This window comes from Bufo gargarizans, unplaced genomic scaffold, assembly GCF_014858855.1.
Source record: "Bufo gargarizans isolate SCDJY-AF-19 unplaced genomic scaffold, ASM1485885v1 original_scaffold_1826_pilon, whole genome shotgun sequence".
Taxonomy (NCBI): Eukaryota; Metazoa; Chordata; class Amphibia; order Anura; family Bufonidae; genus Bufo; species Bufo gargarizans.
In genome coordinates this window covers 1-66,464 of record NW_025334533.1, presented here as the reverse complement: position 1 = coordinate 66,464, position 66,464 = coordinate 1, and the positions used below count along the sequence as shown (strand labels likewise).

The 66,464-nt window shown below is 59.6% G+C and overlaps 5 protein-coding genes across 8 annotated transcripts in view; 4 read left to right on the top strand and 1 right to left on the bottom strand.

Annotated features, from left to right (window-relative positions):
• LOC122923709 (ornithine decarboxylase antizyme 3-like) overlaps nt 1-4,444 on the top strand; it is a 9,258-nt gene extending 4,814 nt beyond the window's left edge. Inside the window, exons 2-5 of the mRNA XM_044274558.1 lie at nt 3,507-3,627; nt 3,707-3,876; nt 4,108-4,196; nt 4,284-4,444. Coding sequence (XP_044130493.1) covers nt 3,749-3,876; nt 4,108-4,196; nt 4,284-4,444 — 378 coding nt within the window. The 5' untranslated portion in view covers nt 3,507-3,627; nt 3,707-3,748. The remainder of the gene's footprint in view (nt 1-3,506; nt 3,628-3,706; nt 3,877-4,107; nt 4,197-4,283) is intronic.
• Nucleotides 4,445-4,472: 28 nt separating this feature from the next.
• TDRKH (tudor and KH domain containing) lies at nt 4,473-8,501 on the bottom strand. 3 transcript variants are annotated; one of them, XM_044274560.1, is made up of 14 exons: nt 8,370-8,501; nt 8,169-8,278; nt 8,006-8,097; nt 7,766-7,937; nt 7,560-7,696; nt 7,257-7,488; nt 7,013-7,176; nt 6,567-6,739; nt 6,419-6,483; nt 6,191-6,342; nt 5,608-5,712; nt 5,459-5,537; nt 4,891-5,340; nt 4,473-4,618 (listed from the first exon to the last, which is right to left on the bottom strand). In XM_044274560.1, the coding sequence occupies exons 2-14, from the start codon at nt 8,272-8,274 to the stop codon at nt 4,566-4,568; spliced, it is 1,980 nt and encodes a 659-aa protein (XP_044130495.1). In that variant the 5' UTR covers nt 8,275-8,278; nt 8,370-8,501; the 3' UTR covers nt 4,473-4,565. The 3 variants fall into 3 exon arrangements, with proteins under 3 accessions (XP_044130495.1, XP_044130496.1, XP_044130497.1); XM_044274561.1 differs by having other exon boundaries at nt 7,575-7,696; nt 8,169-8,466; XM_044274562.1 differs by lacking the exon at nt 4,891-5,340 and having other exon boundaries at nt 8,169-8,466.
• An 85-nt stretch (nt 8,502-8,586) lies between these two features.
• Nucleotides 8,587-11,674, top strand: SLC39A1 (solute carrier family 39 member 1). The gene is made up of 4 exons (XM_044274563.1): nt 8,587-8,697; nt 10,467-10,670; nt 10,796-10,926; nt 11,039-11,674. The coding sequence occupies exons 1-4, from the start codon at nt 8,649-8,651 to the stop codon at nt 11,672-11,674; spliced, it is 1,020 nt and encodes a 339-aa protein (XP_044130498.1). The 5' UTR covers nt 8,587-8,648.
• A 4,572-nt stretch (nt 11,675-16,246) lies between these two features.
• CRTC2 (CREB regulated transcription coactivator 2) lies at nt 16,247-42,011 on the top strand. Of its 2 annotated transcripts, XM_044274556.1 has the most exons (15): nt 16,247-16,443; nt 20,583-20,684; nt 23,705-23,821; nt 24,056-24,117; nt 28,462-28,530; nt 28,712-28,815; nt 33,998-34,077; nt 34,597-34,646; nt 34,733-34,971; nt 35,717-36,108; nt 36,185-36,370; nt 36,404-37,273; nt 37,344-37,418; nt 40,518-40,671; nt 41,306-42,011. In XM_044274556.1, exons 1-15 carry the CDS (start codon nt 16,303-16,305, stop codon nt 41,506-41,508), a joined length of 2,844 nt encoding a protein of 947 aa, XP_044130491.1. In that variant the 5' UTR covers nt 16,247-16,302; the 3' UTR covers nt 41,509-42,011. The 2 variants fall into 2 exon arrangements, with proteins under 2 accessions (XP_044130491.1, XP_044130490.1); XM_044274555.1 differs by having other exon boundaries at nt 36,185-37,273.
• A 364-nt stretch (nt 42,012-42,375) lies between these two features.
• Nucleotides 42,376-66,300, top strand: DENND4B (DENN domain containing 4B; the record flags this gene model as incomplete). Its single annotated transcript, XM_044274554.1, has 19 exons — nt 42,376-42,490; nt 49,147-49,320; nt 49,483-49,796; nt 49,868-50,120; nt 59,530-59,599; nt 59,687-59,856; nt 59,924-60,165; nt 60,288-60,354; nt 60,442-60,500; nt 62,764-62,908; nt 62,998-63,173; nt 63,271-63,371; nt 64,112-64,327; nt 64,403-64,548; nt 64,618-64,757; nt 64,851-64,974; nt 65,045-65,251; nt 65,925-66,053; nt 66,129-66,300. Coding segments are annotated over exons 3-19 (2,713 nt in total), but the record flags the coding sequence as incomplete, so codon positions are not given.
• Nucleotides 66,301-66,464: the final 164 nt, after the last annotated feature.

Below are 66,464 nucleotides of genomic sequence, written 5' to 3'. Positions count from 1 at the left end.
GCTTAGACCCCCTGCTGGATCCGTGCTGTCTGAACGGAGGTGTGAAATGTAACCAAATGTGGCCTGCTAGGAGTTTTCTGCTATCTCCTGTGGAGTTCACTACCTCTGCTATCTTTCTGCAAATGGTGGGTGTAAGGACATGGCTGACAGTAACTATTAATCCATATTTCCGACAGAGTCTGTGCCGTGTGCACTATCTTAATAATAAACGGAATGTGAACTAATGTAAAGATCTGTGCACCGGCGCCATCTTATAATGGCGTCTTACCAACATTAATACTGCTTACGTCATATGTGACACTTCAAGGAGGTGCTTTCTTATAGGCACTGAATATATACGTGAATCATCTAGCTAAGTAGTTGGCTCAAGCATTCCTCTGCTCACAGTTTGTGTGAGACTAGGGAATGAGTTCGGCCTACAGCTGCGTGCCCCCCCCCCCCCCTCCTTATCTCTTTCCTGCTGAGATACAGCCAGCCTGAGCAAAGGGGGGAGGGAAGGCGCTTGAGATAAGGAACAAGCAGCTTAAAGCAACTACTAAAAAATCAGTTACACAGTCCTAGAGATACAAAATGTAGAATGATATTCACACATCTCTATCAAAGGCGCCCTAAGGGAGATAATAACTGAAGTGTGAACTCGGTCTTAGCCTTCTGCCTGTGCAGCCGTGTCAGCTGTAAGATCTGCCGATTCGTGCATGCAGAGTACTCGTGATCGGTGAGGGTCAGCCCCCATCCTCGTGATCGGGGAAGGCCAGCCCCCATCCTCGTGATCGGGGAAGGCCAGCCCCCATCCTCGTGATCGGTGATGGCCATCCCCCATCCTCGTGATCGGGGAAGGCCAGCCCCCATCCTCGTGATCGTGAAGATCAGCCCCCATCCTCGTGATCGGTGAGGGTCAGCCCCCATCCTCGTGATCGGTGAGGGTCAGCCCCCATCCTCGTGATCGTGAGGGTCAGCCCCCATCCTCGTGATCGGTGAGGGTCAGCCCCCATCCTCGTGATCGGGGAAGGCCAGCCCCCATCCTCGTGATCGGGGAAGGCCAGCCCCCATCCTCGTGATCAGTGAGGGTCAGCCCCCATCCTCGTGATCGTGAGGGTCAGCCCCCATCCTCGTGATCGGGGAAGGCCAGCCCCCATCCTCGTGATCGGGGAAGGCCAGCCCCCATCCTCGTGATCGGTGAGGGTCAGCCCCCATCCTCGTGATCGGTGAGGGTCAGCCCCCATCCTTGTGATCGTGAGGGTCAGCCCCCATCCTCGTGATCGGTGAGGGTCAGCCCCCATCCTCGTGATCGGTGAGGGTCAGCCCCCATCCTTGTGATCGTGAGGGTCAGCCCCCATCCTCGTGATCGGTGAAGGCCAGCCCCCATCCTCGTGATCGGGGAAGGCCAGCCCCCATCCTCGTGATCAAGGAAGGCCAGCCCCCATCCTCGTGATTGGGGAAGGTCAGCCCCCAACCTTGTTATCAGTAAGGGTCAGCCCCCAACCTCGTGATTGGTTCAGCCACCATCCTCGTGATCGGGTAGGGTCAGCCCCCATCCTCGTGATCGGTGAGGGTCAGCCCCCATCCTCGTGATCGGTGAGGGTCAGCCCCCATCCTCGTGATCGTGAGGGTCAGCCCCCATCCTCGTGATCGGGGAAGGCCAGCCCCCATCCTCGTGATCGGGGAAGGCCAGCCCCCATCCTCGTGATCGGGGAAGGCCAGCCCCCATCCTCGTGATCGGGGAAGGCCAGCCCCCACCCTCGTGATCGGGGAAGGCCAGCCCCCACCCTCGTGATCGGGGAAGGCCAGCCCCCACCCTCATGATCGGGGAAGGTCAGCCCCCAACCTCGTTATCGGTAAGGGTCAGCCCCCATCCTCGTGATCGGTGAGGGTCAGCCCCCATCCTCGTGATCGGTGACGGTCAGCCCCCATTCTCGTGATCGGGGAAGGTCAGCCCCCATTCTCGTGATCGGGGAAGGCCAGCCCCAATCCTCGTGATCGGTGAAGGCCAGCCCCCATCCTCGTGATCGGTGAGGGTCAGCCCCCATCCTCGTGATCGGTGAGGGTCAGCCCCCATCCTCGTGATCGTGAGGGTCAGCCCCCATCCTCGTGATCGGTGAAGGCCAGCCCCCATCCTCGTGATCGGTGAAGGCCAGCCCCCATCCTCGTGATCGGTGAAGGCCAGCCCCCATCCTCGTGATCGGGGAAGGTCAGCCCCCAACCTCGTTATCGATAAGGGTCAGCCCCCAACCTCGTGATTGGTTCAGCCACCATCCTCGTGATCGGGTAGGGTCAGCCCCCATTCTCGTGATCGGGGAAGGTCAGCCCCCATCCTTGTGATCGGTGAGGGTCAGCCCCCATCCTCGTGATCGGTGAGGGTCAGCCCCCATCCTCGTGATCGGTGAGGGTCAGCCCCCATCCTCGTGATCGGTGAGGGTCAGCCCCCATCCTCGTGATCGGTGAGGGTCAGCCCCCATCCTCGTGATCGGTGAGGGTCAGCTCCCATCCTCGTGATCGGTGAGGGTCAGCCCCCATCCTCGTGATCGGTGAGGGTCAGCCCCCATCCTCATGATCGGGGAAGGTCAGCCCCCATTCTCATGATCGGGGAAGGTCAGCCCCCATCCTCGTGATCGGTGAGGGTCAACCCCCATCCTCGTGATCGGTGAGGGTCCTATCCTGTGGAAAACCCTTTTAGTCCTTCATTAGAGACTTGTTTGCCGTTAACCTGCTACACTGCACCGACATCCACAGCTGCACCAAGGAACCCTGCCATGCACTTTAAAGCCTTCAACATCAAGGGCATCAAAACCATCATCAGACAGGAGGACCCCAAACCAGAAAGCGCCCCGAAGAGAACTGCACAGCCCAGAGGAGTGAGTACTACAACCACCATTCTTGCTACTATCACTCCTCTCTTGGGCTCGCTGAAAATTTTTAGTTATTAAATTGTGCCTTGTTATTAAGTTCTATATTGTGCCTTGTGTTTGGCCCCAGCTCGGGCATCTCATGGTTGTGGGCTCCCGATCAGGACAGTGGTGAACTGCCCCTATTGTTGGCCCCACCTCCATCTCTGTGATGTCATCAGTGACCTCAGGCCTTTTATAATGAGCTGTATCTCGGTTGTCCTCACAATGCGTGGGAGGCCTGCACACCGCCCCAGCACAGACATCTGCTGCCCCATATTTCACAGGTACGTCTTCTGCCGGCTTCCCACCGCACTGCAGTGAAGGACAGGGGAAATATCCCAATGCTAAAGAACCCTGTGTACTGTGTGCCTGCAGTGTTCATGGTGGCCACTAGATGGCTCTGCACCACCAGACAATGTAAAGGGCTGTAAGCAGGAAGTGAGCGCGTGGCTGAGGCCACATGGTAAGCAGTGATCCTCCGATGCTGGAGGGGCTCCCAAAGAAAGGGCCTGATAAGGAGGAGCCACAGAGGGACCTAACCACCAGGACTATGATGCCCGTGACTGTCTTCTGTGTCATTCCCTGACCTTTCGCTCTATCCTGATTTTTGTTGTGTTTTAGAGGATGAGCACGCAGTGGCCACAGGCGTCCGGCCGTCACTGCTGCCCTTGGCATTCCTGAGTTGAGGCGTCTCCGGCTGAGGGTGGAGTCTGGACAGTCACATCTGAGACCGCTAGCCGCAGTAAGTCACTGACGGGAGTAGATGTCCTCTCTTCGGTTGTAGGGGTGAGGACGTTTACTGTAAATTTCCTTCTCCCCAGGCTGGAAAGTTATCAGTCTTTACCGAGTCCGCTGCCCCCACCATGACCCCCACCATCCTCGAGTTCCAGTACAGGCAAGGACAGGACACTCTGCACTGGTTCGGACTACTGACCAGTCAGCGGCTCTTTCTGGACTCAGCCGAGCTTATGGAGCAAGCGGACCACAAGGGGTAATGCCCAAAATATAACAGTATACTCCAATCACAGCCAGAGCTGCATCCCCAACTGCAGGAGGTGTGGTGTCCCTGCCTCACGCCCAAAATGCAGTGTACATGAAAGGAGAGTATTGTGGGATTTCAGCCGAGTGCAGCTTTGGCTGTGACTGGAGAAGGGGTCACCAGCTCTGCTTCTATAAGATTTCTGCCACCTCCATGTTTCTCATGACCGTTCCTCACTTGCAGCCTGGCAGCCATATTGGAGTTTGTGGAGATGAAGATGGACGCGATTTCAGTTCTTCTGGGAGTCAGCAGAGGACAGACTGAGGGAAGAGGTAGAGGAAGGAGCCTGGGGATGGGCGCAGTTACATGGGCATTACGGGGGCCGCCGGTGACTGAGACCGCCATGTTCTCGTTTACAGGGCATCTGCTCAGAGCTTTCCGTTATGCCGGCTTTGAGGTCGTGAGGCCGGAGCAGCAGCGGTGGCTCCCAACCTGCGCCGACAACGTCTTCCTGGTCTACACGATGGACAGAGTGACCTCAGCCGGGGGGATCAAAGCCCCCACTAACAATAAGCCGTAAGATGTAATAAATGGCGCAGAGCCTGGCGCTAAATGAACAAAGGAACCTTTAATACAGACAATATATTCAACTGGTAAACATGGAAAGTGCAAAATACAGCCAGAGGGGGCGCCACCGCCGCTCAGGGCTCATCTTCTATGACAATGAGATCACTGCTGGAGCTCAGGAACACGTCTGCCGAGAGAGAGAAAGTGACAGTCAGCACAGCGGTAAGAGACAGCAAGAGTTAGCAGCAGGAAACCAACATAGCTTCAGAGAGAGCGTAAGAGACAGCAGTGGAGTCCAGGAAACGCGAGAGTACACACAGAAGTAATGGGTGAAGAAGACTATCAGAACCTGCAGTGCACACCCTCTGACAGCACTATGGGCCCCACCGGTGATGGCTGTGGGGGCCCCTGTGACTATAGCAGTCCTTGCGTCTCCACCACCAGGTCACTCCATTTTACCAGAATCTATCGCCGCCTTTTTCACGCCCGTCCTCGGCTGGCCGGAATCTTCCTCGCTGTCGGAGCTGATGGTGATGACGTCTCCGGAGGAGCTGGCGGACACCTCTTCAGTCAGGTAGTAGAAGCAGCCACGGGGGGAGTAGATGCTGCTGTCCTCCAGGGAGGAGGACACAAGGCTCTGTCCCTCGGAGGCGGTGCAGGTGGAGCTAGACACCTCCCCCGAGGACTCTGAGGACACAGTAGAGCAGCTGGTGTTCTGGGAAGAGGGGTCGGTGGACGGACTAGAGGTGGCCATCGGAGGATGGTCTCCGAGGCGGATGTCAGAGAAGCTCTGCTCCAGGCTGTCCACATCCTCTGCAGACTTCTGGCAGGATGTGGGGGTGGAGATGGCGCTCTGCTGGTGGTCCAGGCTGGGGTCCACGTCAGCTCGTATCATTTCAATAGACCCATCTGGGATGTAGGTATCTGAGCGTTAATCACCCAGCCAGTGACCTAATGAGGGGTGGTGGGCACCTACTGACTGGGGACCCGCCTATAACCCTGACCCACACTGCTCCCATACACTCACCCGATGCCCGGCGCCTGTCCTCCTGCCGGCTGGATAAGCTACCAGGTTCTGACCTCACCGACAGGCTGGTGACTTCGTCCTGCAGGGGGCAGCGCACAGTGAGTACAAAGCCGCGGTCACTGGGTAAGGATGAGGATGGCAGTACTCACCAGGAGTCGAGACACCAGAGATCCATCCTCATCCGTTTTCGTGGGGCTCATGGTGCGCTCGGTGGCATAGCCCTGGCGGATCAGCTCCAGACCGATGTCCAGCATCTGACAGACATGACCAGAGGGTCACATTTTATACTCCAGTCACAGCCAGGACTGCAGTCACATCATGTCTTATACTCCTTTCAGAGCCAGAGCTGCAAGCACTAATCTGATGTTACATCCGATCCTCAGTTTACTGCAGGCTACAGGCGGTGCGGCAGCGCCGGAGAGGCTACAGGCGGTGCGGCAGCGCCGGAGAGGCTACAGGCGGTGCGGCAGCGCCGGAGAGGCTACAGGCGGTGCGGCAGCGCCGGAGAGGCTACAGGCGGTGCGGCAGCGCCGGAGAGGCTACAGGCGGTGCGGCAGCGCCGGAGAGGCTACAGGCGGTGCGGCAGCGCCGGAGAGGCTACAGGCGGTGCGGCAGCGCCGGAGAGGCTACAGGCGGTGCGGCAGCGCCGGAGAGGCTACAGGCGGTGCGGCAGCGCCGGAGAGGCTACAGGCGGTGCGGCAGCGCCGGAGAGGCTACAGGCGGGCGACTCACCGGGTCACTGGACGGGTCATACAGCTGGATCTGGAAGCAGCGGGACACCCCGGCAGAAGGAAAGCTGGAGATCTTGGCAAGCAGCGGCTTCCATTCAGCGCAGTGCGATAAAGCGTCAAAAGTGTCCAGAGCCTGTTCCGACCACGAGCCTCCTGCCAGGAGAAGACAATAGAGCCCAGAAACCCCCCGTACAGAAGAAGCAGCGGGGCTCAGGGGGCCACAACTCACCACAGGGGGCCACACCAGAGAGGCAGCATTCTATGGCCTGGAATGGGAGACTCAGGAAGTCACTCCTGGAAGAGGACAAGGTCTGGGGTCACACAGGAGGCGGGGCTTATGACAGTGACTCAGGGGAGGGGGACAGTGCTGTACTCACCGAAGCGGGAACAGGTTCTCCCTCGCCGTGGCCCAGTTGTCACCATAGTCCACGTAATACAGATCCACATTTCCATTCTTCAGAAAGCCCAGAACCTCAGCCCGGTACCAGATCCTGTCAGTGTGAAAGAGGGCGGCCACTATGTCGCCCACCTGGATCTCCGGCACCGCCCCCTAACAAGACAGTTATGTCATAAGGGGAGGGGCAACAAATCCAAACCATGACATTAGGGGGAGGGACCACAAAGCCAGACAGTGACATCACGAGGGGGAGGGGCAGCAAAGCCAGACAGTGACATCACGAGGGGGAGGGGCAACAAAGCCAGACAGTGACATCACGAGGGGGAGGGGCAACAAATCCAGACAGTGACATCACGAGGGGGAGGGGCAGTCATGTAACAACCATAAGCCTCATCCTCACAGTGGGAACGTGTGGGGCGCACTCACCCTCCTCTGCCTCTGGTAGTGGTCACTCATCTCCGTGGTCAGCTTGTCCAGCTGTGAGGAGCGGGAGCCCAGGATCTGTATCCAGAAGTGTTCGGGGTTCTCCACGGCCGACACATAGACGTCCACGTACTCGTCTGCGTGGAAGCTGAAGTCGGGGCTGGGGACTGGAAGATGAAACAAACCAGGGTCATGTGACCTCATGTCATGTGACACCAGGGGAAGCATAGCCATGAGATGCCGCTACCTTCAAACTTGCAGATGTTGTAGGTGCAGTCGGCCATGTTTTCCTGGGGCGCCGTCTTATCTTCTGGGGGTATGTCCTCCGTGGTGCGGAGCCTGGTCTCCTCATCCTCTGGGGGGCGCTCTCTTTCTCTCTTCACAGCAATGATCTCTTTCCTGCGGGATCGGAAGGTGGAGGACTCTGCGGCTCTGCGCTGGACGGCGGCCTCCTCCTCGGCCGCCTTCTGGAGGAGGGTCTGAGCGGAGGAGGGAGAGCGGGTGTTACCATGGGGCAGCACGGATTTATCACCCCCCTCAGACCCCGCACCTTGGCCGCCTCCACCTGCTGGCGGGTGCCGGCGACTGTGATACATCTGGTCGGCGTGCTGCTCTCCGCCCGGCGCTCGCACTCAATATGGGCTCCAGAAGTCCTGGTAATTTCCCGGATTCGCTCGCCCCCCTTTCCTGCAAGCAAAGGCGGAGCCCGTAAGGCTGGGCGGCAGGCACTCCCCGCCGGCATCGGCTGGCACCTACCTATAATGCGGCCCATAGAGCTGGCAGGGAACTGGAGCTTCACCCTCAGCGCGGCTCCGTCCTGCAGGACCTGGGTCTGGCGCACCTGGGAGGGGCTGCCCTGGAGGGTCAGCTGGCAGTCACCGCCGCCATCCGCCGTCACGGCAATGTGGGCATGGCTTTGTGTCTTCAGCTGTGGGAGAGAAATAACGGTCACGATGGCAGAGTCAGCAGGCGACAGATGTGACCGCCGTGCCTCACCTGGCCAATGATGGCGCCGTCTGGCCCTAGAAGGAGCTCAGCAGCGTGTCGGGGGATGGTCATCCGTAGCTCGTCCTCTCCGGGGCGCGGAGCTGGGGGGGACACACACGTTAGAAGGTGGCGGTGCAGGGCGGCGGCGGTCTCTGTGCGGCGCGCGCCTCACCTGTCCGGTATCTGGAGTAACACACACACAGCAGCGCGGCTCCAGCCGACACTCCCACAGTCACAGCGAGCTTCTGTCCGGTGCTGAGGCTGCTCCACCGCTCCATACTGCTGCACAGACCAGAAAGTAGCCAAACTGCAGCCGTCACCCATAGCAACCGACCACTGCCCTCGGCAAACAGAGGACGGACAGGCCACTCACCTCTCAGTACGGCCCAGCTCGGAAAGGGGCGGGCTCTCTCTCTGCTCCGTATTTATCTCCGCCCCCTCCAGCTCTGGGACCGCCCCATGCCGGGCTGCTGCACTTCTGAACTCTCTGCCTGGGAGGTGCTGACTGGAATGGCGCTGCTCCTGACGTCACAGGAAGAGGCGGAGGGGTCACTCTGAAAACGAGGCTTGGATAGTCACCTGTCCTTACGGTGCATGGAGTAAATAACTATAGGCTAGCTGGGAGAAGGCCTTCACTTCCGGGTGTGGCAAGATGGCGGACGCGCATGCGCAGAGCACGGCTGGAAAGACGCGACTAGGGGGTAAGAGATTCTGGCGTACCTCACATCCCTCTCTACTGTACCTGATACCTCACTGCCGTGCCTCACATCCCTCTGTACTGTACCTGATACCTCACTGCTGTGCCTCACATCCCTCTGTACTGTACCTGACACCTCACTGCCGTGCCTCACATCCCTCTGTACTGTACCTGACGCCTCACTGCCGTGCCTCACATCCCTCTGTACTGTACCTGATACCTCACTGCCGTGCCTCACATCCCTCTGTACTGTACCTGATACCTGACTGCCGTGCCTCACATCCCTCTGTACTGTACCTGATACCTGACTGCCGTGCCTCACATCCCTCTGTACTGTACCTGACACCTCACTGCCGTGCCTCACATCCCTCTGTACTGTACCTGACACCTCACTGCCGTGCCTCACATCCCTCTGTACTGTACCTGATACCTCACTGCCGTGCCTCACATCCCTCTGTACTGTACCTGACACCTCACTGCCGTGCCTCACATCCCTCTGTACTGTACCTGATACCTCACTGCCGTGCCTCACATCCCTCTGTACTGTACCTGACACCTCACTGCCGTGCCTCACATCCCTCTGTACTGTACCTGATACCTCACTGCCGTGCCTCACATCCCTCTGTACTGTACCTGATACCTCACTGCCGTGCCTCACATCCCTCTGTACTGTACCTGATACCTCACTGCCGTGCCTCACATCCCTCTGTACTGTACCTGATACCTCACTGCCGTGCCTCACATCCCTCTGTACTGTACCTGATACCTCACTGCCGTGCCTCACATCCCTCTGTACTGTACCTGATACCTCACTGCTGTGCCTCACATCCCTCTGTACTGTACCTGACACCTCACTGCCGTGCCTCACATCCCTCTGTACTGTACCTGACGCCTCACTGCCGTGCCTCACATCCCTCTGTACTGTACCTGACGCCTCACTGCCGTGCCTCACATCCCTCTGTACTGTACCTGACACCTCACTGCCGTGCCTCACATCCCTCTGTACTGTACCTGACACCTCACTGCCGTGCCTCACATCCCTCTGTACTGTACCTGATACCTCACTGCCGTGCCTCACATCCCTCTGTACTGTACCTGACACCTCACTGCCGTGCCTCACATCCCTCTGTACTGTACCTGATACCTGACTGCCGTGCCTCACATCCCTCTGTACTGTACCTGACACCTCACTGCCGTGCCTCACATCCCTCTGTACTGTACCTGACACCTCACTGCCGTGCCTCACATCCCTCTGTACTGTACCTGACACCTCACTGCCGTGCCTCACATCCCTCTGTACTGTACCTGATACCTCACTGCCGTGCCTCACATCCCTCTGTACTGTACCTGATACCTCACTGCCGTGCCTCACATCCCTCTGTACTGTACCTGATACCTGACTGCCGTGCCTCACATCCCTCTGTACTGTACCTGACACCTCACTGCCGTGCCTCACATCCCTCTGTACTGTACCTGACACCTCACTGCCGTGCCTCACATCCCTCTGTACTGTACCTGATACCTCACTGCCGTGCCTCACATCCCTCTGTACTGTACCTGATACCTCACTGCCGTGCCTCACATCCCTCTGTACTGTACCTGATACCTCACTGCCGTGCCTCACATCCCTCTGTACTGTACCTGATACCTCACTGCCGTGCCTCACATCCCTCTGTACTGTACCTGATACCTCACTGCCGTGCCTCATGGGCCCTGCCTCGCGCCCCTCATGGGCCCTGCCTCGCGCCCCGTAACATGTCCTCTGTCCTGCAGTGACCCGTGCCGCCTCTCTTCTTCCCGCCATGGAGGTGAACCCCGCCAGCATGGTGTGGAGCCCGGGCCTGGAGGATGCCTCCCTCTCGGTGGCCGGCTTAGAGGTGAAGCTGGGGTCTCTGGTGACGCTGCTTCTCCTGACCCTCATCAGTGGCCTGGCCCCCCTCTTCCTCTTCAGACGCCAAGCTGCCCCCGACATCCTGGGTAAGTCTGCCACTCTCATCAGAGGCACCGGTGTTGTCAGGAAAGCGGCGTGGCTCTGACAACCGTTGATGCTGGCTGCTGCCCTAGGCGGGTCTCCTGTAATGTCGGCGCTTTCCTCACTGCAGGCGGGCGGCGCAGAGCGCTCAGTCTCATCAGCTGCTTCTCCGGGGGCGTCTTCCTGGCCACCTGCCTCCTGGACCTGCTGCCGGACTACCTCTCCGGGGTCAACAACGCCCTCCTGAGGATGAACATAACCGTGAGTATGGCGGGTCGCGGTAGGCCTAGTCGGGTGGCCCGGGGGGGGCGGTAGGCCTAGCCATATGAGCTACTACTCAGTTTAACCCCTTGCTCTCTGTGCTTGCCCACAGCTCCAGTTCCCGCTGCAGGAGTTCATCTTGGCCATGGGCTTCTTCCTGGTCCTGGTCCTGGAGCAGATTGTGCTGAGTTACAAGGAGCAGCCGGGGTGGTCGGAGGAGACGCACTCCCTCCTGGGCGCTGACTCCAGGATCCCGCACACAGACCAGCCGCACGTCCACGTGGATGTGAACGCGCACTCTGCGGTCCGGGCCGTGGTCCTGGTCCTGTCTCTGTCCTTGCACTCGGTCCTGGAGGGTCTGGCGGTGGGGCTCTTGCAGGAGAGCGGGAAGGTGCTGGAGACCTGCCTGGCGCTCCTCATACACAAGTGCATCATCTCCTTCAGCCTGACGCTGAAGCTGGCGCAGGGCCGCCTCCGCCCCCGCGCCATCCTCTCCTGCCTCCTCTTCTTCGCCTTCATGACTCCGCTGGGCATCGGCCTTGGCATCGTGCTGACAGAGAACGCAGACCCCATGCACCAGCTGAGCCGCAGCGTCCTGGAGGGCATCGCCACAGGGACCTTCCTGTACATCACCTTCCTGGAGATCCTGCCCCATGAGCTGACCGCCGGCGACCAGCGCATTGTCAAGGTCATCGTCATACTGTGCGGCTTCTCTGTCATCACCGCCATCTTATTCATCAAGGTGTGAGGGGCCCCTGACTGATGCCCCGTCATGGGCACCTGCCCCCGTGCTACCTCTACTGAGCAACGGCAGCCAGTAGTGGTGTTATAATACTGCAGCACCCTCGTGAGCAAAATATTACTACATTGACGGTCACTAATGTAATACCGCCCCCTGTAGGTAAGAATACGGCTACACCGGCAGTAACTAATGTAATACCGCCCCCTGTAGGTAAGAATACGGCTACACCGGCAGTCACTAATGTAATACCGCCCCCTGTAGGTAAGAATACGGCTACACCGGCAGTCACTAATGTAATACCGCCCCCTGTAGGTAAGAATACGGCTACACCGGCAGTCACTAATGTAACACCGCCCTCTGTAGGTAAGAATACGGCTACACCGGCAGTCACTAATGTAATGCCGCCCTCTGTAGGTAAGAATACGGCTACACCGGCAGTCACTAATGTAACACCGCCCTCTGTAGGTAAGAATACGGCTACACCAGCAGTCACTAATGTAATACCGCCCCCTGTAGGTAAGAATACGGCTACACCGGCAGTCACTAATGTAATACCGCCCCCTGTAGGTAAGAATACGGCTACACCGGCAGTCACTAATGTAACACCGCCCTCTGTAGGTAAGAATACGGCTACACCGGCAGTCACTAATGTAATACCGCCCCCTGTAGGTAAGAATACGGCTACACCGGCAGTCACTAATGTAATACCGCCCTCTGTAGGTAAGAATACGGCTACATCAGCAGTCACTAATGTAATACCGCCCCCTGTAGGTAAGAATACGGCTACACCGGCAGTCACTAATGTAATACCGCCCTCTGTAGGTAAGAATACGGCTACACCAGCAGTCACTAATGTAATACCGCCCCCTGTAGGTAAGAATACGGCTACACCGGCAGTCACTAATGTAATACCGCCCTCTGTAGGTAAGAATACGGCTACATCAGCAGTAACTAATGTAATACCGCCCTCTGTAGGTAAGAATACGGCTACACCGGCAGTCACTAATGTAATACCGCCCCCTGTAGGTAAGAATACGGCTACACCGGCAGTCACTAATGTAATACCGCCCTCTGTAGGTAAGAATACGGCTACACCGGCAGTCACTAATGTAACACCGCCCTCTGTAGGTAAGAATACGGCTACATCGGCAGTAACTAATGTAATACCGCCCTCTGTAGGTAAGAATACGGCTACACCGGCAGTCACTAATGTAATACCGCCCCCTGTAGGTAAGAATACGGCTACACCGGCAGTCACTAATGTAATACCGCCCTCTGTAGGTAAGAATACGGCTACACCGGCAGTCACTAATGTAATACCGCCCTCTGTAGGTAAGAATACGGCTACACCGGCAGTCACTAATGTAATACCGCCCTCTGTAGGTAAGAATACGGCTACACCGGCAGTCACTAATGTAATACCGCCCCCTGTAGGTAAGAATACGGCTACATCAGCAGTAACTAATGTAATACCGCCCTCTGTAGGTAAGAATACGGCTACAGCGGCAGTCACTAATGTAATACCGCCCCCTGTAGGTAAGAATACGGCTACACCGGCAGTCACTAATGTAATACCGCCCCCTGTAGGTAAGAATACGGCTACACCAGCAGTCACTAATGTAATACCGCCCTCTGTAGGTAAGAATACGGCTACACCGGCAGTCACTAATGTAATATCGCCCCCTGTAGGTAAGAATACGGCTACACCGGCAGTCACTAATGTAATACCGCCCCCTGTAGGTAAGAATACGGCTACACCAGCAGTCACTAATGTAATACCGCCCCCTGTAGGTAAGAATACGGCTACACCAGCAGTCACTAATGTAATACCGCCCCCTGTAGGTAAGAATACGGCTACACCGGCAGTCACTAATGTAATACCGCCCTCTGTAGGTAAGAATACGGCTACACCGGCAGTCACTAATGTAATACCGCCCCCTGTAGGTAAGAATACGGCTACACCAGCAGTCACTAATGTAATACCGCCCCCTGTAGGTAAGAATACGGCTACACCAGCAGTCACTAATGTAATACCGCCCCCTGTGGCCACACACAGTAATTGGTGGAGCTGTTCCTTCATGGATGGAATTTCTCTTTAATCTCCAAGCGCTGAGACTTCTTAGACGGATTTAACGCCATGTCTCATTATTTCGCGCACGCCTCCCGCCCTCGTGTCTGACCCCCCCCCCCCCCCGTGATTTAATAAGCACAGGTGTTAGGGGGTCATGGAGGCTCCAGTGAGGGTGGTCCGCCAGTAAAGGCTTCCCCCTCTATTTCAATGTGGCCCCAGCAGTGCACCATGCCGCCACCTGGTGGTTGGTTTATACTGCAATACTGTGTGCAGCAATGGCGGCCGCTGGAGCATCAGTGGATGATGAGGACAGTAGTCTCCCGCCTGGCGCTGGCTCCGCAGAGGAAGCTTTCTTTGTCCTCTTTGTGCTGCACGTTTGCTGGTAAGCTCCGCCTTATGTGAAGTCCAGATCCTCCTCATTACCACTAAGCCCCGCCTTCTGTGAAGTCCAGATCCTCCTCATTACCACTAAGCCCCGCCTTATGTGAAGTCCAGATCCTCCTCATTACCACTAAGCCCCGCCTTCTGTGAAGTCCAGATCCTCCTCATTACCACTAAGCCCCGCCTTCTGTGAAGTCCAGATCCTCCTCATTACCACTAAGCCCCGCCTTCTGTGAAGTCCAGATCCTCCTCATTACCACTAAGCCCCGCCTTATGTGAAGTCCCGATCCTCCTCATTACCACTAAGCCCTGCCTTATGTGAAGTCCAGATCCTCCTCATTACCACTAAGCTCCGCCTTCTTTCACCACTTTAGTAAAATGCGTCATCCGTAACGCGATGGCGTTCTCCTCGGTCCCTGATGAGCCCATCAGATGTGTATGAGGGGCCCCCTTAACCCCTTCTTGCTCACAATGGTGCCAGAAATAACTATATTTGATATTTTGCTGTATTTCTAGTGTTTTTTTACATGAGGTTTGTTACGCCTTTCAGCCTGTGTGTTTTTTACTGACTGGATGTTTGATGCTTTTTACGAGATACTTGTAATAAATATCTGCTCTTTACAGTGTTCCCTGAGTGTGTGTGAGGGGAGTTATTCCTGGGGAAGTATTAGGAGGGTGCACAGAGCCTGTGTGAGGGGAGTTATTCCTGGGGAGGTATTAGGAGGGTGCACGTAGCCTGTGTGAGGGGAGGTATTAGGAGGGTGCACAGAGCCTGTGTGAGGGGAGTTATTCCTGGGGAGGTATTAGGAGGGTGCACGTAGCCTGTGTGAGGGGAGGTATTAGGAGGGTGCACAGAGCCTGTGTGAGGGGAGTTATTCCTGGGGAGGTATTAGGAGGGTGCACGTAGCCTGTGTGAGGGGAGGTATTAGGAGGGTGCACAGAGCCTGTGTGAGGGGAGTTATTCCTGGGGAAGTATTAGGAGGGTGCACAGAGCCTGTGTGAGGGGAGTTATTCCTGGGGAGGTATTAGGAGGGTGCACGTAGCCTGTGTGAGGGGAGGTATTAGGAGGGTGCACAGAGCCTGTGTGAGGGGAGCTATTCCTGGGGAAGTATTAGGAGGGTGCACAGAGCCTGTGTGAGGGGAGTTATTCCTGGGGAAGTATTAGGAGGGTGCACAGAGCCTGTGTGAGGGGAGTTATTCCTGGGGAGGTATTAGGAGGGTGCACGTAGCCTGTGTGAGGGGAGGTATTAGGAGGGTGCACATAGCCTGTGTGAGGGGAGCTATTCCTGGGGAGGTATTAGGAGGGTGCACGTAGCCTGTGTGAGGGGAGCTATTCCTGGGGAGGTATTAGGAGGGTGCACGTAGCCTGTGTGAGGGGAGGTATTAGGAGGGTGCACATAGCCTGTGTGAGGGGAGCTATTCCTGGGGAGGTATTAGGAGGGTGCACGTAGCCTGTGTGAGGGGAGTTATTCCTGGGGAGGTATTAGGAGGGTGCACGTAGCCTGTGTGAGGGGAGGTATTAGGAGGGTGCACATAGCCTGTGTGAGGGGAGCTATTCCTGGGGAGGTATTAGGAGGGTGCACGTAGCCTGTGTGAGGGGAGCTATTCCTGGGGAGGTATTAGAAGGGTGCACATAGCCTGTGTGAGGGGAGCTATTAGGAGGGTGCACATAGCCTGTGTGAGGGGAGCTATTAGGAGGGTGCACAGAGCCTGTGTGAGGGGAGCTATTCCTGGGGAGGTATTAGGAGAGTGCACAGAGCCTGAGTGAGGGGAGCTATTACTGGGGAGGTATTAGGAGAGTGCACAGAGCCTGTGTGAGGGGAGCTATTAGGAGGGTGCACAGAGCCTGTGTGAGGGGAGTTATTCCTGGGGAGGTATTAGGAGGGTGCACAGAGCCTGAGTATGGCTGGGTAGGGGGTAACCGCGGGCCGCTGGCGCAGGGCATGCTGGGAGGTGTAGTTCTGGCCGCGTCACGCCTGTTTCTGTGCTGCCGCCGTGAGCCGTATTCCCCGCAGGCGTTGTGGCCCCACGCTTCGCAGTGGTGAGCGGGATTTGTAGTCCGTTTCCGCTCCTGCTGCCGCCTGTCTGGCAGGGATAGGGCGGAGTCGGACTACGTTTCCCGGCGTCCCTGTGGCTGCTCTCCTCCTTGCACCCCTTCGGCGGCTGCGGAAGGGCTGGAAAAATGGCGGCTCCGGGGGCGAGCGGGCCGGGCTCTGCTTCCAACCCGCGCAAGTTCAGCGAGAAGATCGCGCTGCAGCGCCAGAGGCAGGCGGAGGAGACGGCAGCCTTCGAGGAAGTCATGATGGACATCGGCTCCACCCGGGTACTGCCGGCGACGTATCGCGATATCTGACCCTCCTGTCATTCGGTTATCACCTGAACCGGTCACGTGTCACTGATCTCTGGGGTCACGTGTCACTGATCTCTGGGGTCACCTGTGTCACCTGTCACTGATCTCTGGGGTCACCTGTCACTGATCTCTGGGGTCACCTGTCACTGATCTCTGGGGTCACCTGTCACTGATCTCTGGGGTCACCTGTCACTGATCTCTGGGGTCACCTGTCACTGATCTCTGGGGTCACCTGTCACTGATCTCTGGGGTCACCTGTCACTGATCTCTGGGGTCACGTGTCACTGATCTCTGGGGTCACCTGTGTCACCTGTCACTGATCTCTGGGGTCACCTGTCACTGATCTCTGGGGTCACCTGTCACTGATCTCTGGGGTCACCTGTCACTGATCTCTGGGGTCACCTGTCACTGATCTCTGGGGTCACCTGTCACTGATCTCTGGGGTCACCTGTCACTGATCTCTGGGGTCACCTGTCACTGATCTCTGGGGTCACCTGTCACTGATCTCTGGGGTCACCTGTCACTGATCTCTGGGGTCACCTGTCACTGATCTCTGGGGTCACCTGTCACTGATCTCTGGGGTCACCTGTCACTGATCTCTGGGGTCACCTGTCACTGATCTCTGGGGTCACCTGTCACTGATCTCTGGGGTCACCTGTCACTGATCTCTGGGGTCACCTGTCACTGATCTCTGGGGTCACCTGTCACTGATCTCTGGGGTCACCTGTCACTGATCTCTGGGGTCACCTGTGTCACTGATCTCTGGGGTCACCTGTCACTGATCTCTGGGGTCACCTGTGTCACTGATCTCTGGGGTCACCTGTGTCACTGATCTCTGGGGTCACCTGTGTCACTGATCTCTGGGGTCACCTGTGTCACTGATCTCTGGGGTCACCTGTGTCACTGATCTCTGGGGTCACCTGTGTCACTGATCTCTGGGGTCACCTGTGTCACTGATCTCTGGGGTCACCTGTGTCACTGATCTCTGGGGTCACCTGTGTCACTGATCTCTGGGGTCACCTGTGTCACTGATCTCTGGGGTCACCTGTGTCACTGATCTCTGGGTCACCTGTGTCACTGATCTCTGGGGTCACCTGTGTCACTGATCTCTGGGGTCACCTGTGTCACTGATCTCTGGGGTCACCTGTGTCACTGATCTCTGGGGTCACCTGTGTCACTGATCTCTGGGTCACCTGTCACTGATCTCTGGGGTCACCTGTCACTGATCTCTGGGGTCACCTGTCACTGATCTCTGGGTCACCTGTCACTGATCTCTGGGGTCACCTGTCACTGATCTCTGGGGTCCACCTGTCACTGATCTCTGGGGTCACCTGTGTCACTGATCTCTGGGGTCACCTGTGTCACTGATCTCTGGGGTCACCTGTCACTGATCTCTGGGGTCACCTGTCACTGATCTCTGGGGTCACCTGTGTCACTGATCTCTGGGGTCACCTGTGTCACTGATCTCTGGGGTCACCTGTGTCACTGATCTCTGGGGTCACCTGTGTCACTGATCTCTGGGGTCACCTGTGTCACTGATCTCTGGGGTCACCTGTCACTGATCTCTGGGGTCACCTGTCACTGATCTCTGGGTCACCTGTCACTGATCTCTGGGGTCACCTGTCACTGATCTCTGGGGTCACCTGTGTCACTGATCTCTGGGGTCACCTGTGTCACTGATCTGTGGGGTCACCTGTCACTGATCTCTGGGGTCACCTGTCACTGATCTCTGGGGTCACCTGTCACTGATCTCTGGGGTCACCTGTGTCACTGATCTCTGGGGTCACCTGTGTCACTGATCTCTGGGGTCACCTGTGTCACTGATCTCAGGGGTCACCTGTGTCACTGATCTCTGGGGTCACCTGTGTCACTGATCTCTGGGGTCACCTGTCACTGATCTCTGGGGTCACCTGTCACTGATCTCTGGGGTCACCTGTGTCACTGATCTCTGGGGTCACCTGTGTCACTGATCTCTGGGGTCACCTGTGTCACTGATCTCTAGGGTCACCTGTGTCACTGATCTCTGGGGTCACCTGTGTCACTGATCTCTGGGGTCACCTGTGTCACTGATCTCTGGGGTCACCTGGTCACTGATCTCTGGGGTCACCTGTGTCCTGATCTCTGGGGTCACCCTGTTCCGGATCTCTGGGGTCAAGCCTGGGTCACCTGATGTCAACTGATCTCTTCTGGGGGTCACCGTGTGCACCTGTCACTGATCGCTGGGGTCACCTGTGTCACCTGTCACTGATCTCTGGGGTCACCTGTTGTCACCTGTCACTTGATCTCGGGGGTCACACTGTGTCCCTGTCACTGATCTCTGGGGTCACCTGGCCACTGATCTCTGGGTGGTCACCTGGCACTGATCTCTGGGGTCCTTCACTGATCTCTGGGGTCACCTGTGTCAACTGAGCTCTGGGGTCACCGATCTCTGGGGTCACTGATCTCTGGGGTCACCTGATCTCTGGGTCACTGATCTCTGGGTCCACTGATCTCCTGGGGTCACTGATCTCTGGGGGTCACTGATCTCTGGGGTCACTGATCTCTGGGGTCACTGATCTCTGGGTCACCTGTGTCCTGATCTCTGGGGTCACCTGTGTCACTGATCTCTGGGTCACCTGTCCCTGTCACTGATCTCTGGGGTCACCTGTCACTGATCTCTGGGTCACCTGTCACTGATCTCTGGGTCACTGATCTCTGGGTCACTGATCTCTGGGTCACTGATCTCTGGGTCACTGATCTCTGGGTCACTGATCTCTGGGGTCACTGATCTCTGGGGTCCCTGTGTCCCCTGTCACTGATCTCTGGGTCCCTGTGTCACTGATCTCTGGGGTCACCTGTGTCACTGATCTCTGGGTCACCTGTGTCACTGATCTCTGGGGTCACCTGTCACTGATCTCTGGGTCACTGATCTCTGGGGTCACTGATCTCTGGGGTCACTGATCTCTGGGTCACTGATCTCTGGGTCACTGATCTCTGGGTCACTGATCTCTGGGGTCACTGATCTCTGTGGGTCACTGATCTCTGGGGTCCCTGATCTCTGGGGTCACGGTTCTCTGGGGTCACTGATCTCTGGGTCACTGATCTCTGGGGTCACTGATCTCTGGGGTCACTGATCTCTGGGGTCACTGATCTCTGGGTCACTGATCTCTGGGGTCACTGATCTCTGGGGTCACCTGTGTCACTGATCTCTGGGGTCACCTGTGTCACTGATCTCTGGGGTCACCTGTGTCACTGATCTCTGGGGTCACCTGTGTCACTGATCTCTGGGGTCACCTGTGTCACTGATCTCTGGGGTCACCTGTGTCACTGATCTCTGGGGTCACCTGTGTCACTGATCTCTGGGGTCACCTGTGTCACTGATCTCTGGGGTCACCTGTGTCACTGATCTCTGGGGTCACCTGTGTCACTGATCTCTGGGGTCACCTGTGTCACTGATCTCTGGGGTCACCTGTGTCACCTGTCACTGATCTCTGGGGTCACCTGTCACTGATCTCTGGGGTCACTGATCTCTGGGGTCACTGATCTCTGGGGTCACTGATCTCTGGGGTCACTGATCTCTGGGGTCACTGATCTCTGGGGTCACTGATCTCTGGGGTCACCTGTGTCACCGATCTCTGGGGTCACCTGTGTCACCGATCTCTGGGGTCACCTGTGTCACCGATCTCTGGGGTCACCTGTGTCACTGATCTCTGGGGTCACCTGTGTCACTGATCTCTGGGGTCACCTGTGTCACTGATCTCTGGGGTCACTGATCTCTGGGGTCACTGATCTCTGGGGTCACTGATCTCTGGGGTCACTGATCTCTGGGGTCACTGATCTCTGGGGTCACCTGTGTCACCGATCTCTGGGGTCACCTGTGTCACCGATCTCTGGGGTCACCTGTGTCACCGATCTCTGGGGTCACCTGTGTCACTGATCTCTGGGGTCACCTGTGTCACTGATCTCTGGGGTCACCTGTGTCACTGATCTCTGGGGTCACCTGTGTCACTGATCTCTGGGGGTGGCGCGGGTGGCGGATCTCTGGGGGTGGCGCGGGTGGCGGATCTCTGGGGGTGGCGCGGGTCACACATCCCTGTTGTACTCGGTCTGACATGACTCCGCTGTGTTGGCAGCTCCAGGTGCAGAAGCTGCAGATGACGCACATGAGAGGCTCCTACTACGGCGGCTCCCTCCCCAACGTCAACCAGATGAGCAGCGGCGCCTCCGACTTCCAGGTACAACCTCCTCCTCCTCCCCCCCCCCTCTTCTTTACCCTCCTCCTCCTCCTCCCCTCTTTACCCTCCTCCCCTCTTTACCCTCCTCCTCCTCCTCCCCTCTTTACCCTCCTCCTCCTCCTCCCCTCTTTACCCTCCTCCTCCTCCTCCCCTCTTTACCCTCCTCCTCCCCTCTTTAACCCTCCTCCTCCTCCTCCTCCCCTCTTTACCCTCCTCCTCCCCTCTTTACCCTCCTCCTCCTCCTCCCCTCTTTACCCTCCTCCTCCTCCCCTCTTTACCTTCCTCCTCCTCCTCCCCTCTTTACCCTCCTCCTCCATCTCCTCCTTCTTTACCCTCCTCCTCCTCCCTTCTTTACCCTCCTCCTCCTCCCTTCTTTACCCTCCTGCTCCTCCTCCCTTCTTTACCCTCCTGCTCCTCCTCCCTTCTTTACCCTCCTCCTCCCTTTTTTACCCTCCTCCTCCTCCTCCTCCTCCTTTTTTACCCTCCTCCTCCTCCTCCTCCTCCTCCTCCTCCTCCCTTTTTTAACCCTCCTCCTCCTCCTCCTCCTCCTCCTCCTCCTCCCTTTTTTAACCCTCCTCCTCCTCCTCCCTTTTTTACCCTCCTCCTCCTCCTCCCTTTTTAACCCTCCTCCTCCTCCCTTTTTTAACCCTCCTCCTCCTCCCTTTTTACCCTCCTCCTCCTCTCCCTTTTTTACCCTCCTCCTCCTCCTCCCTTTTTTACCCTCCTCCTCCTCCTCCCTTTTTTACCCTCCTCCTCCTCCTCCCTTTTTTACCCTCCTCCTCCTCCTCCCTTTTTTACCCGCCTCCTCCTCCTCCCTTTTTTAACCCTCCTCCTCCTCCTCCCTTTTTACCCTCCTCCTCCTCCTCCCTTTTACCCTCCTCCTCCCTCCCTTTTTACCCTCCTCCTCCTCCTCCTCCTCCCTTTTTTACCCTCCTCCCTCCTCCTCCTCCCTTTTTACCCTCCTCCTCCTCCTCCTCTCCCTTTTTTACCCTCCTCCTCCTCCTCCTCCTCCCTTTTTTACCCTCCTCCTCCTCCTCCTCCTCCCTTTTTTACCCTCCTCCTCCTCTCCTCCTCCTCCTCCTTTGTTTACCTCCTCCTCCTCCTCCTCCTCCTTTTTATACCCTCCTCCTCCTCCTCCTCCTCCTCCCTTTTTTACCCTCCTCCTCCTCCGCCTCCTCCTCCCTTTTTTACCCTCCTCCTCCTTCCTCCCTCCTCCCTTTTTTACCCTCCTCCTCCTCCTCCTCCTCCTTTTTTAACCCTCCTCCTCCTCCTCCTCCCTTTTTACCCTCCTCCTCCTCCTCCTCCTCCCTTTTTTAACCCTCCTCCTCCTCCTCCCTTTTTTACCCTCCTCCTCCTCCTCCCTTTTTTACCCTCCTCCTCCTCCCTCCCTTTTTTACCCTCCTCCTCCTCCTCCCTTTTTTACCCTCCTCCTCCCCTCCTCCTCCTCCTCCTCCTCCCTTTTTTACCCTCCTCCTCCTCCTCCTCCTCCCTTTTTTTACCCTCCTCCTCCTCCTCCTCCTCCTCCTCCTCCTCCCTTTTTTAACCCTCCTCCTCCTCCTCCTCCTCCCTTTTTTTACCCCTCCTCCGCCTCCTCCTCCTCCTCCTCCTCCTCCCTTTTTTACCCTCCTCCTCCTCCTCCTCCCTTTTTTACCCTCCTCCTCCTCCTCCTCCTCCTCCTCCTCCCTTTTTTACCCTCCTCCTCCTCCTCCTCCTCCTCCTCCTCCCCTTTTTTACCCTCCTCCTCCTCCTCCCTCCTCCTCCTCCTTTTTTTAACCCTCCTCCTCCTCCTCCTCCTCCTCCTCCCTTTTTTACCCTCCCCTCCTCCTCCTCCTCCTCCTCCCTTTTTTACCCTCCTCCTCCCTCTCCCTTTTTTACCCTCCGCCTCCTCCTCGCCTTGTTTAAACCCTCCTCCTTCCTCCTCCCTTTTTATACCCTCCTCCTCCTTTTTTACCCTCCTTCGCTCCCTTTTTTAACCCTCCTCCTCCTCCTTTTTACCTCCTCCTCCTCCTCCCTTTTTTGAAAAAAAATAACCCGCCGCCTCCTCCTCCATTTTTGACCCTCCTCCTCCGCCTCCGTTTTTATAACCCTCCTCCTACCTCCTCCCTTTTTTACCCTCCTCCTCCTCCTCCTCCCTTTTTAACCCTCCTCCTCCTCCCGCCTCCTCCCTTTGTTAAACCCTCCTCCTCTCTTCCTCCTCCCTTTTTTAACCCTCCTAGCGCTCCTCCTCCATCTCCCTTTTTTACCCTCCGCCTACCTCCTCCTCCGCCCGTGTTTGTAAACCCTCCTCCTCCTCCTCCCTTTTTTACCCTCCTCCTCCTCCTCTCCTCCTTTTTTAACCCTCCTCCTCCTCCTCCCTCCTCCCTTTTTTACCCTCCTCCTCCTCCTCCTCCTCCCTTTTTTACCCTCCTCCTCCTCCTCCTCCTCCCTTTTTAACCCTCCTCCTCCTCCTCCTCCTCCCTTTTTTAACCCTCCTCCTCCTCCTCCTCCTCCCTTTTTAACCCTCCTCCTCCTCCTCCTCCCTTTTTTACCCTCCTCCTCTCCTCCTCCTCCTCCTCCCTTTTTTACCCTCCTCCTCCTCCTCCTCCCTTTTTTACCCTCCTCCTCCTCCTCCTCCTCCCTTTTTACCCTCCTCCTCCTCCTCCTCCTCCCTTTTTTACCCTCCTCCTCCTCCTCCTCCTCCCTTTTTTACCCCTCCTCCTCCTTACCTCCTCCTCCTCCCTTTTTTACCCTCCTCCTCCTCCTCCTCCTCCCTTTTTTACCCTCCTCCTCCTCCTCCTCCTCCCTTTTTTTACCCTCCTCCTCCCTCCTCCTCCTCCCTTTTTTACCCTCCTCCTCCTCCTCCTCCCTTTTTACCCTCCTCCTCCTCCTCCTCCTCCCCTTTTTACCCTCCTCCTCCTCCTCCTCCTCCTCCCTTTTTTACCCTCCTCCTCCTCCTCCTCCTCCCTTTTTTACCCTCCCTCACCTCTCTCTTCACCCTCCTCCTCCCGGTTGGTAATCTGTTCCCCCTGTTCTTTCGGCAGGGCCCCCCGCAGTCACAGCTGGATGCCCGGAGCACCCGTCATGGCGGATTGGTGGAGAGAGTCCACCACAGAGACCCCCGCCGGATGGTGTCGCCGCTGCGCCGCTACATGCGCCAGATATCCTTCTAGATTTCTGTCTGCTTTAGTATTCGGTGTGAGACATGTGACTGCTTAGCCACACCCCCTTAAAGGGGCGCCCAGGACTAGAGGAAGGGGCGGCCACGTCTGTTACATTCGTACCCCCTTCCCCTTCTGTCTGGTCCGGGACGCCCCTTTGAACAGGGGGGGTGACTGACCCCCGGGGCCCCTGAGCGGCCCTCCATCCTCTTCCACTTTCCTTAACCTTCCCACGTGGACAGTTCTCCGTACGGCGCCTCTTATCTCTCCCCGCAGCCGGAGTCGTCCTGGAGAAGGTAACCCTTTACTTCCTGTCTTATACTCCAGTCACCTCCAGAGCTGCAGTCACAGTGGAGCGGTCATGTCTTATTCTCCAGTCCCATCCAGAGCTGCAGTCACAGTGGAGCTGTCATGTCTTATGCTCCAGTCCCGTCCAGAGCTGCAGTCACAGTGGAGCGGTCATGTCTTATGCTCCAGTCCCGTCCAGAGCTGCAGTCACAGTGGAGCGGTCATGTCTTATGCTCCAGTCCCATCCAGAGCTGCAGTCACAGTAGAGCGGTCATGTCTTATGCTCCAGTCCCATCCAGAGCTGCAGTCACAGTGGAGCAGTCATGTCTTATGCTCCAGTCCCATCCAGAGCTGCAGTCACAGTCGAGCGGTCATGTCTTATTCTCCAGTCCCATCCAGAGCTGCAGTCACAGTCGAGCTGTCATGTCTTATGCTCCAGTCCCGTCCAGAGCTGCAGTCACAGTGGAGCGGTCATGTCTTATTCTCCAGTCCCATCCAGAGCTGCAGTCACAGTGGAGCGGTCATGTCTTATTCTCCAGTCCCGTCCAGAGCTGCAGTCACAGTGGAGCGGTCATGTCTTATTCTCCAGTCCCATCCAGAGCTGCAGTCACAGTGGAGCGGTCATGTCTTATTCTCCAGTCCCAGCCAGAGCTCCAGTCACAGTGGAGCGGTCATGTCTTATGCTCCAGTCCCATCCAGAGCTGCAGTCACAGTGGAGCGGTCATGTCTTATGCTCCAGTCCCATCCAGAGCTGCAGTCACAGTGTAGCGGTCATGTCTTATGCTCCAGTCCCATCCAGAGCTGCAGTCACAGTGGAGCGGTCATGTCTTATTCTCCAGTCCCATCCAGAGCTGCAGTCACAGTGGAGCGGTCATGTCTTATGCTCCAGTCCCTTCCAGAGCTGCACTCACAGTGGAGCGGTCATGTCTTATGCTCCAGTCCCATCCAGAGCTGCGGTCATGTCTTAGTCTCCAGTCCCATCCAGAGCTGCAGTCACAGTGGAGTGGTCATGTCTTAGTCTCCAGTCCCATCCAGAGCTGCAGTCACAGTGGAGCTGTCATGTCTTAGTCTCCAGTCCCTTCCAGAGCTGCAGTCACAGTCGAGCGGTCATGTCTTAGTCTCCAGTCCCATCCATAGCTGCAGTCACAGTCAAGCTGTCATGTCTTATGCTCCAGTCCCATCCAGAGCTGCAGTCACAGTGGAGCTGTCATGTTTTATGCTCCAGTCCCATCCAGAGCTGCAGTCACAGTGGAGCGGTCATGTCTTATGCTCCAGTCCCGTCCAGAGCTGCAGTCACAGTGGTTCGGTCATGTCTTATTCTCCAGTCCCGTCCAGAGCTGCAGTCACAGTGGAGCGGTCATGTTTTATGCTCCAGTCCCATCCAGAGCTGCAGTCACAGTGGAGCGGTCATGTCTTATTCTCCAGTCCCATCCAGAGCTGCAGTCACAGTGGAGCGGTCATGTTTTATGCTCCAGTCCCATCCAGAGCTGCAGTCACAGTGGGAGCGGTCATGTCTTATTCTCCAGTCCCATCCAGAGCTGCAGTCACAGTCAAGCTGTCATGTTTTATGCTCCAGTCCCATCCAGAGCTGCAGTCACAGTGGAGCTGTCATGTTTTATGCTCCAGTCCCGTCCAGAGCTGCAGTCACAGTGGAGCGGTCATGTCTTATTCTCCAGTCCCATCCAGAGCTGCAGTCACAGTCAAGCTGTCATGTTTTATGCTCCAGTCCCATCCAGAGCTGCAGTCACAGTGGAGCGGTCATGTCTTATTCTCCAGTCCCATCCAGAGCTGCAGTCACAGTCAAGCGGTCATGTCTTATGCTCCAGTCCCGTCCAGAGCTGCAGTCACAGTGGAGCGGTCATGTCTTATGCTCCAGTCCCATCCAGAGCTGCAGTCACAGTGGAGCGGTCATGTCTTATTCTCCAGTCCCATCCAGAGCTGCAGTCATAGTCAGGCTGTCATGTTTTATGCTCCAGTCCCGTCCAGAGCTGCAGTCACAGTGGAGCGGTCATGTCTTATGCTCCAGTCCCGTCCAGAGCTGCAGTCACAGTGGAGCGGTCATGTCTTATTCTCCAGTCCCATCCAGAGCTGCAGTCACAGTCGAGCGGTCATGTCTTATGCTCCAGTCCCGTCCAGGGCTGCAGTCACAGTGGAGCGGTCATGTCTTATTCTCCAGTCCCATCCAGAGCTGCAGTCACAGTGTAGCGGTCATGTCTTATTCTCCAGTCCCATCCAGAGCTGCAGTCACAGTGGAGCGGTCATGTCTTATGCTCCAGTCCCTGTCCAGAGCTGCAGTCACAGTCAAGCTGTCATGTTTTATGCTCCAGTCCCGTCCAGAGCTGCAGTCACAGTGGAGCGGTCATGTCTTATTCTCCAGGTCCCATCCAGAGCTGCAGTCCACAGTCGAGCGGTCATGTCTTATGCTTCCAGTCCCGTCCAGGGGCTGCAGTCACAGTGGAGCGGTCATGTCTTATTCTCCAGTCCCATCCAGAGCTGCAGTCACAGTGTAGCGGTCATGTCGGTCATGTCTTATGCTCCAGTCCCGTCCAGAGCTGCAGTCACAGTGGAGCGGTCATGTCTTATTCTCCAGTCCCATCCAGAGCTGCAGTCACAGTGTAGCGGTCATGTCTTATGCTCCAGTCCCATCCAGAGCTGCAGTCACAGTGGAGCGGTCATGTCTTATGCTCCAGTTCCGTCCAGAGCTGCAGTCACAGTGGAGCGGTCATGTCTTATGCTCCAGTCCCATCCAGAGCTGCAGTCACAGTGGAGCGGTCATGTCTTATTCTCCAGTCCCATCCAGAGCTGCAGTCACAGTCGAGCGGTCATGTCTTATGCTCCAGTCCCGTCCAGAGCTGCAGTCACAGTGGAGCGGTCATGTCTTATTCTCCAGTCCCATCCAGAGCTGCAGTCACAGTCGAGCGGTCATGTCTTATGCTCCAGTCCCGTCCAGGGCTGCAGTCACAGTGGAGCGGTCATGTCTTATGCTCCAGTCCCATCCAGAGCTGCAGTCACAGTGGAGCGGTCATGTCTTATTCTCCAGTCCCAATCAGAGCTGCAGTCACAGTGGAGCGGTCATGTCTTATGCTCCAGTCCCGTCCAGAGCTGCAGTCACAGTGGAGCGGTCATGTCTTATGCTCCAGTCCCGTCCAGGGCTGCAGTCACAGTCGAGCGGTCATGTCTTATTCTCCAGTCCCGTTCAGAGCTGCAGTCACAGTGGAGCGGTCATGTCTTATGCTCCAGTCCCATCCAGAGCTGCAGTCACAGTGGAGCGGTCATGTCTTATGCTCCAGTCCTGTCCAGAGCTGCAGTCACAGTCAAGCTGTCATGTCTTATGCTCCAGTCCCATCCAGAGCTGCAGTCACAGTGGAGCGGTCATGTCTTATTCTCCAGTCCCGTCCAGAGCTGCAGTCACAGTGTAGCGGTCATGTTTTATGCTCCAGTCCCATCCAGAGCTGCAGTCACAGTGGAGCGGTCATGTCTTGTGCTCCAGTCCTGTCCAGAGCTGCAGTCACAGTGTAGCGGTCATGTCTTATGCTCCAGTCCCGTCCAGAGCTGCAGTCACAGTGTAGCGGTCATGTCTTATGCTCCAGTCCCATCCAGAGCTGCAGTCACAGTGGAGCGGTCATGTCTTATGCTCCAGTCCCATCCAGAGCTGCAGTCACAGTGGAGCGGTCATGTCTTATTCTCCAGTCCCGTCCAGAGCTGCAGTCACAGTGTAGCGGTCATGTTTTATGCTCCAGTCCCATCCAGAGCTGCAGTCACAGTGGAGCGGTCATGTCTTGTGCTCCAGTCCTGTCCAGAGCTGCAGTCACAGTGTAGCGGTCATGTCTTATGCTCCAGTCCCATCCAGAGCTGCAGTCACAGTGGAGCGGTCATGTCTTGTGCTCCAGTCCTGTCCAGAGCTGCAGTCACAGTGTAGCGGTCATGTCTTATGCTCCAGTCCCATCCAGAGCTGCAGTCACAGTGGAGCTGTCATGTCTTGTGCTCCAGTCCCGTCCAGAGCTGCAGTCACAGTGGAGCGGTCATGTCTTGTGCTCCAGTCCTGTCCAGAGCTGCAGTCACAGTGGAGCGGTCATGTCTTGTGCTCCAGTCCCGTCCAGAGCTGCAGTCACAGTGGAGCGGTCATGTCTTATGCTCCAGTCCCATCCAGAGCTGCAGTCACAGTGGAGCGGTCATGTCTTATGCTCCAGTCCCATCCAGAGCTGCAGTCACAGTGGAGCGGTCATGTCTTATGCTCCAGTCCCATCCAGAGCTGCAGTCACAGTGGAGCGGTCATGTCTTGTGCTCCAGTCCTGTCCAGAGCTGCAGTCTCATGCCCGCCTGCTCTAACCACCCTCTCTTTCCTCATTAAGGACCTTGCCCTGGGGCGCCTACCCCTCGGACACAGGACAGCTGTTTAGGCTGCCGAGCGCTTTAAACAGGTGAAGCATCTTGTGCGTTGCCCGCTCCTTGCCCCCGGGTGCCCGCTGCTTATTGGGTGCCTCTTTGCTTTGCGGTAGTGTGTGTGAGTGTGCCCCCTGCCGTGAGATGCCGCTTCGCCCTGTCCTCTGCCTCCCTGTGCCTCGGCCCCTCTGACAGAACTCTGCTCCCCTCCCCCATCAGAACAAACTCCGATTCTGCCCTGCACACAAGTGTGATGAACCCGGCCCCGCAGGAGCCGTACCCCGGACCACCACAGGGGGGCCCCACTGCCTCCCGCAGGACTGGTAAGTCGGTCTTTATATCGGGGGGGCATAGAGGACTGCCCGCTGCGCAGTCATTGGTTTGGTAACAGCAGTACAGAGCATTTAAGGTCAGCATATTGATGCCTCTCAGCAGTGAGTGCAGGTAGAGGCGTCGGGCGGTGCCTCTCAGCAGTGAGTGCAGGTAGAGGCGTCGGGCGGTGCCTCTCAGCAGTGAGTGCAGGTAGAGGCGTCGGTCGGTGCCTCTCAGCAGTGAGTGCAGGTAGAGGCGTCGGGCGGTGCCTCAGCAGTGAGTGCAGGTAGAGGCGTTGGTCGGTGCCTCTCAGCAGTGAGTGCAGGTAGAGGCGTCGGGCGGTGCCTCAGCAGTGAGTGCAGGTAGAGGCGTCGGGCGGTGCCTCTCAGCAGTGAGTGCAGGTAGAGGCGTCGGTCGGTGCCTCTCAGCAGTGAGTGCAGGTAGAGGCGTCGGGTGGTGCCTCAGCAGTGAGTGCAGGTAGAGGCGTTGGTCGGTGCCTCTCAGCAGTGAGTGCAGGTAGAGGCGTCGGGCGGTGCCTCTCAGCAGTGAGTGCAGGTAGAGGCGTCGGGCGGTGCCTCTCAGCAGTGAGTGCAGGTAGAGGCGTCGGTCGGTGCCTCAGCAGTGAGTGCAGGTAGAGGCGTCGGGCGGTGCCTCTCAGCAGTGAGTGCAGGTAGAGGCGTCGGGCGGTGCCTCAGCAGTGAGTGCAGGTAGAGGCGTTGGTCGGTGCCTCTCAGCAGTGAGTGCAGGTAGAGGCGTCGGGCGGTGCCTCTCAGCAGTGAGTGCAGGTAGAGGCGTCGGGCGGTGCCTCTCAGCAGTGAGTGCAGGTAGAGGCGTCGGTCGGTGCCCCTCAGCAGTGAGTGCAGGTAGAGGCGTCGGGCGGTGCCCCTCAGCAGTGAGTGCAGGTAGAGGCGTCGGGCGGTGCCTCTCAGCAGTGAGTGCAGGTAGAGGCGTCGGGCGGTGCCTCTCAGCAGTGAGTGCAGGTAGAGGCGTCGGGCGGTGCCTCTCAGCAGTGAGTGCAGGTAGAGGCGTCGGTCGGTGCCTCAGCAGTGAGTGCAGGTAGAGGCGTCGGGCGGTGCCTCTCAGCAGTGAGTGCAGGTAGAGGCGTCGGTCGGTGCCTCAGCAGTGAGTGCAGGTAGAGGCGTCGGGCGGTGCCCCTCAGCAGTGAGTGCAGGTAGAGGCGTCGGGCGGTGCCTCTCAGCAGTGAGTGCAGGTAGAGGCGTCGGGCGGTGCCTCTCAGCAGTGAGTGCAGGTAGAGGCGTCGGTCGGTGCCTCAGCAGTGAGTGCAGGTAGAGGCGTCGGGCGGTGCCTCTCAGCAGTGAGTGCAGGTAGAGGCGTCGGTCGGTGCCTCAGCAGTGAGTGCAGGTAGAGGCGTCGGTCGGTGCCTCAGCAGTGAGTGCAGGTAGAGGCGTCGGTCGGTGCCCCTCAGCAGTGAGTGCAGGTAGAGGCGTCGGGCGGTGCCTCTCAGCAGTGAGTGCAGGTAGAGGCGTCGGGCGGTGCCTCTCAGCAGTGAGTGCAGGTAGAGCCGTCGGTTGGTGCCTCTCAGCAGTGAGTGCAGGTAGAGGCGTCGGTCGGTGCCTCTCAGCAGTGAGTGCAGGTAGAGGCGTCGGTCGGTGCCTCAGCAGTGAGTGCAGGTAGAGGCGTCGGTCGGTGCCCCTCAGCAGTGAGTGCAGGTAGAGGCGTCGGGCGGTGCCTCTCAGCAGTGAGTGCAGGTAGATGCGTCGGTTGGTGCCTCTCAGCAGTGAGTGCAGGTAGAGGCGTCGGGCGGTGCCTCTCAGCAGTGAGTGCAGGTAGAGGCGTCGGGCGGTGCCTCAGCAGTGAGTGCAGGTAGAGGCGTCGGGCGGTGCCTCAGCAGTGAGTGCAGGTAGAGGCGTCGGTCGGTGCCTCAGCAGTGAGTGCAGGTAGAGGCGTCGGGCGGTGCCTCAGCAGTGAGTGCAGGTAGAGGCGTTGGTCGGTGCCTCTCAGCAGTGAGTGCAGGTAGAGGCGTCGGGCGGTGCCTCAGCAGTGAGTGCAGGTAGAGGCGTCGGGCGGTGCCTCTCAGCAGTGAGTGCAGGTAGAGGCGTCGGTCGGTGCCTCTCAGCAGTGAGTGCAGGTAGAGGCGTCGGGTGGTGCCTCAGCAGTGAGTGCAGGTAGAGGCGTTGGTCGGTGCCTCTCAGCAGTGAGTGCAGGTAGAGGCGTCGGGCGGTGCCTCTCAGCAGTGAGTGCAGGTAGAGGCGTCGGGCGGTGCCTCTCAGCAGTGAGTGCAGGTAGAGGCGTCGGTCGGTGCCTCAGCAGTGAGTGCAGGTAGAGGCGTCGGGCGGTGCCTCTCAGCAGTGAGTGCAGGTAGAGGCGTCGGGCGGTGCCTCAGCAGTGAGTGCAGGTAGAGGCGTTGGTCGGTGCCTCTCAGCAGTGAGTGCAGGTAGAGGCGTCGGGCGGTGCCTCTCAGCAGTGAGTGCAGGTAGAGGCGTCGGGCGGTGCCTCTCAGCAGTGAGTGCAGGTAGAGGCGTCGGTCGGTGCCCCTCAGCAGTGAGTGCAGGTAGAGGCGTCGGGCGGTGCCCCTCAGCAGTGAGTGCAGGTAGAGGCGTCGGGCGGTGCCTCTCAGCAGTGAGTGCAGGTAGAGGCGTCGGGCGGTGCCTCTCAGCAGTGAGTGCAGGTAGAGGCGTCGGGCGGTGCCTCTCAGCAGTGAGTGCAGGTAGAGGCGTCGGTCGGTGCCTCAGCAGTGAGTGCAGGTAGAGGCGTCGGGCGGTGCCTCTCAGCAGTGAGTGCAGGTAGAGGCGTCGGTCGGTGCCTCAGCAGTGAGTGCAGGTAGAGGCGTCGGTCGGTGCCTCAGCAGTGAGTGCAGGTAGAGGCGTCGGTCGGTGCCCCCTCAGCAGTGAGTGCAGGTAGAGGCGTCGGGCGGTGCCTCTCAGCAGTGAGTGCAGGTAGAGGCGTCGGGCGGTGCCTCTCAGCAGTGAGTGCAGGTAGAGGCGTCGGTTGGTGCCTCTCAGCAGTGAGTGCAGGTAGAGGCGTCGGTCGGTGCCTCTCAGCAGTGAGTGCAGGTAGAGGCGTCGGTCGGTGCCTCAGCAGTGAGTGCAGGTAGAGGCGTCGGTCGGTGCCCCTCAGCAGTGAGTGCAGGTAGAGGCGTCGGTCGGTGCCTCTCAGCAGTGAGTGCAGGTAGAGGCGTCGGTTGGTGCCTCTCAGCGGTGAGTGCAGGTAGAGGCGTCGGTTGGTGCCTCTCAGCAGTGAGTGCAGGTAGAGGCGTCGGTTGGTGCCTCTCAGCAGTGAGTGCAGGTAGAGGCGTCGGTTGGTGCCTCTCAGCAGTGAGTGCAGGTAGAGGCGTCGGTCGGTGCCTCAGCAGTGAGTGCAGGTAGAGGCGTCGGTCGGTGCCTCTCAGCAGTGAGTGCAGGTAGAGGCGTCGGGCGGTGCCTTTCAGCAGTGAGTGCAGGTAGAGGCGTCGGTTGGTGCCTCTCAGCAGTGAGTGCAGGTAGAGGCGTCGGTCGGTGCCTCAGCAGTGAGTGCAGGTAGAGGCGTCGGGCGGTGCCTCTCAGCAGTGAGTGCAGGTAGAGGCGTCGGGCGGTGCCTCTCAGCAGTGAGTGCAGGTAGAGGCGTTGGTCGGTGCCTCTCAGCAGTGAGTGCAGGTAGAGGCGTCGGGCGGTGCCCCTCAGCAGTGAGTGCAGGTAGAGGCGTCGGGCGGTGCCTCTCAGCAGTGAGTGCAGGTAGAGGCGTCGGTCGGTGCCCCTCAGCAGTGAGTGCAGGTAGAGGCGTCGGTCGGTGCCTCTCAGCAGTGAGTGCAGGTAGAGGCGTCGGGCGGTGCCTCAGCAGTGAGTGCAGGTAGAGGCGTCGGGCGGTGCCTCTCAGCAGTGAGTGCAGGTAGAGGCGTCGGGCGGTGCCTCTCAGCAGTGAGTGCAGGTAGAGGCGTCGGTCGGTGCCCTCAGCAGTGAGTGCAGGTAGAGGCGTCGGGCGGTGCCTCTCAGCAGTGAGTGCAGGTAGAGGCGTCGGTCGGTGCCTCTCAGCAGTGAGTGCAGGTAGAGGCGTCGGGCGGTGCCCCTCAGCAGTGAGTGCAGGTAGAGGCGTCGGGCGGTGCCTCTCAGCAGTGAGTGCAGGTAGAGGCGTCGGGCGGTGCCTCTCAGCAGTGAGTGCAGGTAGAGGCGTCGGGCGGTGCCCCTCAGCAGTGAGTGCAGGTAGAGGCGTCGGTCGGTGCCTCTCAGCAGTGAGTGCAGGTAGAGGCGTCGGTGGGTGCCTCTCAGCAGTGAGTGCAGGTAGAGGCGTCGGTCGGTGCCTCAGCAGTGAGTGCAGGTAGAGGCGTCGGTCGGTGCCTCTCAGCAGTGAGTGCAGGTAGAGGCGTCGGTCGGTGCCTCAGCAGTGAGTGCAGGTAGAGGCGTCGGTCGGTGCCTCTCAGCAGTGAGTGCAGGTAGAGGCGTCGGGCGGTGCCCCTCAGCAGTGAGTGCAGGTAGAGGCGTCGGGCGGTGCCTCTCAGCAGTGAGTGCAGGTAGAGGCGTCGGGCGGTGCCTCTCAGCAGTGAGTGCAGGTAGAGGCGTCGGGCGGTGCCTCTCAGCAGTGAGTGCAGGTAGAGGCGTCGGTTGGTGCCTCTCAGCAGTGAGTGCAGGTAGAGGCGTCGGGCGGTGCCTCTCAGCAGTGAGTGCAGGTAGAGGCGTCGGGCGGTGCCTCTCAGCAGTGAGTGCAGGTAGAGGCGTCGGGCGGTGCCTCTCAGCAGTGAGTGCAGGTAGAGGCGTCGGTCGGTGCCTCTCAGCAGTGAGTGCAGGTAGAGGCGTCGGTCGGTGCCTCTCAGCAGTGAGTGCAGGTAGATGCGTCGGTCGGTGCCTCTCAGCAGTGAGTGCAGGTAGAGGCGTCGGTCGGTGCCTCTCAGCAGTGAGTGCAGGTAGAGGCGTCGGTCGGTGCCTCTCAGCAGTGAGTGCAGGTAGAGGCGTCGGGCGGTGCCTCTCAGCAGTGAGTGCAGGTAGAGGCGTCGGGCGGTGCCTCTCAGCAGTGAGTGCAGGTAGAGGCGTCGGGCGGTGCCTCTCAGCAGTGAGTGCAGGTAGAGGCGTCGGTCGGTGCCTCTCAGCAGTGAGTGCAGGTAGAGGCGTCGGGCGGTGCCCCTCAGCAGTGAGTGCAGGTAGAGGCGTCGGGCGGTGCCCCTCAGCAGTGAGTGCAGGTAGAGGCGTCGGTCGGTGCCTCTCAGCAGTGAGTGCAGGTAGAGGCGTCGGGCGGTGCCTCACACTTCCTCTATCCTCTCTGCAGGCTTCCCGTTCGGTGTCCCGGCCATAGAGGAGTCTCAGGCGGACGGCGCGCGGTTGCTGAGTCCATGTGACGCCAGAAAAGTCAGTGCCACCAGTGTGTGTGGGGGTGGTTGTCGGTGCCACCTGTGTGTGGGGGTGGTTGTCGGTGCCACCAGTGTGTGTGGGGGTGGTTGTCAGTGCCACCTGTGTGTGGGGGTGGTTGTCGGTGCCACCAGTGTGTGTGGGGGTGGTTGTCGGTGCCACCAGTGTGTGTGGGGATGGTTGTCGGTGCCACCAGTGTGTGTGGGGGTGGTTGTCGGTGCCACCAGTGTGTGTGGGGATGGTTGTCGGTGCCACTAGTGTGTGTGGGGATGGTTGTCGGTGCCACCAGTGTGTGTGGGGATGGTTGTCGGTGCCACCAGTGTGTGTGGGGGTGGTTGTCGGTGCCACCAGTGTGTGTGGGGATGGTTGTCGGTGCCACCAGTGTGTGTGGGGATGGTTGTCGGTGCCACCAGTGTGTGTGGGGGTGGTTGTCGGTGCCACCAGTGTGTGTGGGGATGGTTGTCGGTGCCACCAGTGTGTGGATGGTTGTCGGTATAATGGTGCCCGCTCTCTCCGCAGATGCCCGCCGCCTCCCCGCGCCCCAAGTCCTGTGAGGTCCCCGGGATTAAGTGAGTGGAGCCCGGCAGAGGATTGTGGTTTGGGCCGGTCCATCCCTGTGTGCGGGGGGGTCACTCTCCTCCTCCTTGTTTTCCAGCATTTACCCCTCGGTGGATCAGCCGTCCTGCACCCCCCCGGTGCCCTCTGTACTGAATACTGGGGGGTCCTTGCCGGACCTGACCAGCCTGCACTTCCCCTCCCCCCTCCCCACCCCCCTGGACCCGGACGAGTCTGGATTCAGCAGCCTGAGTGGCGGGAGCAGCACTGGGAACCTCGCCAGCACCATGACCCACCTGGGCATCAGCAGGATCGGGCTGCCCCCCGGGTATGACTCAGGTAAGTGGCCTCGGAACAGCCTCCCATCACTGCACACACCACAACCCCCGACGCTGCGCGCACCGCAGCCCCCCGACGCTGCGCTCACCGCAGCCCCCCGACGCTGCGCGCACCGCAGCCCCCCCGACGCTGCGCGCACCGCAGCCCCCCCGACGCTGCGCGCACCGCAGCCCCCCCGACGCTGCGCGCACCGCAGCCCCCCCGACGCTGCGCGCACCGCAGCCCCCCCGACGCTGCGCGCACCGCAGCCCCCCCCGACGCTGCGCTCACCGCAGCCCCCCGACGCTGCGCGCACCGCAGCCCCCCGGACGCTGCGCGCACCGCAGCCCCCCCGACGCTGCGCGCACCGCAGCCCCCCCGACGCTGCGCGCACCGCAGCCCCCCCGACGCTGCGCGCACCGCAGCCCCCCCGACGCTGCGCGCACCGCAGCCCCCCGACGCTGCGCGCACCGCAGCCCCCCCGACGCTGCGCGCACCGCAGCCCCCCCGACGCTGCGCGCACCGCAGCCCCCCCGACGCTGCGCGCACCGCAGCCCCCCCGACGCTGCGCGCACCGCAGCCCCCCGACGCTGCGCGCACCGCAGCCCCCCCGACGCTGCGCGCACCGCAGCCCCCCCGACGCTGCGCGCACCGCAGCCCCCCCGACGCTGCGCTCACCGCAGCCCCCCGACGCTGCGCGCACCGCAGCCCCCCCGACGCTGCGCGCACCGCGCCAGGTCTCGTCAGTTATGGCTTTCTGTTTCAGGTTTCCCGTCCGCTGTGCCGAACCCTCTGAGCCGCCAGTCCCTGCAGTCATCGCTGAGTAACCCGAACCTGCAGACCTCGCTCAGCAGCGCCTCCCTCCAGACCTCCTACAGTAACCCGTCCCTGCAGTCCTCGCTCAGCAGCCAGTCCCTGCCCTCCTCCCTCAGTAACCAGTCGCTCTCGCCCTCGGCCAGCAGCCACAGCCTGCCATCCGCCTACAGCAGCCCGTCCTCTCCATCCTCCTCCTTCCCTCCGCTGGCCTCTCTGAACACCTCCCCTCGGCGCAGGGTCCCGCTCAGCCCCCTGACATTGCCAATGGCCGCAGACTCCAGGAGGCCTCACCAGAAGCAGTTCTCGCCGACCATGTCCCCCACGCTGACGTCCATCACCCAGGTAACATCCAGGCCATTTACCGTCCTCCGTTTCCATCTGACCCCTTCTCATGCGTTTTCCTGTTTATCTCTTCTAGGGGGTCCCACTGGACACCAGCAGATTTCCCACCGAGCAGAGACTGCCACCTTATCATTATAGTCACCCAAATTTTCTGCACCAGTCCCAGCAGCGTGTGCACCAGTCCCACCAGTCGGCACAGGATTCCCAGCAGCCTCTGCACCAGTCCCAGCAGAGTGTGCACCAGTCCCACCAGTTGGCACAGGACTCCCAGCAGCCTCTGCACCAGTTTGCACAGGACTCCCAGCAGCCTCTGCACCAGTTTGCACAGGACTCCCAGCAGCCTCTGCACCAGTTTGCACAGGACTCCCAGCAGCCTCTGCACCAGTTTGCACAGGACTCCCGGCAGCCTCTGCACCAGTCGGCACAGGACTCCCGGCAGCCTCTGCACCAGTCTGCACAGGACTCCCGGCAGCCTCTGCACCAGTCGGCACAGGACTCCCGGCAGCCTCTGCACCAGTCTGCACAGGACTCCCGGCATCCTCTGCACCAGTCTGCACAGGACTCCCGGCAGCCTCTGCACCAGTCTGCACAGGACTCCCGGCATCCTCTGCACCAGTCTGCACAGGGCTCCCAGCAGCCTCTGCACCAGTCTGCACAGGACTCCCGGCAGCCTCTGCACCAGTCTGCACAGGACTCCCGGCAGCCTCTGCACCAGTCTGCACAGGACTCCCGGCATCCTCTGCACCAGTCTGCACAGGACTCCCGGCAGCCTCTGCACCAGTCTGCACAGGACTCCCGGCATCCTCTGCACCAGTCTGCACAGGGCTCCCAGCAGCCTCTGCACCAGTTGGCACAGGACTCCCGGCAGCCTCTGCACCAGTTGGCACAGGACTCCCAGCAGCCTCTGCACCAGTCCCAGCACGCTATACAGGAAGGCCAGTCATCATTACACCAATCCCAGCAGTCCCACAACCCCCAGCCATCGCAGCAAGCCCCCCAGTCCCTGGACCCACGAGGACAGCCCTTTCTGGCGGAGGTTTCCCAGAAGCCTTTGCCACAAACCTCTCAGAGAAAGAATCATACCGTTATGTCAGGCATGCCGCCCTACGCGTTCCCGCAGCACGCGGGAGGACCCTTCTACCAGCCGTCCCTGGGGGACTACAATGTAAGTTAGTGGTGGTCTCTCCCCACCTCCCGCCTGCGCTCTCGCTGACTCTCCTCTCCTCTGTCCGCAGTCTCTGCTCAGCAGTCTCTTCGATGACTGTGATCTACAGCTCTCAGCCCAGCATGCCAGCCGCCTGTCACAGGAGGTATGTATGGGAGGGGGGTGTACACGGGGTGGAAGGGGAAGGTGGGTGTACACGGGGGGAGGGGGGTGTACACGGGGGAGGGGGGTGTACAGCGGGGGGGGGGGGGGGGTGTACACGGGGTGGAAGGGGAAGGTGGGTGTACACGGGGGGAGGGGGGTGTACACGGGGGAGGGGGGTGTACAGCGGGGGGGGGGGGGGGGGGGGGTGGGGGGTGTACACGGGGTGGAAGGGGAAGGTGGGTGTACACGGGGGGAGGGGGTGTACACGGGGGAGGGGGGTGTACAGCGGGGGGGGGGGGGGGGTGTACACGGGGGTGGAAGGGGAAGGTGGGTGTACACGGGGGGAGGGGGGTGTACACGGGGAGGGGGGTGTACACCGGGGTGGAAGGGGAAGGTGGGTGTACACGGGGTGGAAGGGGAAGGTGGGTGTACACGGGGGGAGGGGGGTGTACAGCGGGGGGGGGGGGGGGGGGGTACACGGGGTGGAAGGGGAAGGTGGGTGTACACGGGGGGAGGGGGGTGTACAGCGGGGGGGGGGGGGGGGGGTGTACTCCGGGGGGGGATCAGCCACTAACATGTGGAAACACTGACAGGCTAGTAGAAGAACAGAGCGCGGCGGGTACCGGTATTAACCCTGCAAACACTCTGCTGTTAGTGCGCTGGAGGAGGCGGTATTAACCCTGCGAACACTCTGCTGTTAGTAGGCGGGGTATTAACCCTGCGAACACTCTGCTGTTAGTGCGCTGGAGGAGGCGGTATTAACCCTGCGAACACTCTGCTGTTAGTGCGCTGGAGGAGGCGGTATTAACCCTGCGAACACTCTGCTGTTAGTGCGCTGGAGGAGGCGGTATTAACCCTGCGAACACTCTGCTGTTAGTGCGCTGGAGGAGGCGGTATTAACCCTGCGAACACTCTGCTGTTAGTGCGCTGGAGGAGGCGGTATTAACCCTGCGAACACTCTGCTGTTAGTGCGCTGGAGGAGGCGGTATTAACCCTGTGAACACTCTGCTGTTAGTGCGCTGGAGGAGGCGGTATTAACCCTGCGAACACTCTGCTGTTAGTGCGCTGGAGGAGGCGGTATTAACCCTGCGAACACTCTGCTGTTAGTGCGCTGGAGGAGGCGCTATTAACCCTGCGAACACTCTGCTGTTAGTGCGCTGGAGGAGGCACTATTAACCCTGCGAACACTCTGCTGTTAGTGCGCTGGAGGAGGCGCTATTAACCCTGCGAACACTCTGCTGTTAGTGCGCTGGAGGAGGCGGTATTAACCCCTGCGAACACTCTGCTGTTAGTGCGCTGGAGGAGGCGGTATTAACCCTGCGAACACTCTGCTGTTAGTGCGCTGGAGGAGGCGGTATTAACCCTGCGAACACTCTGCTGTTAGTGCGCTGGAGGAGGCGGTATTAACCCTGCGAACACTCTGCTGTTAGTGCGCTGGAGGAGGCGGTATTAACCCTGCGAACACTCTGCTGTTAGTGCGCTGGAGGAGGCTGTATTAACCCTGCGAACACCCTGCTGTTAGTGCGCTGGAGGAGGCGGTATTAACCCTGCGAACACTCTGCTGTTAGTGCGCTGGAGGAGGCGGTATTAACCCTGCGAACACTCTGCTGTTAGTGCGCTGGAGGAGGCGGTATTAACCCTGCGAACACTCTGCTGTTAGTGCGCTGGAGGAGGCGGTATTAACCCTGCGAACACTCTGCTGTTAGTGCGCTGGAGGAGGCGGTATTAACCCTGCGAACACTCTGCTGTTAGTGCGCTGGAGGAGGGCGGTATTAACCCTGCGAACACCCTGCTGTTAGTGCGCTGGAGGAGGCGGTATTAACCCTGCGAACACTCTGCTGTTAGTGCGCTGGAGGAGGCGGTATTAACCCTGCGAACACTCTGCTGTTAGTGCGCTGGAGGAGGCGGGTATTAACCCTGCGAACACTCTGCTGTTAGTGCGCTGGAGGAGGCGGTATTAACCCTGCGAACACTCTGCTGTTAGTGCGCTGGAGGAGGCGGTATTAACCCTGCGAACACTCTGCTGTTAGTGCGCTGGAGGAGGCGGTATTAACCCTGCGAACACTCTGCTGTTAGTGCGCTGGAGGAGGCGGTATTAACCCTGCGAACACTCTGCTGTTAGTGCGCTGGAGGAGGCGGTATTAACCCTGCGAACACGCTGCTGTTAGTGCGCTGGAGGAGGCGCTATTAACCCTGCGAACACTCTGCTGTTAGTGCGCTGGAGGAGGCGGTATTAACCCTGCGAACACTCTGCTGTTAGTGCGCTGGAGGAGGCGGTATTAACCCTGCGAACACTCTGCTGTTAGTGCGCTGGAGGAGGCGGTATTAACCCTGCGAACACTCTGCTGTTAGTGCGCTGGAGGAGGCGGTATTAACCCCTGCGAACACTCTGCTGTTAGTGCGCTGGAGGAGGCGGTATTAACCCTGCGAACACTCTGCTGTTAGTGCGCTGGAGGAGGCGGTATTAACCCTGCGAACACTCTGCTGTTAGTGCGCTGGAGGAGGCGGTATTAACCCTGCGAACACTCTGCTGTTAGTGCGCTGGAGGAGGCGCTATTAACCCTGCGAACACTCTGCTGTTAGTGCGCTGGAGGAGGCGGTATTAACCCTGCGAACACTCTGCTGTTAGTGCGCTGGAGGAGGCGGTATTAACCCTGCGAACACTCTGCTGTTAGTGCGCTGGAGGAGGCGCTATTAACCCTGCGAACACTCTGCTGTTAGTGCGCTGGAGGAGGCGGTATTAACCCTGCGAACACGCTGCTGTTAGTGCGCTGGAGGAGGCGGTATTAACCCTGCGAACACTCTGCTGTTAGTGCGCTGGAGGAGGCGGTATTTACCCTGCGAACACTCTGCTGTTAGTGCGCTGGAGGAGGCGGTATTAACCCTGCGAACACTCTGCTGTTAGTGCGCTGGAGGAGGCGGTATTAACCCTGCGAACACTCTGCTGTTAGTGCGCTGGAGGAGGCGGTATTAACCCTGCGAACACGCTGCTGTTAGTGCGCTGGAGGAGGCGCTATTAACCCTGCGAACACTCTGCTGTTAGTGCGCTGGAGGAGGCGGTATTAACCCTGTGAACACTGATGTGGATGTCTCTTCTCAGTTTGAGCAGTGCAATATGGTGGAGGGCGACCGCCTGGGCCTGAGCGGCAGCTGCTTTCCTGGGGAGTATCCTCCGGTGCAGAACTCCTCGCAGTCCCTGAAGAAAGTCCACAACTGCAGCCACCACGACCCCATCCCCAACATCATCCTGACAGGTGTGTGCGCCCTCCCCCCCGCAGCCCCCCATCTCCCAGCTCAGCCTCTAACCGCCCCCCACAGCCCCCCATCTCCCAGCTCGGCCTCTAACCGCCCCCACAGCCCCCCATCTCCCAGCTCGGCCTCTAACCGCCCCCCACAGCCCCCCATCTCCCAGCTCGGCCTCTAACCGCCCCCCACAGCCCCCCATCTCCCAGCTCGGCCTCTAACCGCCCCCCACAGCCCCCCATCTCCCAGCTCGGCCTCTAACCGCCTCCCGCAGCCCCCCATCTCCCAGCTCGGCCTCTAACCGCCTCCCCCCCCCCCCGCAGCCCCCCAGCTTGGCCTTCTTCCTCCCCCCCGCAGCCCCCATCTCCCAGCTCGGCCTCCTTCCTCCCCCCGCAGCCCCCCATCTCCCAGCTCGGCCTCTAACCGCCCCCCATCTCCCAGCTCGGCCTCTAACCGCCTCCTTCCTCCCCCCGCAGCCCCCCATCTCCCAGCTCGGCCTCTAACCGCCCCCATCTCCCAGCTCGGCCTCTAACCGCCCCCCATCTCCCAGCTCGGCCTCTAACCGCCCCCCATCTCCCAGCTCGGCCTCTAACCGCCCCCCATCTCCCAGCTCGGCCTCTAACCGCCTCCTTCCTCCCCCTCCAGCTGTAGACTCCCCTCCCGGCTTCTCCAAGGAGATCACCAGCGCGCTGTCCGCTGTGCCCGGCTTCGAGATGGACCCGTCTCTGGAGGAAGATCTGAACATCGAGCCCCTCACTCTGGACGGACTGCATATGCTCAGCGACCCCTACGCCCCCCTGACGGACCCCCTGGTGGAGGACTCCTTCCGCTCCGACCGGCTGCAGTGAGGGGCTCCTGCCGTGTCCGCCCCGTCGGCAGGACCTTCCTATTCTCTGAGCCCCTGATCTTATATTTTATTATAAATAAATAAAATGTAATTGAAAGAATATTCCGGAAATCTCCGGCACCTCGGAGGATGACCCCTACATTCCCTGCGGCAGGTCTGCCCCGATGACTATTTTCCGGTATCCACAAGTATGGCCGCCCCGCCGTGACTTTGAGCCATTTCTTCGTGGTCAGTGGCGGTCCACAGACTTGTGTTGTGCACTGTGCCTTTAACGTGAGCGCTCCTACCGCAGTGTTCCTGACGCCCGACTTTTCTATATTTCTTATTGTTTTTTTAGGTAAAACTTATTTATTGACCCCCGATTTTGCAGACGCGGGGGCGAGACGGGAGGCGATCCGCCCCTCATCCGTTTCCTTTTCTAAACTGTGCTGTATAGATATGTATATATTTGTATGGAAAACGTACTTTTTATAAGATAGCAAAAATAAATGCGAAAACTGCTGACTGCTGCCCTGGAGGTTGTGTTTCTTCCCCCGGTGTAAGGTTTATTGGGTGTCATTACATTAGAATCAGATGATAGTGCAGTAACAGGCTGCTGCCAGCAGGTGGCAGTATGGAGAATAGAGCTCATGCGTTACCCACAGCTGCCTCTAGGTGGAAGTGTAAACACAACCCGCTCTACGGTGCGATTACACTGGCGCCGGCACTAGAGGTCGCTCTATAGTTCAAATATACGTAGGAGAAGCCGCTCTGTCCGTCATACCGCACCATCGATGGTAAACAGCCAACGCTCTTTGCTTAGAAAATATCACAGCCCGCCAATCGCCATGGCAACTGTAGCCGTCCTATCCCAGGTTGGCGTCTCTTTGGTGACATGCAGCCCCTCTGCAGGATTATGAGCGCTCTATGGTGGGCTGAGTGACAGCAGCGTAGACCGGGAGCTGTCACCGGGGGCTCTGGAGATGTGAACGGGGGGTGAGGTGGTAAGGGCCGAGCAGACTGGGGTGGTGCAGGGCATAGATTGTGGGTGCTGTGAGGAGGTTTTGGGGTGCAGTGGATAGGGGGAGGGGGTCTATGGGCCTCATCTTGGGGTGCAGTGGATAGGGGGAGGGGGTCTATGGGCCTCATCTTGGGGTGCAGTGGATAGGGGGAGGGGGTCTATGGGCCTCATCTTGGGGTGCAGTGGCAGTGTGTGGCGGTCTGTGGGAGTCATTCCCGGGGTGCTGGGGGGTTGGAGATACATCAGGGGTGTCTGACGTTCCCGGGGTGCCGGAGGGGGGTGTGTGTGTGGGAGACGTTCCCGGGGTGCCGGAGGGGGGTGTGTGTGTGTGTGGGAGACGTTCCCGGGGTGCCGGAGGGGGGGGGGGTGTGTGTGTGTGTGTGTGTGTGTGTGTGTGTGTGAGAGACGTTCCCGGGGTGTGTGTGTGGGAGACGTTCCGGGGGTGCCGGAGGGGTGTGTGTGGGGGGGACGTTCCCGGGGTGCCGGAGGGGGGTGTGTGTGTGTGTGTGTGGGAGACGTTCCCGGGGTGCCGGAGGGGTGTGTGTGGGAGGCGTTCCCGGGGTGCCGGAGGGTTGTGTGTGTGTGTGGGAGACGTTCCCGGGGTGCCGGAGGGTTGTGTGTGTGTGTGTGTGTGGGAGACGTTCCCGGGGTGCCGGAGGGGGCGTGTGTGTGTGGGAGACGTTCCCGGGGTGCCGGAGGGGGCGTGTGTGTGTGGGAGACGTTCCCGGGGTGCCGAAGGGGGCGTTTGTGGGAGATGTTCCCGGGGTGCCGGAGGGGGCGTTTGTGGGAGATGTTCCCGGGGTGCCGGAGGGGGCGTTTGTGGGAGATGTTCCCGGGGTGCCGGAGGGGTGTGTGTGGGAGACGTTCCCGGGGTGCCGGAGGGGTGTGTGTGGGAGACGTTTCCGGGGTGCCGGAGGGTTTGTGTGTGGGAGACGTTCCCGGGGTGCCGGAGGGGGCGTGTGTGTGTGTGTGTGTGGGAGACGTTCCCGGGGTGCCGGAGGGGGCGTTTGTGGGAGACGTTCCCGGGGTGCCGGAGGGGTGTGTGTGGGAGGCGTTCCCGGGGGTGCCGGAGGGGTGTGTGTGGGAGGCGTTCCCGGGGTGCCGGAGGGGTGTGTGTGGGAGGCGTTCCCGGGGTGCCGGAGGGTTGTGTGTGTGTGTGGAGACGTTCCCGGGGTGCCGGAGGGTGTGTGTGTGTGTGGGAGACGTTCCCGGGGTGCCGGAGGGGGCGTGTGTGTGTGGGAGACGTTCCCGGGGTGACGGAGGGGGGCGTTTGTGGGAGATGTTCCCGGGGTGCCGGAGGGGGCGTGTGTGTGTGGGAGACGTTACCGGGGTGACGGAGGGGGCGGTGTGTGGGGGAGACGTTCCCGGGGTGCCGGAGGGGGCGTTTGTGGGAGACGTTCCCGGGGTGCCGGAGGGGTGTGTGTGGGAGACGTTCCCGGGGTGCCGGAGGGGTGTGTGTGGGAGCCGTTTCCGGGGTGCCGGAGGGTTGGTGTGTGTGTGTGGGAGACGTTCCCGGGGTGCCGGAGGGGGTGTGTGTGTGTGTGTGTGTGTGACCGTTCCCGGGGTGCCGGAGGGGGTGTGTGTGTGGGAGCGTTCCCGGGTGCCGGAGGGGGTGTGTGTGTGGGAGACGTTCACGGGGTGCCGGAGGGGCCGTTTGTGGGAGATGTTCCCGGGGTGCCGGAGGGGGCGTTTGGGGAGACGTTCCCGGGGTGCCGGAGGGGGTGTGTGTGTGTGTGTGTGTGTGTGTGTGTGTGTGTGTGTGTGTGTGGGAGACGTTCCCGGGGGTGCCGGAGGGGGGGTGTGTGTGTGTGTGGGAGACGTCCCGGGGTGCAGGAGGGGGGTGGTGTGTGTGTGGGAGACGTTCCCGGGGTGCCGGAGGGGGGGTGGGTGTGTGTGTGTGGTGTGTGTGTGTGGGAGACGTTTTCCGGGTGCCGGAGGGGGGTATGTTGTGTTTGTGGGAGACGTTCCCGGGGTGCCGGAGGGGGGGTGTGTGTGTTGTGGGAGACGTTCCAGGGGTGCCGGAGGGGGTGTGTGTTGTTGTGGGAGACGTTCCCGGGGTGCCGGAGAGGTGTGTGTGTGTGTGTGTGGGAGACCGTTCCCGGGGTGCGGAGGGGTTGTGTGTGTGTGTGTGTGGGAGACGTTCCCGGGGTGCCGGAGGAGGTGTGTGTGTGGGAGACGTTCCCGGGGTGCCGGAGGGGTGGTGTGTGTGTGGGAGACGTTCCCGGGGTGCCGGAGGGGTGTGTTGTGGGAGACGTTCCCGGGGTGCCGGAGGGGTGTGTGTGGGAGGCGTTCCCGGGGTGCCGGAGGGGTGTGTGTGGGAGATGTTCCCGGGGTGCCGGAGGGGTGTGTGTGGGAGACGTTCCCGGGGTGCCGGAGGGGTGTGTGTGGGAGACGTTCCCGGGGTGCCGGAGGGTGTGTGTGGGAGACGTTCCCGGGGTGCCGGAGGGGTGTGTGTGTGTGTGGGAGACGTTCCGGGGTGCCGGAGGGGTGTGTGTGTGTGTGGGAGACGTTCCCGGGGTGCCGGAGAGGTGTGTGTGTGGGAGACGTTCCCGGGGTGCCGGAGGGGTGTGTGTGTGTGTGGGAGACGTTACCGGGGTGCGGAGGGGTGTGTGTGGAGACGTTCCCGGGGTGCCGGAGAAGTGTGTGTGGGAGACGTTCACGGGGTGCCGGAGGGGTGTGTGTGGGAGGCGTTCCCGGGGTGCGGAGGGGTGTGTGTGGGAGGCGTTCCCGGGTGTGCCGGAGGGTTGTGGTTGTGTGGGAGACGTTCCCGGGGTGCCGGAGGGTTGTGGTGTGTGTGGGAGACGTTCCCCGGGGTGCCGGAGGGTTGTGTGTGTGTGTGGGAGACGTTCCCGGGGTGCCGGAGGGTTGTGTGTGTGTGTGGGAGAGTTTCCCGGGGTGCCCGGAGGGTTTGTGTGTGTGTGTGGGAGACGTTCCCGGGGTGCCGGAGGGTTGTTGGTGTGTTGTGGGGAGACGTTCCCCGGGGTGCCGGAGGGTTGTGTGTGTGTGTGGGAGACGTTCCCGGGGTGCCGGAGGGTTGTGTGTGTGTGTGTGGAGACGTTCCGGGGTGCCGGAGGGTTCGTGTGTGTGTGTGGAGACGTTTCCCGGGTGCCGAGGGGGGGAGTCCCGGAGGGGGCGTGTGATGTTGTGGGAGACGTTCCGGGGTGCCGGAGGGGGGGTGTGTGTGTGTGTGGGAGACGTCTCCCGGGGTGCGGAGGGGGGTGTGTGTGTGTGTGGGAGACGTTCCCGGGGTGCCGGAGGGGGTGGTGTGTGTGGGGGAGACGTTCCCGGGGTGCCGGAGGGGGGTGTGTGTGTGGGAGACGTTCCCGGGGTGCCGGAGGGGTGTGTGTGGGGAGACGTTTCCGGGGTGCCGGAGGGTTGTGTGTGTGGGAGACGTTCCCGGGGTGCCGGAGGGGGGTGTGTGTGTGTGTGGGAGACGTTCCCGGGGTGCCGGAGGGGGGTGTGTGGGAGACGTTTCCGGGGTGCCGGAGGGTTGTGTGTGTGGGAGACGTTCCCGGGGTTGCAGGAGGGGGCGTGTGTGTGTGTGTGTGGGAGACGTTCCCGGGGTGCCGGAGGGGGCGTTTGTGGGAGACGTTCCCGGGGTGCGGAGGGGGGTGTGTTTGTGGGAGACGTTCCAGGGGTGCCGGAGGGGTGTGTGTGTGTGTGGGAGACGTTCCCGGGGTGCCGGAGGGGGGGTGTGTGGGAGACGTTCCCGGGGTGCCGGAGGGGGGGGGGTGTGTGTGTGTGTGTGTGTGACGTTCCGGGGTGCCGGAGGGGGGGGGTGTGTGTGTGTGTGTGGGAGACCTTCCCGGGGTGCCGGAGGGGGCGTTTGTGGGAGACGTTCCTGGGGTGCCAGAGGGGGCGTTTGTGGGAGACGTTCCAGGGGTGCCGGAGGGTTGTGTGTGTGTGTGGGAGACGTTCCCGGGGTGCCGGAGGGGGGGGTGTGTGGGAGACGTTCCCGGGGTGCCGGAGGGGTGTGTGTGGGAGACGTTCCCGGGGTGCCGGAGGGGTGTGTGTGGGAGGCGTTCCCGGGGTGCCGGAGGGGTGTGTGTGGGAGGCGTTCCCGGGGTGCCGGAGGGTTGTGTGTGTGTGTGGGAGACGTTCCCGGGGTGCCGGAGGGTTGTGTGTGTGTGTGGGAGACGTTCCCGGGGTGCCGGAGGGGGCGTGTGTGTGTGGGAGACGTTCCCGGGGTGCCGGAGGGGGCGTGTGTGTGTGGGAGACGTTCCCGGGGTGCCGGAGGGGGCGTTTGTGGGAGATGTTCCCGGGGTGCCGGAGGGGGCGTGTGTGTGTGGGAGACGTTCCCGGGGTGCCGGAGGGGGCGTTTGTGGGAGATGTTCCCGGGGTGCCGGAGGGGTGTGTGGGGGAGACGTTCCCGGGGTGCCGGAGGGGTGTGTGTGGGAGACGTTTCCGGGGTGCCGGAGGGTTGTGTGTGTGGGAGACGTTCCCGGGGTGCCGGAGGGGGCGTGTGTGTGTGTGTGTGGGAGATGTTCCCGGGGTGCCGGAGGGGGGTGTGTGTGTGGGAGACGTTCCGGGGTGCCGGAGGGGGGTGTGTGTGTGTGTGTGGGAGACGTTCCCGGGGTGCCGGAGGGGGGTGTGTGTGTGTGTGTGGGAGACGTTCCCGGGGTGCCGGAGGGGGGTGTGTGTGTGTGTGGGAGACGTTCCTGGGGTGCCGGAGGGGGGTGTGTGTGTGTGTGGGAGACGTTCCTGGGGTGCGGAGGGGGGGTGGGTGGGTGTGTGTGTGTGGGAGACGTTCCCGGGGTGCCGGAGGGGGGGTGGGTGGGTGTGTGTGTGGGAGAGACGTTCCCGGGGTGCCGCGGAGGGGGGTGTGTGTTTGGGAGAGACGTTCCCGGGGTGCCGGAGGGGGGTGTGTGGGAGACGTTCCGGGGTGCCGGAGGGGGGTGTGTGTGTGGGAGAGTTCCCGGGGCTGCCGGAGGGGGGTGTGTGTGTGGGGAGAGACGTTCCCGGGGTGCCGGAGGGGGGTGTGTGGGAGACGTTCCCGGGGTGCCGGAGGGGGGTTGTGTGTGGGAGAGTACGTTCCCGGGGTGCCGGAGGGGGGTGTGTGGGAGACGTTCCCGGGGTTGCCGGAGGGGGGGTGTGTGTGGGGAGACGTTCCCGGGGTGCCGGAGGGGGGTGTGTGGGAGACGTCCCGGGGTGCCGGAGGGGGGTGTGTGTGTGGGAGACGTTCCCGGGGTGCCGGAGGGGGGTGTGTGTGTGGGAGACGTTCCCGGGGTGCCGGAGGGGGGTGTGTGTGTGGGAGACGTTCCCGGGGTGCGGAGGGGGGTGTGTGTGTGGGAGACGTTTCCCGGGGTGCCGGAGGGGGTGTGTGTGTGGGAGACGTTCCCGGGGTGCCGGAGGGGGGTGTGTGTGTGGGAGACGTTCCCGGGGTGCCGGAGGGGGGTGTGTGTGGGAGACGTTCCCGGGGTTGCCGGAGGGGGGGTGTGTGTGGGAGACGTTCCCGGGGGTGCCGGAGGGGGGTGTGTGGGAGACGTTCCCGGGGTGCCGGAGGGGGGTGGTGTGTGTGGGAGACGTTCCAGGGGTGCCGGAGGGGGGTGTGTGTGTGGGAGACGTTCCGGGGTGCCGGAGGGGGTGTGTGTGTGGGAGACGTTCCCGGGGTGCCGGAGGGGGTGTGTGTGGGGAGGACGTTCCCGGGGTGCCGGAGGAGGGGTGTGTGTGTGGGAGACGTTCCGGGGTTGCCGGAGGGGGGTGGGAGTCCGGGGGGGGTGTGTGTGTGGGAGACGTTCCCGGGGTGCCGGAGGGGTGTGTGTGTGGGAGACGTTCCCGGGTGCCGGAGGGGGTGTGTGTGTGGGAGACGTTCCCGGGGTGCCGGAGGGGGGTGTGTGTGTGGGAGACGTTCCCGGGGTGCCGGAGGGGGGTGTGTGTGTGGGAGACGTTCCCGGGGTGCCGGAGGGGGGGTGTGTGTGGGAGACGTTCCCGGGGTGCCGGAGGGGGGTGTGTGTGTGGGAGACGTTCCCGGGGTGCCGGAGGGGGGTGTGTGTGTGGGAGACGTTCCCGGGGTGCCGGAGGGGGGTGTGTGTGTGGGAGACGTTCCCGGGGTGCCGGAGGGGGGTGTGTGTGTGGGAGACGTTCCCGGGGTGCCGGAGGGGGGTGTGTGTGTGGGAGACGTTCCCGGGGTGCCGGAGGGGGGTGTGTGGGAGAAGTTCCCGGGAGAGGGTGTCTCACATTAATGGGGGGGCACATGTTTGTGTGTGAGGTGCCCGCATGAGATTTCCCATTTAGACCCTGTGGGTGGGGCCTGGTGTTCTATGCTCCGCCCCATCGCTGCCAGCAGGAGGTGTATGATTCCTGTGCCCGCGCCTCGGGTGTATTTATAACCTGGGGGTTATTTTTAGGGACCTTGCAGGGGGTGACAGGTGCGGGCGCTCATTCATGCCGCGCTCCACTACCCTGGAAGATGGCTGCATGCCCTTCTACATGCCAGCTGCAGCCCGTGTTGACCCCCTTGTCCCTGTGTGATCACCCTGGCATCATAGACTGGCACCTGCTGTCCGTGGCCAGGCTCAGACGGTGCCCGCTGCAGTTTTTTCCCAGCATTCCACTGAGTGTGCAGTTTTGGCCGTGCGGGTGACGGTGTCAGGAAGTGGCCGCGTCTTCCTGTTTTCACTCTCTCTCTCTCACTTTCAGCTGGTGCCCCCCTTGTCCTCCCGGCTCCCGTGCTGAGCGCCCCCCTTGTCCTCCCGGCTCCCGTGCTCAGCGCCCCCCGTCCTCTCTGCTCCCGCGCTCAGCGCCCCCGTCTAATGCGGAGCTCCACACACGATAGATCTGGGAGGAAGTGATGAGCGGCGAGGACCTTTCTGGGTGAGTCGCTGCCCCTGGTCTTGTGGGGGGCTCCTGCTTCTGGGGGCGATCCCCTGACCTGATGGGAGTTGTCCTCCCAGCCACAGCTATATATGAAGTCCCACGGGCCCCTTGTGATGTGGGTGGGCCCCTTTAACATTTGCCCTCCTTGCGTTCCCACAGCGCCCATGAGATGCAGTCATGATGGAGGAGGGGCCACCGAAGCTGGTGGATTACTTTGTGGTCGCGGGGTTAACGGCGACATCTCGGCCGCTGGAAGAGGAGAACCGCCAGAGACTGTCGCGGCCGGCGGAACCTGTGACGGATGTGGCGGTCATCATCCGGTCCCAGTCCGAGGAGGTGCCCCATGGATTCACCTGCATTGAGAAGACCCCGGGGGGCCACTCGGCCGACCTCAGCGCCAGCTTCATCACCAACCAGCAGATGTACCTGTGCTACTGCCGCAGCCGGGACAAGACGCCCATCACAGAGCTGGGGTGAGGAGCGGACCGTGCCGCGCTGTGGCCTGTGCGGGCGCTATGTCAACATGGATGTCTCTTCTTCCCAGGGTCTACTATGAGGGTAAGGAGACTCTGCGGCCCGGCTGCCAGGTGATCGACACCACGCCCTACAGCCACTCTGCCAACCTGAGCTCTGGTGCCCCCGGCCATCCCAAGACCTTCCTCACCTACAAGCGGGCACCGGAGTCGCTGGGGCTGAACACCCTGGGGGTGATGGACATCTGCATCATAAACCCCAACAAGGGCGACAGCACCCCCCACACCTTCTGCAAGGTGGACCGCAACCTCAACACCAGCATGGTGAGCCGTGCCCCCGCCACCCTCACAGGGCACCACTCCAGTGCCAGCCAGCCCCGATCATTCACTGCTCCGGATGTGGCCAGAGTAGGAGAAGCTACTGTAGATGTGAGCAGGGTCTAAGACGAGATGTAGGAGGCAGCTTTGGATGTGGGCAGAGTATAAGACATGAGAAAGCAGTATTTTGGAAGCCACTTTGTATGTGGATGGAATATAAGGCATGAAGGTAGGGCAGTATTTAGGAAGCTGCTTTGGATGTGGGCAGGGTATGAGAGATGTTTGAGCAGTGTTTTTGAAGCAGCTTTGGATGTGGGTGGAGGATAGGACATGATGTGAGAGCAGTGCTAAGGAAGCAGCTTGGGATGTGGCTGGAGGATAGGGCATGCTGTGAGAGCAGTGCTTAGGAAACAGCTTGGGATGTGGCTGGGGGATAGGGCATGCTGTGAGAGCAGTGCTTAGGAAACAGCTTGGGATGTGGCTGGAGGATAGGGCATGCTGTGAGAGCAGTGCTTAGGAAACAGCTTGGGATGTGGCTGGAGGATAGGGCATGCTGTGAGAGCAGTGCTAAGGAAGCAGCTTGGGATGTGGCTGGGGGATAGGGCATGCTGTGAGAGCAGTGCTTAGGAAACAGCTTGGGATGTGGCTGGAGGATAGGGCATGCTGTGAGAGCAGTGCTTAGGAAACAGCTTGGGATGTGGCTGGAGGATAGGGCATGCTGTGAGAGCAGTGCTTAGGAAACAGCTTGGGATGTGGCTGGAGGATAGGGCATGCTGTGAGAGCAGTGCTTAGGAAACAGCTTGGGATGTGGCTGGAGGATAGGGCATGCTGTGATAGCAGTGCTTAGGAAGCAGCTTGGGATGTGGCTGGGGGATAGGGCATGCTGTGATAGCAGTGCTTAGGAAACAGCTTGGGATGTGGCTGGAGGATAGGGCATGCTGTGAGAGCAGTGCTTAGGAAACAGCTTGGGATGTGGCTGGAGGATAGGGCATGCTGTGAGAGCAGTGCTTAGGAAACAGCTTGGGATGTGGCTGGAGGATAGGGCATGCTGTGAGAGCAGTGCTTAGGAAACAGCTTGGGATGTGGCTGGGGGATAGGGCATGCTGTGAGAGCAGTGCTTAGGAAACAGCTTGGGATGTGGCTGGAGGATAGGGCATGCTGTGAGAGCAGTGCTTAGGAAACAGCTTGGGATGTGGCTGGGGGATAGGGCATGCTGTGATAGCAGTGCTTAGGAAGCAGCTTGGGATGTGGCTGGAGGATAGGGCATGCTGTGAGAGCAGTGCTTAGGAAACAGCTTGGGATGTGGCTGGAGGATAGGGCATGCTGTGAGAGCAGTGCTTAGGAAACAGCTTGGGATGTGGCTGGAGGATAGGGCATGCTGTGAGAGCAGTGCTTAGGAAACAGCTTGGGATGTGGCTGGAGGATAGGGCATGCTGTGATAGCAGTGCTTAGGAAGCAGCTTGGGATGTGGCTGGAGGATAGGGCATGCTGTGAGAGCAGTGCTTAGGAAACAGCTTGGGATGTGGCTGGGGGATAGGGCATGCTGTGATAGCAGTGCTTAGGAAGCAGCTTGGGATGTGGCTGGAGGATAGGGCATGCTGTGAGAGCAGTGCTTAGGAAACAGCTTGGGATGTGGCTGGAGGATAGGGCATGCTGTGAGAGCAGTGCTTAGGAAACAGCTTGGGATGTGGCTGGGGGATAGGGCATGCTGTGATAGCAGTGCTTAGGAAGCAGCTTGGGATGTGGCTGGAGGATAGGGCATGCTGTGAGAGCAGTGCTTAGGAAACAGCTTGGGATGTGGCTGGAGGATAGGGCATGCTGTGAGAGCAGTGCTTAGGAAACAGCTTGGGATGTGGCTGGAGGATAGGGCATGCTGTGATAGCAGTGCTTAGGAAACAGCTTGGGATGTGGCTGGAGGATAGCACATGCCTCTATGGCGTGCTTAGGAAGCAGCTTGGGATGTGGTTTGTAGGATAGCACATGCCTCTATGGGGTGCTTAGGAAGCAGCTTGGGATGTGGCTGGAGGATAGCACATGCCTCTATGGCGTGCTTAGGAAGCAGCTTGGGATGTGGTTTGTAGGATAGCACATGCCTCTATGGGGTGCTTAGGAAGCAGCTTGGGGTGTGGCTGGAGGATAGCACATGCCTCTATGGGGTGCTTAGGAAGCAGCTTGGGGTGTGGCTGGAGGATAGCACATGCCTCTATGGGGTGCTTAGGAAGCAGCTTGGGATGTGGTTTGTAGGATAGCACATGCCTCTATGGGGTGCTTAGGAAGCAGCTTGGGATGTGGCTGGAGGATAGGGCATGCCTCTATGGGGTGCTTAGGAAGCAGCTTGGGATGTGGCTGGGGGATAGGGCATGCTGTGAGAGCAGTGCTTAGGAAGCAGCTTGGGATGTGGCTGGGGGATAGGACATGCCTCTATGGGGTGCTTAGGAAGCAGCTTGGGATGTGGCTGGAGGTTAGCACATGCCTCTATGGGGTGCTTAGGAAGCAGCTTGGGATGTGGCTGGAGGATAGCACATGCCTCTATGGCGTGCTTAGGAAGCAGCTTGGGATGTGGCTGGAGGATAGCACATGCCTCTATGGCGTGCTTAGGAAGCAGCTTGGGATGTGGCTGGGGGATAGGACATGCCTCTATGGGGTGCTTAGGAAGCAGCTTGGGATGTGGCTGGAGGTTAGCACATGCCTCTATGGGGTGCTTAGGAAGCAGCTTGGGATGTGGTTGGAGGATAGCACATGCCTCTATGGCGTGCTTGGGAAGCAGCTTGGGATGTGGCTGGAGGATAGCACATGCCTCTATGGCGTGCTTAGGAAGCAGCTTGGGATGTGGCTGGAGGATAGCACATGCCTCTATGGGGTGCTTAGGAAGCAGCTTGGGATGTGGCTGGGGGATAGGACATGCCTCTATGGGGTGCTTAGGAAGCAGCTTGGGATGTGGCTGGGGGATAGGGCATGCTGTGATAGCAGTGCTTAGGAAGCAGCTTGGGATGTGGCTGGAGGTTAGCACATGCCTCTATGGCGTGCTTGGGAAGCAGCTTGGGATGTGGCTGGAGGATAGCACATGCCTCTATGGCGTGCTTAGGAAGCAGCTTGGGATGTGGCTGGAGGATAGCACATGCCTCTATGGGGTGCTTAGGAAGCAGCTTGGGATGTGGCTGGAGGATAGGGCATGCTGTGATAGCAGTGCTTAGGAAGCAGCTTGGGATGTGGCTGGGGGATAGGACATGCCTCTATGGCGTGCTTAGGAAGCAGCTTGGGATGTGGTTGGAGGATAGCACATGCCTCTATGGGGTGCTTAGGAAGCAGCTTGGGATGTGGCTGGAGGATAGCACATGCCTCTATGGCGTGCTTAGGAAGCAGCTTGGGATGTGGCTGGAGGTTAGCACATGCCTCTATGGGGTGCTTAGGAAGCAGCTTGGGATGTGGCTGGAGGATAGCACATGCCTCTATGGGGTGCTTAGGAAGCAGCTTGGGATGTGGCTGGGGGATAGGACATGCTGTGAGAGCAGTGCTTAGGAAGCAGCTTGGGGTGTGGCTGGAGGATAGCACATGCCTCTATGGGGTGCTTAGGAAGCAGCTTGGGATGTGGCTGGAGGATAGGGCATGCTGTGATAGCAGTGCTTAGGAAGCAGCTTGGGATGTGGCTGGGGGATAGCACATGCCTCTATGGGGTGCTTAGGAAGCAGCTTGGGATGTGGTTGGAGGATAGCACATGCCTCTATGGCGTGCTTGGGAAGCAGCTTGGGATGTGGCTGGGGGATAGCACATGCCTCTATGGGGTGCTTAGGAAGCAGCTTGGGATGTGGCTGGAGGTTAGCACATGCCTCTATGGGGTGCTTAGGAAGCAGCTTGGGATGTGGCTGGAGGTTAGCACATGCCTCTATGGCGTGCTTGGGAAGCAGCTTGGGATGTGGCTGGAGGATAGCACATGCCTCTATGGGGTGCTTAGGAAGCAGCTTGGGATGTGGCTGGAGGTTAGCACATGCCTCTATGGCGTGCTTGGGAAGCAGCTTGGGATGTGGCTGGAGGATAGGACATGCCTCTATGGCGTGCTTAGGAAGCAGCTTGGGATGTGGCTGGAGGATAGCACATGCCTCTATGGGGTGCTTAGGAAGCAGCTTGGGATGTGGCTGGGGGATAGGACATGCCTCTATGGGGTGCTTAGGAAGCAGCTTGGGATGTGGTTGGAGGATAGCACATGCCTCTATGGGGTGCTTAGGAAGCAGCTTGGGATGTGGCTGGGGGATAGGACATGCCTCTATGGGGTGCTTAGGAAGCAGCTTGGGATGTGGCTGGAGGATAGGGCATGCTGTGATAGCAGTGCTTGGGAAGCAGCTTGGGATGTGGCTGGAGGATAGCACATGCCTCTATGGCGTGCTTAGGAAGCAGCTTGGGATGTGGCTGGAGGTTAGCACATGCCTCTATGGGGTGCTTAGGAAGCAGCTTGGGATGTGGCTGGAGGATAGGGCATGCTGTGATAGCAGTGCTTAGGAAGCAGCTTGGGATGTGGCTGGGGGATAGGACATGCCTCTATGGGGTGCTTAGGAAGCAGCTTGGGATGTGGCTGGAGGATAGCACATGCCTCTATGGGGTGCTTAGGAAGCAGCTTGGGATGTGGCTGGAGGTTAGCACATGCCTCTATGGGGTGCTTAGGAAGCAGCTTGGGATGTGGCTGGAGGATAGCACATGCCTCTATGGGGTGCTTAGGAAGCAGCTTGGGATGTGGCTGGAGGATAGCACATGCCTCTATGGCGTGCTTAGGAAGCAGCTTGGGATGTGGCTGGAGGTTAGCACATGCCTCTATGGGGTGCTTAGGAAGCAGCTTGGGATGTGGCTGGAGGATAGCACATGCCTCTATGGGGTGCTTAGGAAGCAGCTTGGGATGTGGCTGGAGGATAGCACATGCCTCTATGGGGTGCTTAGGAAGCAGCTTGGGATGTGGCTGGAGGATAGCACATGCCTCTATGGCGTGCTTAGGAAGCAGCTTGGGATGTGGCTGGAGGATAGCACATGCCTCTATGGGGTGCTTAGGAAGCAGCTTGGGATGTGGCTGGAGGATAGCACATGCCTCTATGGGGTGCTTAGGAAGCAGCTTGGGATGTGGCTGGAGGTTAGCACATGCCTCTATGGCGTGCTTGGGAAGCAGCTTGGGATGTGGCTGGAGGATAGCACATGCCTCTATGGCGTGCTTAGGAAGCAGCTTGGGATGTGGCTGGAGGATAGCACATGCCTCTATGGCGTGCTTGGGAAGCAGCTTGGGATGTGGCTGGAGGATAGCACATGCCTCTATGGGGTGCTTAGGAAGCAGCTTGGGATGTGGCTGGAGGATAGGGCATGCTGTGATAGCAGTGCTTAGGAAGCAGCTTGGGATGTGGCTGGGGGATAGGACATGCCTCTATGGGGTGCTTAGGAAGCAGCTTGGGATGTGGCTGGAGGATAGCACATGCCTCTATGGGGTGCTTAGGAAGCAGCTTGGGATGTGGCTGGAGGTTAGCACATGCCTCTATGGCGTGCTTGGGAAGCAGCTTGGGATGTGGTTGGAGGATAGCACATGCCTCTATGGGGTGCTTAGGAAGCAGCTTGGGATGTGGTTGGAGGATAGCACATGCCTCTATGGCGTGCTTAGGAAGCAGCTTGGGATGTGGGTGGAGGATAGGACATGATGTGATAGCAGTGCTTAGGAAACAGCTTGGGATGTGGCTGGGGGATAGGGCATGCTGTGATAGCAGTGCTTAGGAAACAGCTTGGGATGTGGCTGGAGGATAGGGCATGCTGTGAGAGCAGTGCTTAGGAAACAGCTTGGGATGTGGCTGGAGGATAGGGCATGCTGTGAGAGCAGTGCTTAGGAAACAGCTTGGGATGTGGCTGGAGGATAGGGCATGCTGTGATAGCAGTGCTTAGGAAACAGCTTGGGATGTGGCTGGAGGATAGGGCATGCTGTGATAGCAGTGCTTAGGAAGCAGCTTGGGATGTGGCTGGAGGATAGGGCATGCTGTGATAGCAGTGCTTAGGAAGCAGCTTGGGATGTGGCTGGAGGATAGCACATGCCTCTATGGGGTGCTTAGGAAGCAGCTTGGGATGTGGCTGGAGGATAGCACATGCCTCTATGGCGTGCTTAGGAAGCAGCTTGGGATGTGGCTGGAGGATAGCACATGCCTCTATGGGGTGCTTAGGAAGCAGCTTGGGATGTGGCTGGAGGATAGCACATGCCTCTATGGGGTGCTTAGGAAGCAGCTTGGGATGTGGCTGGAGGTTAGCACATGCCTCTATGGCGTGCTTGGGAAGCAGCTTGGGATGTGGCTGGAGGATAGCACATGCCTCTATGGCGTGCTTAGGAAGCAGCTTGGGATGTGGCTGGAGGATAGCACATGCCTCTATGGCGTGCTTGGGAAGCAGCTTGGGATGTGGCTGGAGGATAGCACATGCCTCTATGGCGTGCTTAGGAAGCAGCTTGGGATGTGGTTTGTAGGATAGCACATGCCTCTATGGGGTGCTTAGGAAGCAGCTTGGGATGTGGCTGGAGGATAGGGCATGCTGTGATAGCAGTGCTTAGGAAGCAGCTTGGGATGTGGCTGGGGGATAGGACATGCCTCTATGGGGTGCTTAGGAAGCAGCTTGGGATGTGGCTGGAGGATAGCACATGCCTCTATGGGGTGCTTAGGAAGCAGCTTGGGATGTGGCTGGAGGTTAGCACATGCCTCTATGGCGTGCTTGGGAAGCAGCTTGGGATGTGGTTGGAGGATAGCACATGCCTCTATGGCGTGCTTAGGAAGCAGCTTGGGATGTGGTTGGAGGATAGCACATGCCTCTATGGGGTGCTTAGGAAGCAGCTTGGGGTGTGGCTGGAGGATAGGGCATGCTGTGATAGCAGTGCTTAGGAAGCAGCTTGGGATGTGGTTGGAGGATAGCACATGCCTCTATGGGGTGCTTAGGAAGCAGCTTGGGATGTGGTTGGAGGATAGCACATGCCTCTATGGCGTGCTTGGGAAGCAGCTTGGGATGTGGCTGGAGGATAGCACATGCCTCTATGGCGTGCTTAGGAAGCAGCTTGGGATGTGGCTGGAGGATAGCACATGCCTCTATGGCGTGCTTAGGAAGCAGCTTGGGATGTGGTTGGAGGATAGCACATGCCTCTATGGCGTGCTTGGGAAGCAGCTTGGGATGTGGCTGGAGGATAGCACATGCCTCTATGGCGTGCTTAGGAAGCAGCTTGGGATGTGGCTGGAGGATAGCACATGCCTCTATGGCGTGCTTAGGAAGCAGCTTGGGATGTGGTTGGAGGATAGCACATGCCTCTATGGGGTGCTTAGGAAGCAGCTTGGGATGTGGCTGGGGGATAGGACATGCCTCTATGGGGTGCTTGGGAAGCAGCTTGGGATGTGGCTGGAGGATAGCACATGCCTCTATGGCGTGCTTAGGAAGCAGCTTGGGATGTGGCTGGAGGATAGCACATGCCTCTATGGCGTGCTTAGGAAGCAGCTTGGGATGTGGTTGGAGGATAGCACATGCCTCTATGGGGTGCTTAGGAAGCAGCTTGGGATGTGGCTGGGGGATAGGACATGCCTCTATGGGGTGCTTAGGAAGCAGCTTGGGATGTGGCTGGGGGATAGGACATGCTGTGAGAGCAGTGCTTAGGAAGCAGCTTGGGGTGTGGCTGGAGGATAGCACATGCCTCTATGGCGTGCTTGGGAAGCAGCTTCGGATGTGGCTGGAGGATAGCACATGCCTCTATGGCGTGCTTAGGAAGCAGCTTGGGATGTGGCTGGAGGATAGCACATGCCTCTATGGCGTGCTTAGGAAGCGGCTTGGGATGTGGTTGGAGGATAGCACATGCCTCTATGGCGTGCTTAGGAAGCAGCTTGGGATGTGGCTGGAGGATAGCACATGCCTCTATGGCGTGCTTAGGAAGCAGCTTGGGATGTGGGTGGAGGATAGCACATGCCTCTATGGGGTGCTTAGGAAGCAGCTTGGGATGTGGCTGGGGGATAGGACATGCTGTGAGAGCAGTGCTTAGGAAGCAGCTTGGGGTGTGGCTGGAGGATAGCACATGCCTCTATGGGGTGCTTAGGAAGCAGCTTGGGATGTGGCTGGAGGATAGCACATGCCTCTATGGGGTGCTTGGGAAGCAGCTTGGGATGTGGCTGGAGGATAGCACATGCCTCTATGGCGTGCTTAGGAAGCAGCTTGGGATGTGGCTGGAGGATAGCACATGCCTCTATGGCGTGCTTAGGAAGCAGCTTGGGATGTGGTTGGAGGATAGCACATGCCTCTATGGGGTGCTTAGGAAGCAGCTTGGGATGTGGCTGGGGGATAGGACATGCTGTGAGAGCAGTGCTTAGGAAGCAGCTTGGGGTGTGGCTGGAGGATAGCACATGCCTCTATGGCGTGCTTGGGAAGCAGCTTGGGATGTGGCTGGAGGATAGCACATGCCTCTATGGCGTGCTTAGGAAGCAGCTTGGGATGTGGCTGGAGGATAGCACATGCCTCTATGGCGTGCTTAGGAAGCAGCTTGGGATGTGGTTGGAGGATAGCACATGCCTCTATGGGGTGCTTAGGAAGCAGCTTGGGATGTGGCTGGGGGATAGGACATGCTGTGAGAGCAGTGCTTAGGAAGCAGCTTGGGGTGTGGCTGGAGGATAGCACATGCCTCTATGGGGTGCTTAGGAAGCAGCTTGGGGTGTGGCTGGGGGATAGGGCATGCTGTGAGAGCAGTGCTTAGGAAGCAGCTTGGGGTGTGGCTGGAGGATAGCACATGCCTCTATGGGGTGCTTAGGAAGCAGCTTGGGATGTGGCTGGGGGATAGGACATGCCTCTATGGGGTGCTTAGGAAGCAGCTTGGGGTGTGGCTGGAGGATAGCACATGCCTCTATGGGGTGCTTAGGAAGCAGCTTGGGATGTGGCTGGGGGATAGGACATGCCTCTATGGCGTGCTTAGGAAGCAGCTTGGGATGTGGCTGGGGGATAGGACATGCCTCTATGGCGTGCTTAGGAAGCAGCTTGGGATGTGGCTGGAGGATAGCACATGCCTCTATGGCGTGCTTAGGAAGCAGCTTGGGATGTGGTTGGAGGATAGCACATGCCTCTATGGCGTGCTTAGGAAGCAGCTTGGGATGTGGTTGGAGGATAGCACATGCCTCTATGGCGTGCTTAGGAAGCAGCTTGGGGTGTGGCTGGAGGATAGCACATGCCTCTATGGGGTGCTTAGGAAGCAGCTTGGGATGTGGCTGGGGGATAGGACATGCCTCTATGGGGTGCTTAGGAAGCAGCTTGGGGTGTGGCTGGAGGATAAGACATGCCTCTATGGGGTGCTTAGGACTACTTGCTCGTCGGTCCGGTGACGTCCCCGTGGTGGCAGACGGGAGCGACGTGTCCCGCCATATACCGCCCCTGACCGCTCTCTCCTGTCCTGCAGTTCGGTCCGGCTCTGTTCCTCTGCTACAAGAAGGCGATGGCCAAAGTGCACAGCCTGGTGTATGAAGCAGGTCAGTCCCGGCCAAGGCTTGCCTTTCCCATCATGCACCTCTCAGATCATGGTCTGTAGACTCGACTTAACCCTGTCTTGTCTGTAGGAGTCATCAGCCGGTTTCCTGAGACGGACAATGATATGTTCTCTTTTCCGGAACTGGTGGCGATGTTCTGCCTGCCCATGGGGGCGACCATCGAGAGCTGGTCCCTGAACACCAAGTACCACCTGCCAGTCTTCTCCACCTTCGTACTGACCGAAGCTTCCGGAGACAAGGTGAGTCCTGAGCCCGCTGTGTCGCCCGACGGGGGGGCTCTAGGATAACGCCGTCTCCTTCCTGCAGGTGTACGGTGCTGCCATCCAGTTCTATGAGCAGTACCCCCGGGAGCACCTGACGGAGAAGCAGTGCCAGCGCCTCGGCCTCCTCAGCGTGGTGGACAAGCGCCCGGTGAGCAGCAAGTCCATCCAGACCAAGAAGAGCATCTGCGTCCTGTCCCGCTGGCCGTTCTTCGATGTGTTCCAGAAGTTCCTGACCTTCATCTATCGTTACTCCATCTCTGGACCCCACGTGCTCCCCATAGAGAAGTGAGTCCAATATGGCCGCCGCCGCCGCCCAGTAGTCTGCAGCTCCCCGACTGCCTCCCGCCTGGTCCAGCATTTGGGGATTTTCTACCAATAAAGCTCATCATTTTCCCTTCTCTTCACAGACACGTTTCAAACTTCATGTTCAATGTTCCTTTCCCCTCCCCGCAGCGTCCGCGCATCCTCATTCAGGTGAGTGCCCCTCAGTCCTGGTGCCAGCTAGGAACCCTCTGTACCAGGCTGGCACTAGAAGATGACCCCTCTCGTCTCTCCCCGCAGATGTCTCCTTATGACAACGTTCTCCTGTGCCAGCCCGTGTCCTCACCGCTGCCCCTCAGGTAAGATGGAGGGAAATCTGCAGGAACTCATGTCTCTGTCTTAGGCAGAGTGTCCATATGCGATACCCACATCCCCCCACAGGGGGCAGTAAATGCCTTCTGTACTTGGCAGGGAGAGGGTACGTGGTGTGCCGCCCTGTATTCTGCCCTCTGAGCTTCCCTGAAGCTGGACATAGCCTGGCAGCAGAAGTGTGGCATCAGCAGCGCTCCACCCCAGCGCCTGATACGCCCCTAATGGCCGTAGATTGCATGTTTCCTAAAGACATTAGGGTATAGTCTTGATTTCCTTGCTGTAGTGTAATAAGACTGCAGGGGTATTCATACAGATGTCCTCCTGGGGGGTGTAATAAGGCGGGGTCTCCTCCTGGGGGGTGTAATAAGGCGGGGTCTCCTCCTGGGGGGTGTAATAAGGCGGGGTCTCCTCCTGGGGGTGTAATAAGGCGGGGTCTCCTCCTGGGGGGTGTAATAAGGCGGGGTCTCCTCCTGGGGGGTGTAATAAGGCGGGGTCTCCTCCTGGGGGGTGTAATAAGGCGGGGTCTCCTCCTGGGGGGTGTAATAAGGCGGGGTCTCCTCCTGGGGGGTGTAATAAGGCGGGGTCTCCTCCTGGGGGGTGTAATAAGGCGGGGTCTCCTCCTGGGGGGTGTAATAAGGCGGGGTCTCCTCCTGGGGGGTGTAATAAGGCGGGGTCTCCTCCTGGGGGGTGTAATAAGGCGGGGTCTCCTCCTGGGGGGTGTAATAAGGCGGGGTCTCCTCCTGGGGGGTGTAATAAGGCGGGGTCTCCTCCTGGGGGAGGGGGGGTGTAATGAGGCGGGGTCTCCTCCTGGGGGGGGGGGGGGTAATGAGGCAGGGTCTCCTCCTGGGGGAGGGGGGGGGGTAATGAGGCGGGGTCTCCTCCTGGGGGAGGGGGGGGGGTAATGAGGCGGGGTCTCCTCCTGGGGAGGGGGGGGGGTAATGAGGCGGGGTCTCCTCCTGGGGGAGGGGGGGGGGTAATGAGGCTGGGGTCTCCTCCTGGGGGAGGGGGGGGGGTAATGAGGCTGGGTTGTCCTCCTGGGGAAGGGGGGGGGGGGGGTAATGAGCCTGGGTGTCCTCCTGGGGGAGGGGGGGGAGGGTTAATGAGGCTGGGTCTCCTCCTGGGGGAGGGTGGGGGGAGGGGTAATGAGGCTGGGTCTCCTCCTGGGGGAGGGGAGGGGGGGGAGGGGTAATGAGGCTGGGTCCTCCCCATTGGGGAGGGGGGGAGGGGTAATGAGGCTGGGTCTCCCCCTGGTGGAGGGGGGGGAGGGGTAATGAGGCTGGGTCTCCCCCTGGGGGAGGGGGGGGGGAGGGGTTAATGAGGCTGGGTCTCCCCTGGGGGAGGGGGGGGGGAGGGGTAATGAGGCTGGGTCTCCCCCTGGGGGAGGGGGGGGGGAGGGGTAATGAGGCTGGGTCTCCCCCTGGGGGAGGGGGGGGGAGGGGTAATGAGGGCTGGGTCTCCCCTGGGAGGGGTGGGGTAGGGTAATGAGGCTGGGTCTCCCCCTGGGGAGGGGGGGGGGAGGGGTAATGAGGCTGGGTCTCCCCCTGGGGAGGGGGGGGGAGGGGTAATGAGGCTGGGGTCTCCCCTGGGGGAGGGGGGGGAGGGGTAATGAGGCTGGGTCTCCCCCTGGGGGAGGGGGGGGAGGGTAATGAGGCTGGGTCTCCCCCTGGGGGAGGGGGGGAGGGGGTAATGAGGCTGGGTCTCCCCTGGGGGAGGGGGGGGAGGGGTAATGAGGCTGGGTCTCCCCCTGGGGAGGGGGGAGGGGTAATGAGGCTGGGTCTCCCCCTGGGGAGGGGGGGGGAGGGGTAATGAGGCTGGGTCTCCCCCTGGGGAGGGGGGGGAGGGTAATGAGGCTGGGTTCCCCCCTGGGGGAGGGGGGGAGGGGTAATGAGGCTGGGTCTCCCCCTGGGGGAGGGGGGGGAGGGGTAATGAGGCTGGGTCTCCCCCGGGGGGAGGGGTAATGAGGCTGGGTCTCCCCCTGGGGGAGGGGGGTGTAATGAGGCGGGGTCTCCTCCTGGGGGAGGCAGGGGGGGCGTCATGAGGCGGGGTCTCCTCCTGGGGGAGGCAGGGGGGGCGTCATGAGGCGGGGTCTCCCCCTGGGGGAGGGGGGGGCGGTGTAATGAGGCGGGGTCTCCCCCTGGGGGAGGGAGGGGCGGTGTAATGAGGCGGGGTCTCCCCCTGGGGGAGGGGGGTGTAATGAGGCTGTGGATATGTTGCATTAACCCCCGCTCTGACCTGGTTCTCTTGTTGCAGCGGGGCCAGTTATGTGACGTTCCTGCAGAATCTGGGCCCGGAGAACGCGGTGACCTTGCTCCTGGCCGTAGTGACCGAGCAGAAGCTGCTGATCCACTCTCAGAGGCCGGACGTGCTGACCAGCGTTGGAGAAGCCCTGGTGTCGGTGCGTGCTCCGTGCCGTCATATACTGGTCTGCGGGTGGGGGGGGGGGCAGCGTTGTGTTCTGACTGGCCCTTCCTCCTGTCTCTGCAGATCATCTTCCCGCTCCGCTGGCAGTGCCCTTACATCCCACTCTGCCCCCTCACCCTCTCTGACGTCCTCTGTGCTCCCGTACCATTCATCGTGGGGATCCATTCCAGCTACTTTGACCTCCACGACCCCCCACAAGACGTCCTGTGCGTGGACCTGGACACCAATACTCTGTTCCAGTAAGTGTGACCGGGGTGCAGGATGGCGGCAGTCATGGAGGGCACACGTTGGTGAAGAGCACTGAAGCCGCTGCTCCATGTCTTACTTCTATTCCAGGAGTGAAGAGAAGAAAATCCCTTCGTATCAGATGCTGCCGCGCAAACCCTGCAAGGTGCTGCGCAACTGCCTGAGCGACCTGCACAAGCAGCTGGACGAGAGTAAGGCCGCTTTCACACTTGCATCTGGAAAGCTCCCGCTGCATGCTTCAGACATGTCCATCAGTCTATATTTCAGCTGCCAGCAGGGGAAGGAGACTGACTAGGAAACTTATATGAAGGTGTCTGCCGCACTGTTCCCTACAGAGGGATTGTATACCATGCAGTGTGTTTTACTTGTTTCCTCCCCTATCTTGGCTTTGCCGCCCTCAGTCTCTCAAGCATATTTCTACTGAAGGATATGATTTCAGCTGCCAGGGGGGGAAGGAGACTGACTAGGGATTTATATGGAGGTGTCTGCCGCACTGTTCCCTACAGAGGGATTGTATACCATGCAGTGTGTTTTACTTGTTTCCTCCCCCATCTTGGCTTTGCCGCCCTCAGTCTCTCAAGCGTCTTTCTACTGAAAGATGATATTTCAGCTGCCAGAAGGGGAAGGAGACTGACTAGGAAACTTATATGGCAGTGTCTGTCGCGCTCTTCCATACAGAGGGATTGTATACCATGCAGTGTGTATGTGTGTTTTACTTGTTTCCTCCCCCATCTTGGCTTTGCCGCCCTCAGTCTCTCAAGCATATTTCTACTGAAAGATGATATTTCAGCTGCCAGGGGGGGAAGGGGACTGACTAGGGATTGTATATGGCAGTGTCTGTCGCGCTCTTCCATACAGAGGGATTGTATAGCATGTGGTATATATGTGCGTTTTATTTATACCCTCCCCATCTCGGTTTTGCCCCCTTCAGTGTATAACAAGCCCATGGAAGAAGCATCCTTAGAATTTCTGCTGAAAGATTACGACCTGATTTACGGGCGGCGGAAGCAGCTGGAGCTGGACGTGCGCGCCTCCTTCCTGCGCTTCATGGCCTGTCTCTTCAAAGGCTACCGCTCCTACCTGCTGCCGATAACCCAGGCCCCCTCAGAGAGGACGCGGGACTCCAGCAACCTGTTCAACCTGGAGGGTAGGTGAGCACAAGGGTGGGGGAGGAGGCTGGTAACGGGGAGCAGAAGTGACGCGGCGCTGTGACCGCCTGCAGGGTTCAGGAAGTCCAGAGACCGCGCTCACCAGAAGTTCTACGCCCAGATGGTGAAGACGCAGATGTTCATGCAGTTCATAGAGGATTGCTCCTTCGTCAGCGACCGCCAAGCTTCGCTCGAGTTTTTTGACAACTGCGTGGAGAAGGTAAGTGCGCCCGTCCCCAGGTTCCGCCAACTTCATGGCCCCCTCGAATTCTAAAGCTCTACTTTCTAGGTGCAAGTGGAAGGGGAGAAAATGGAGGACCTGCACTTGGTGGAGCTGGACGAGTCTCAACGGAGCGAGCACACAGTGTTCATCATGCCGGCGGAGCAACCGATGGACCCGAACGGGACAGAACCGCCAGCGCGTTACAAGTCAGACTTTATCCGATTTACTGCGCCATTTTATGGTCTTGTGTATGTTGTAGCGCCCCCTGCTGAGTCCGTCCCGTACTTCTCCCCCCTCAGGTATGAAAGTTTCCCCATCCTGCAGACAGATTTATTCGAGCTGCCCCAGGACTTCCTTTTGGCACCACCGAGCCAATTAAAAACCAGTGCTCCCAGCAGTCCGGCTCCGCGACGCACCAAACAGGTAAGGAAGCGGTTAACAGCGACTGTGAGGCGCTTGGCTGTGATCCTAACCTGCCGACCTTCTATCTCAGGAGATCAAATCTGCACAGCGTGTGGCACATATCTATTCCTCCATGCCCGAGATGTGGGCGAAATGCCTCCTGGGGCACTGCTATGGGCTGTGGTTCATCTACCTGCCCACGTTTGTCCGAGCCACGGCCTCTAAGGTGCGAGCTCTGCAGTTGGCGTACGATGCGCTAAAGCAGCTGGAGACCAAGAATGTTGTGTTGCCCGATGAGGTGAGGGGTGTTTATGCGCGGTAAGACCCCATTGTGGTGACATTGACTGGGAGCTTACTAGGGGCTATATTTATGGCTGCTATAGTAGAAAGGAGACTATTTCAGCTGCCAGAGGGGGCAGGAGACTAACTAGGGACTTCACTGTGGACTAGATTTGTGGCAGCCAGAGGGGAAGGAACTTATTGGGAATATATTTAGCTGCCAGTGGGGGAAGGAGACTAACTAGGGAACTTACTGGGGACTATATTTGTGGCAGCCAGAGGGGAAGGAACTTACTGGGAATATATTTAGCTGCCAGTGGGGGAAGAAGACTAACTAGGGAACTTACTGGCGACTATATTGATGGCAGACAGAGGTTAGGGTAACCTTCTGGGGACTGGTGGTGATGTGGATGCGTGCAAGGGATTTTGGGAGCTGCAGGCAGGAAATAAAGAAATGTCATGTGACACCGCTCAGCAGCACACCCTTAATGGCACAGATGAGATTTTTGGGCTTCTCATATGAAGTTGATTTGCGGGTCCTTTAAAGAGCCTCGGTCACATGAATGAGCCTGATACCTGTGTGCGTTATTCTGCATGCCTCCTCCTGTGTCAGTTTTGGTACATTCCCTTGTTATTGACCCCCCCCCGTCTGTGTGTCTTGGTACAGTTCATCCTTCCGTCTCTCCTCCCAGGTTTGTTACCGCATCCTGATGCAGCTGTGCGGTCAGTATGGCGAACCGGTCCTGGCAGTGCGTGTCATGCTGGAGATGAGGAAAGCCGGGATCGTCCCAAACGCCATAACGTATGGCTATTACAATAAGGTGCGTTGTAGGGGAGCTGCGTGGGGTGGGGGGGCATTGGGAGGTGTGGTATTGACCTCTCCGTATCCCCTGCAGGCTGTGCTGGAGAGCAAGTGGCCGTCCAGCAGTCAGAGTGGACGACTCCACTGGGCTAAACTGAGGAACGTGGTCATGGGAGCCGCCCAGTTCCGTCAGCCTCTTCGTCACAAAGAACCGTGGTCCGAGTCTCCTCCACCCAGTGAGGACATGGCAAAAAACAGGTCAAGAGGTAAGGGACACTCAACCAGCTCTGACCCCCAAGTGACAAACCCTACATGTTCTGATTAAAGGTTTCCAAGACTTGGGGGAATCCGCACCCCAGACTGGCCGCCGAAAATAACTCTGCACCCCAGACTGGCCGCCGAAAATAACTGCACCCCAGACTGGCCGCCG

Bases quoted from the DNA above. Each gene is read 5' to 3' on its own strand.
- TDRKH (XM_044274560.1), bottom strand. From the start codon at position 8,274: ATGGAGCGGTGGAGCAGCCTCAGCACCGGACAGAAGCTCGCTGTGACT. The intron at 7,489-7,559 runs GTGCGGGGTCTG...TCCTCCGCTCAG, and splicing joins AGCAGGTGGAGGCGGCCAAG to ACCCTCCTCCAGAAGGCGGC. The intron at 5,538-5,607 runs GTGAGTACTGCC...TGCCCCCTGCAG, and splicing joins CTCTGGTGTCTCGACTCCTG to GACGAAGTCACCAGCCTGTC.
- SLC39A1 (XM_044274563.1), top strand. From the start codon at position 8,649: ATGGCGGACGCGCATGCGCAGAGCACGGCTGGAAAGACGCGACTAGGG. The intron at 10,671-10,795 runs GTAAGTCTGCCA...TCCTCACTGCAG, and splicing joins AGCTGCCCCCGACATCCTGG to GCGGGCGGCGCAGAGCGCTC. The intron at 10,927-11,038 runs GTGAGTATGGCG...GCTTGCCCACAG, and splicing joins TCCTGAGGATGAACATAACC to CTCCAGTTCCCGCTGCAGGA.
- CRTC2 (XM_044274555.1), top strand. From the start codon at position 16,303: ATGGCGGCTCCGGGGGCGAGCGGGCCGGGCTCTGCTTCCAACCCGCGC. The intron at 23,822-24,055 runs ATATCCTTCTAG...TAACCTTCCCAC, and splicing joins TGCGCCGCTACATGCGCCAG to GTGGACAGTTCTCCGTACGG. The intron at 24,118-28,461 runs GTAACCCTTTAC...TTCCTCATTAAG, and splicing joins CCGGAGTCGTCCTGGAGAAG to GACCTTGCCCTGGGGCGCCT.